Below are 72,089 nucleotides of genomic sequence, written 5' to 3'. Positions count from 1 at the left end.
TGTGTTCACAATCTAGAGCTTCCTCACCATGTCCTCTTGTTCTTATGTCACAATCAATGCAATTTAGGAGACAGCATTCCAGACTTAAAGGCACCTAAGTACACCATACATGTCGATTGACATTCCCAACCACGTCCTTTTTCAAGGGCCCTTTTTGCAAATATTATCATTTTTTGCATAATTCCACATGCTTGCAAGCGTAGGTGACTGCATATTCTGGAGAGAGATACCCTTGCTTCGGGTCCACTAAAAACAGCTTTCCTCTTGGACATTGTACCTTGGAATGCATTGACTGCAACATGTGCCCACAGGTTGGCCATCATGGGCATCATGGAAGGAATGGAGGAGGGCGTCGAACTGGTAGTCCCATAGCTAGATATAGCCGCTATGAATATTGGCTAGGATCCATGGCGTTGTTGCTCCTTGGCATCCTCTCTCTCTCTCTCTCTCTCTCTCTCTCTCTCTCTCTCTCTCTCTCTCTCTCTCTCTCTCTCTCTCTCTCTCTCTCTCTCTCTCTCTCTGAGCGCATTGAGCATTGCCTGTGAATCTCAGAATGCAAGCCACACTGGCCGGGAGTTTTTTTTGCTCTACCACATGTAGGGGGGGGGGAGGGGGAACTGGAATCCCTCCCCCTTTTATAATAATATAGATTCCCATAATACCCATGCTCGTTTCTATAGAGGCTTAAGAAGGCTTTATAGAATTTGAAGCAAGCTCCACTTGCTGTGCAAAAAAATATTCATGCTAATTTAGGTACATATGGATTTCAGATAGTCAAAATGAGAGCATTTTGTATGTCAAACATGCGGATGGTGTATTTTCTACCATTGTGCTCTATGTTGATACCATGTTGTCACTAGACCTAATGAGGTATATGTTGTTGATTTTAAGACTGATTTGAGATGTAGATTTGAAGTTTTTGCATCATTATTTATTGTTGTGTAGGTTTGGCCTTGAAGATCACAAGCCCATTGCTACTCCTATGAAAATAGAATTGAAGCTTAGTCTTCATGATGATGGAAACAACTTTGATTCCACACTTTCTATGGCATGCAATGCAAATCTAAGTGCTCTTGTTCTTCTCTCTCTTTGTTGTTTGTGTTGATGGTGTGTAGTTAAGCATTAATTAGTCTCTAATTAGTGCTTCTCTCTCTCATTTCTCTTCCTTGCAATTAATTTGTGAGCTCTTTGATCTTTTGATTGATGTGTGTGTGTGTGTGTGTGTGTGTGTGTGTGTGTGTGTGTGTGTGTGTGTGTGTGTGTGTGTGTGTGTGTGTGTGTGTGTGTGTGTGTGTGTGTGTGTGTGTGTGTGTGATGTGGGGAAGAAGGTCAGGCAAATACAAATGCTCTCGCTTTGCTCATGAAGATTTATTGCAATCTCATTATGATGTGCCAAAGCCAATGCTCTTGCTATACTATTCATGAAGATTTAGTGCACTCTCATTATGATGCTCTCGCTGCTGCTCATGAAGATTTAGTGCAATTTCATTATGATGTGCCAAAGCCGATGGCATTTATGGCTATGCCCCTTGCGGTGAAGAGCTATTGTGTTGTTTTGGATGTTAATAGCCTATTGTTGACTAGGAATAGGCTCTTTAAGGGTGGTAGAGGTAAGCAGTAAGCGATATGTACCAAAAGCACGTTATGGAAATAGATACATGTTGATTGAGAAAAAAGGATTGAGCTTGTGCTCATGTTTTCAATATGTTGTCAGGAAAGATGCACAAAATTTTCTTTTGACCTATCTCAAACATTTCCCTGTGGTCATTTGGAGCAACATGATGGAGGATAACATGCGATTAGCTATGGAGGCATGTTTCCATCAGTGTCAACAGGTGATTTCCTTGCAATTATGAGCCAAACGCATTGCAAGAGTGCACAATTTACTCTTAGGGATTTGCCTAGTGTATCAATTGACAGGGACACAAAATTGAGTATTTTCCTTGACATTTCGGACCAATGAATAGGAGGAGATAAACGCACTTTGACTGCATGCCAAAGAGTCATGTTAAGAATGATGAAGCTAGAAGGAATGAATTGCTAAGATCTATCAAGGTGAAAAAAGACAAGCCATCGTCACATCATTGCTTAACAATAAAGGTGAGAAGATCACCAATCGGGACCAAATGGCTCAGATGATTCTTGGCCTGTGGAAGAATGGATCGAAGGTGTGCATGTGTGCAGCAAAGATGGAGAGAGAAGAGAGGGAGAGAGAGAGCACAACACATGGATGTGGGGTGGAGCTCCCAAGTCTCAATGTATGAGTACAATGTGAGAATGAGTGAGAGCTCCTTATTCTTTGTATGTATTAAGAATAAGGAGATAAATGTGGGCGGTCGAACACTAGCCGGCGGACACGGGCAAAGCACGGTGAGGCACACCACCTTTACCTAACATTCTCCCACTAAAGGCTGTGTGCCGATAAGTGGCAAGAAGACTAGCCTATAACTAGTATATAAAAGAGGTGAGAGAAGATGGCTCTCAACCTATGCCCACTGGCTCACTCCAAACACGTAAGTGCATTTGTAATCGCTCTAGTGGGAATGCAATATGCATACCACTAGGACTAGAGCCACGATGACACTCCTGATGCAAGTATCGAGTGATGACTTGCATGGCTCCACAATGCACAATGCCAGTGTGAGTCATCGCACAACTGACAACTCCCACTGCAAATGCACCAACCGCACAAGCAAGATCAGGTCTCGAGACCAAAAGGTCAAACATGAGAGACCCAAAAGCCAACGAAACATGCACTATGTGTGCCAACCTATCCCTATCAGCAACCTCACTACCATATGCTTCCTCATCAGGAACCGCCTGACTATGCATCACCATGTCAGCATCGTCTAGCAAAGGCATATCTGTTGAGAATGACTATAAAACGAAATAGTTAACGCCACTACAATAACACACAACTGTCTGAAGGACATTGTCGGCCTCAAACGTATCGGATGCATCATAGAACAATGCATCAGTCTCTCGCTCAATTGATGTCACCTCAACTGATGACTGACCAAGCTGTGCATCCCCAGAGATACCATTGTCTGTGTGAACGTTACCACAAGCCAAATGCACAACCTGCTCTCCATGCAGCACATCGGCAAAAGAGACATGTCTCATCTCTTACTCCAAACACGGCAGCAAATACACAGAGACTACACCGCCTCGTGTGTCAAAAATATGCAAAGGGTATACCAAACCACTCCTAGCACCTCTGGCTATCACCATTGATCCCCTATGCACGGCTCTCCAAGTAGTACACATTGTCCACTACTCTACAATTGACACACTGAAAGGAGACTCTGGCCGAGTCTTGGTACATGACGTACATCTCCAGCACCCTCTATGTTATATGCTAAACCATCAGCAAACTGCACACAACCAAGTCTCCCACTACAGAAAGAGAAAAACAAATTACGATGTGGCGTGATGTGAAAAACTACCTACTCATCTAGTAGAAAACGCGTAGACAATGTGCTATCCCAAGACACAAAGTAGTCTCAAGGCAAGCTAGACTCAAAAGTGACTGTGCGCGTATGTTGCATGTGTCAATGCAAAGAACTTGCCATATACACTGTGTGCGAGCCACAAATGGCTCCAAGCACGCAACTAGCCTAAACTAGTTAGCTCAAAGATGACGATGGTGTGTCACTCACCGCTCTACGCTTGCTGTCCTGGAGGATTCCTTGCCGCGAAGAAGAGGGAGACGCCGCTACGCCGCGCTCAACCGCCTTGCCGCCGTCGTGCCGCCGCAATGCTTGATCGCACTCTCTCTCTCTCTCTCTCTCTCTCTCTCTCTCTCTCTCTCTCTCTCTCTCTCTCTCTCTCTCTCTCTCTCTCTCTCTCACGGATACACACACACACACACACACACACACACAAGGAGATGAAGAAGAAGAAGATGGAGATGGAGCAAAAGCACTCTTCAATTGCACAAATGAGAGAATGAGTGAATTTTAGGTTTAGTTGACTTTTATATGAGCTCGCCCCATTCACACTTGGGCGCCCATGCTTAGCCAACTAATCCCTTGAATGTTCCAGTTAGAGTGCGCCTCTCATTGGTGATCACTCTTACCCTTTTCCTATTGGACTGACAAGCCCGGTACCTGACTCTACCAAATAAATAATACATGACCCGTTGCAAGTAATAGGAATGTGCGTGAGGGTTAACATGCCCCCCTTCCTGATGTAGATTCCGTCCTCGGAAGCTATTGAGTTGAAGCTTGTGCATTGAGGTGGAAGAGCATTTGAGATGAATGTCCTTAGCCTTCTTCAGTCACTGCAAAATCAAACAACATTGGCAGAGTAATTGCATTCTCATACAATTAAAAATCATATGCAATTTTAGGCAGACAAATTGATTGGTAACAAAATTTTAAACCATTTTCAGCAATAAACATTAAATGCAATATAATCAAACGCATAAATAGTTGTAAAGGTAAAAAATTAAACAAGCCTGGGGTCGCTAATTTAACGGTCGAAAGGCACTAAAGATCGACTATTAATACCATGGGCAATCTTCTCAATTTTCTCTGGTCAATTAAGTTGTTTAATCGTGAGAGCCAAGTATTTCATGTCCGAGGGATGACTAGAGGCTATACCTAGAAGACCTCGTAGTTAATCTACGATAAAAGGAATTGCTCATGAAATCATCGCCTAACTTATTTCCTTTTCTTTGACCCCACAAAAGTCTTTTCTCATTGATTTACTTTGATGTGTGTGCTTATTTTGTATGCCTTGGGTTTTTTGCTTTTCAAGGAAAAGCGCCCACACTGGGAACCTCTAGGGCTCTAGTACCATAGGCGATACATGTGAGTGAAGTACCAAATCAAGCTGAGATTTCTCTTCCACCTTAAGATTTTACATTGTGGCACTTTGATTATTATTATTTTTTGTACGTTTTCAACATTTTAATTTTGTAACTTTGGGGGGTCATATAACACTGCTACCCTTCCCAGGCTCATCACATTAGTAAACTCCCTTTATAATACTTAAGCTAAAGGTCAATAGGGACTAAGCCCACTAGAAAGCCCTAGTACATTTCACACAATGCTGCTTAAATCAGATTAAGAACCTAAGTATCCATAGATTATTAGGAAGGCATTCCCCATAGTATTAAGAGAAGATCTCTAACGCCTAGCTTGGTCAAACTAGCTTAGTTGGATTGCTTGATTTTTAAACCTAGACACGTGATTATGACAAAAAATTACATTGAATTTAATGTTTGGTACTAAGCAAATGCGTTGAATATTATGCTACCAATCACAATTAAAGCAGACAAACATAGATGCAAAAAAGATAAGGGACAATGCTAATGGACAAAATACACCTGTTTGTGTTGATGGTTGTGCTTGATTTGAAGTGTGAACGAGAGAAATATTCCATGAAGGTCCAAATCCTAACAACAGCAACATGTTCCTGTACACACGAGGAAACACAAAGAATACCTCTAGGAGGCACATCAGTGGGAAGAAAGAACTTTGCTAATCACTAAACTCTAAAACAAAAATACTCCTATCGTACTAATCCTACCTACCCTCCATCACTCGAGTGATGAGGATCAAAGGTGTTTTATGACATAGGTTTCTGTTTCAGTGTACCGGATGTGAATGTGTAGGTCTGGGTCAATGTTTTGAATTTTATTGTGCATACTCGTTTGCTAATTGCTCTTGCTCTTTATTATTTTTATTTTTTGTGAGTATAAGGCTTTATATATACATTCCCTAAGATTGGGAGATTGAGAGGTCAGGGAGGAAGGTTGATAGGGGAGTGAGTGAATGATGACTGTCAACAAACACTCCCCCCTTCCTTGGGTAGATCATACCGTTTGAAATGTGCTCGTCACCCTTTGAAACCAATTCTTCCAGTTGGTAATAGGTGAGGATTTTTGCCATTAGTTTTTTATTACCTTAGGTGCCTCATCGAGTTGCAAGGGTGGTAAGGTACTCTCCTAGGATCGAACTTGAAGTGGTTCATCAGGGGATTCTTGAACACTGGGAGGTGTCGATTCCTTTCTAGCTTCATGGAGGTCCACTATTGTAGGTGGAGGCTGTGGAGAAGCTTTTACCTCTATGGATGCATTACATGAGGAGCTAGAAGCTTCATGGGACTCCTCCCTTCCTGAGCTAGGTGGAACAAATTGTTCTTTCTTCGGTACCCAAACTAGCTCTTGAGCGGGTGTGTAGCATTCTGTAATTTCTTTCTTTTCACGATCGTCAATTCATTTTGGAGCTACAAGATTGGGCTCACATGGGTCAGGTGACATGTAAGAACACAATCTATGTTTTGGCACCCAGATTTGATCATTTCCTTGATAATAGCCTTGGGCTTCCAATAGTCGTTTAGGAATCCAATGCCACGTTTCCTTACATTTCTTGGAGCGAGTGGGACGTTTCTTACAAGGCTTCTGTTGTTTAGCACTAGCTATGGTCGCTAAAGAAGATTTGGGGACCCACTTGTATGTTCTCTTTGCTATATGAGGATGAATCCTGTCAGAAGCTATATGCATTGCTTGTAGCATATTTAAGGGTACGGGAATTTCATCCCCCTCAGGTGTTACCCAAGTCGTCCCCCTATTTCCCCAAGTGTCTATGGTTGTTGCTAGGTGGACCCAATCCACATTGTCCGACTCAGTCATCCCAGGTAGTACATCCATATAAGGAGAATCTTCCCCAACATCAGTGTCCGCTTTACACGTGTAACAATACTGCAATGGGGCCGAGTGAGCTGTGGTGTCAGATCTATGATCAATTATAAACCTGTTTCCTAGAGGATGTGCTCGACCAGTTACAAGATCCACTCGAATGATAGAATCTTGGAACTGCAGGTAGACGTGGTTTTTAGACTAGTCATGCACCATTTTTGCTTCCCTCATGAAAGGACGTCCTAAGATCATCTCCGATGCCAGAGTATGTTTGGAGAAATCCATAACAATGAAGGTAATTCTTGTTTTATGTCCAAAGACCTTGATCTTGAGATCTTCTAGCATCCCAATAGGTTTAACAATAGACCCAGTGGCCATCGTCACTACTATGGTTGTGGTCGCAAGGTGAGGTCTTCCCATAGTTTCCCAGTAATTTTTAGTCACAATGCTAACCCCAGCGCCACCATCAAGGATTCCCTTCACAGTTAATCCCTTAATAGTGATTAGTATGGTCGCATTGGATTCATCACCCTCAAAGTATTGTCCCAACTTGTTAACATGTATTTCTATAACAAGGTTCTCATCTAGGTTGGGTTGTGGATCTAAGTGTTCCTCCTCTATTGGGATCTCCCCAGCTCCATCCATCTATGCAAATTGTGGTAGCCCGAACTTTAGTTCTCCATTGAGGAAAGCTCGAAGAGCTGAGACTAGCTCAGGGTATTTATATAGTTTGGACATGATGGCGGTTCTAACTTCTGAAGACATGAAATCCATCAGTTTGGCAATGTTTAATGGCACCTTTTGGGCTTCAGCCCCTTGACGTGGGGAAGATGGGATCTCCATTATTTGATAGGATCAGGTAGTCCCTCTGTATACATTCTTTCTATCAAGAAGTGAGTATGCCCACTTTCCCATGACTTTAAGTCACTTTCTTCTTGGATGACACTAGGTATGGCTAAGGGTCTATGGACTTGGTGAGGTTGTTGTTGCGTAGGGAACACGGTGTCTATAATCTGGATCTGCCTAGGTGCTGGTTCTAGATCCCTTTGGGTATCTTCTACCAAACTCCTTAATTGCTTGACTCGCTCAATCTACTTTGTAGGGTTTGGATAAGTTCCTATCTTCTTCTTGGATCCTGGCCATTGTGGCTCATGAAGATCTTCCTTGTTGGTTTCTATCTTAGTGGTCGTTTTGGTCTCCATGGTTTCACCTGAATCAAAATCCTCTTCAGCATCGTTCATATATATGGGGTCATCACCAATCCCTATGTTGGTCTTTGAACTGGAGTCTGACTTCGCTACTTTTTGCGATCTCTTCCTTTGTGTTTTCTTCTTTTTCTGAGATTGGGCAATTGATGCCGTGTCTCTTTCCTCAAGAATAGAATTTTGTTTTTGGAGCATCGATTGTGTGAGTACGTTTACTGGTACCACAGGTGTACTTTGTGATGGCTCCTCGGTAACCTCAATCAAGTTTAATGGCGTGATCTTCGGTGCATTTGGATTATTTGGACATTGGGCAATCAAATGATCTATGCAACATCGATTACACATGAGTATCGGCATTGTAGACGTGCTCACTTGATTGGTTTGCATTAGTGTGGTTGTTCTTTTGTAGCCTAATAGGACACTCGGCTACACGATGTGGACCTCCACACTCATAGAATTGAAGAGGTGGTCTCTTAGCAGTGTAATTGATATTTTGGCCTCTTGCCGCAAGAGCAGCTACTTGATGTATAGGTTTGACTTGTCCCCAATAGTCCTCCATGTAGTATTGTGGACTTTCTTCAAGCACATCCATCCCATAGGCAATATTAGGGTCTATTTCTTCCTCACATCATTCCAAACAAGCAATAGATGACTCACAACCCACTTGATTCACAGAAGTGATTCTCGGATGTGGTGGTTGCGGTCCTAGCACTGGAGTTGGTAAGGGTGTTGTTTGAACAACATTTTGGGCCCTAGGGACCATGTGTTGTGCTGTTTGTTTAAGAGGTGGGGCCGGCATCAATGCAGGCTCGAGGTGTGTCTGTCCATGCTAAGGTTGGTCTATTGGCCATCGCGCGCTGAAATACTATGCAATCCTGAGCTTGATGACCATACCTTCCACAGGCATTGCAATTCCCATTGAATTTTACTCTAAAAGTAGGGCATTCACTGGTACTATGCGGTGTCGTGCCGCTCCGCTTCCACGATGGAAAAAAGAGTAAAGAGAAGAAGACAAAGTCTATTTGAAGCTCACACATTTATTGAGCAGTGACCAGGGCTCGAAAACAAGCAAGGAGATCCAGAAAGTGTATGCTTTATGTGGTTATGAAGGCCTAAGCATAGAGATTTTATGCTTGAAGAAAAGGTTTTACATGTGAAAGAGCTCTTAGGACATATAAGGCAACTTTGGTAGAGGAAGACATGTGGTCAGTGGTAAAAAGGAAAGTGTGTGAGAGACTTCACATTTTTGCATGAGGGAGGCGGAAAAAGTCCTAATCTGGAAAATTTTTGTAAAACAGATTTCGGGACAAAGCAGGCTGCTCAACCAAGAAAAAAAGGGCATTTTGAACATTTTTGCGTCTCACTCACAGAGGCTAATTCTGCATCGATTAGGAGATATTCAAGTTTTTGTGCTCTGTTGTATTAGCGGGGAGGAAGCCAAAAGCTTCGAGCACTCTAATCATAATCCAAGCTTCCATAGCCCACTCTCATCCAATTTTCCATAGCCAATCTAATCAAAGACACCATAAGCCACTCTAATCCAAGCTTCCAAACCACTCTAATCATGGAAGGAGAGTTTAAATAATGTAAGCAGCACTACTGTTAATGATAATCAAGCTTTAGAATCTTGTTCAAGCTGTTAATTTCAAGCTTTGTCTACATTCATTGTGTCTGCTGCAACTGTCTTCCTCACACCTCTCGCAGCCAGAGGCCCCGTGCCTTCCCAGCTCACCTTTCGAACACAAATCCCTTGACATCTTTGGTGAACCCGACGCGAAACGAGCCGGGGTGGAAGGTGAAGATGGAGATGCCATAACAATTAAAGCAGTTTATTGAAGATTTCAGTGCCAATGGATTTGATACAAATCTAGCAGTTATAGATTTGCCAAAAATGATGGAATTGGTTCAGGGGTATCTACAGGAAGCAAAAGCCATGCAAATAAAAAAGCAGATTGATGATGCTGTAGAGCTAGCACTTGATGCTGTATGTGAGCAGTATTATGTTTTTCAAGGATATGATCCAGAAGGTTTTATTGCATGTTATGAAGCTGAGATGAAGAGCCGAAATGTTCCAAAAGATCGGATGATTGCAGCTTTTGAGGAGGTTGAAAACTCTGATTTTAAAAAGCAGGTTCAAGAACTGGTAGAAGAATATCCCACACGGTGGGAGTATTTTGCAGAGGAATTTATTTACGAAAGCTCAAGGATTCTAGATTGGGAAATAAAGGAGATTACTGAACGAAATAAGGTTGTCTTCAGTAAAGGTGAAGGGGATCAGATGCAGATCCTCAACTATGATGAATTCTGGGCGCATATTTCTGCAAGAAGTAAAGCCAAAGAGAATGCTAAGCTGGAAGTAGCAGATTCAGTTTCAGAGGAGCTTAATTTGAGCAATGAAGAAAAGGTAAATGATGAATTTAATGCTGAAACAGATTTGTATGAATTTTTTTCAAAGATTGATCGCATGGATGCTACCTCCAATAATGGTTTCAATGAAGACATAGATTGTACAACAAGTGGTTCACAAGCTGCTGACCTTGACATGGGTTATTTCGAAGGAGTTCATCAAGCAGATGAGCCTCTACAGAACATTACTAAAACTATCGGCACTATAGCCGAGCAGGATAACATGTCTACTGCAGATGAGTGCATAAATAAAGCTAATATATACACAATACCTGATGAAGTGACTAAAATTGTGGACCCAGCACAGGATGAGCCCAAGGATGTCAATGAACCTATGATTGCTACTAACAATATGCTTGCAGATGATGCTGTCACAGAAGAGGATGCTATAATCGGTGAATTTTTGTCTAGATCTGAAGGAGATGTTTATGACAGTATAGAAGAGCTTTCTGATGCATATACCTCTTCAGAGGGGGTGCCAGATGAGCCTTTACAGCTCTATAATGTATTGCTAAGTAACATGGATGCAGATGAGGAAGCAGAGGATGATATCGAGGAGTATGAAGATTGCTTGGATCATATTGATTGTGAACAGGTTATCGACAGGGATTTTACATCTATGCTTGTAGATGGATTGCATGAGGAGATAACTCCTACAATTTTGATGAACGTTGAGACTTCCAAGGGTGATTTTCCCAAGGATGTTATGGATGAAGATCTACATGATAAAGCTGTTTTTCATAATCAAGTTGAAATCCCAACATGTGAAAATTCGTCTGATGATACAGGTCGAGATACTCCCAAGTTTTTTTGTGATGGCTATGAAGCTAGAGGGGGTGATGATGCTAAATCATCCTTGATACTGCAAAAGATGCACAAGGTTTTTCATTTGCTTAGACAATGTGCCAGATGTGGCTGGATTTGGATGCTATTCCTATTGAAGCTTATGTCAGTGATGTCTTGGATGCCAGTAAAAGGGAGTCAGATATCTTTAATGCTTTCTGGTAACAAGCTTAAGTTGCCAACAGTTTATGGGATGTGGGTGATGCACTATGCTTCAGGTGAAGCTGTAGTATATTGCAGAGCCCATCAATTCTATGTGATTTCAATGTTGTTTGATCCAAGAGATTCTAAGGATATTCATAAGCAGATTCAATATGGATGGATATTGATCAGTATGCATAGTAATTGCGTGCTATTTGAACCAGGGGTAGCATATTTGCACCAGAAATGCTTGATATTGATTGATACAGGAAATGTATGCTTATGTGGATGGTATGATGCTCCAATGTGTGGACAATTCCTTATTATCCCGTTTGATCCCGGGGGCTACTAAAGTGCCAGATACAGATTTGAAGAGTACCAGCTGTCTGATGTAGCAGATTGCATGGTACAAGGTTTTGTTTTCTAGATTATGCCAAGTTAGAAGAGTTTTCGGTTATGCCAATAAGATTACATGGCTGGTTTCCAGCTGACTTCTTTGGATAATTCATGAAGTATCTTCACATCTTTTGAGTTGGTTCTGCTAACAGAACTTGAAGTAAAGGACTTGAAGTAAAGGACTTGACGGCCATTCCGTGTGCAGACAGAGTAAGGCATACTTGAGCTTGACAGGGTTCCTTAAAGAGAGCTTAATGGTCAAGCCGTGTGCATCATTAACTGGAGCACTTGAGTCTGGCGGGGTTCACTAAACATGTTATCCATAATTGAATGCTTTGAAGATACGGTAGATACAGTTCGGAGATCTTTGATGGACAGCTACCTAATGATTAAGCTAGAACATTGATGATAGGGTATAAGCCTTATTTCATTTTTTGTATAGTTATGTGAGTCTGATGATGGGTAAGGAGCTTAAGGTACCTGTAGCAGATGCATATTAAAGTGATGTTGGCACAGACCGAAGGCTGTGCAGGTTCAGAGGGGGTGGATGTCGTGCAGCTCCACTGCCATGATGAGAAAAAGACCAGAGAAATGCAAGCTAAGCTTCTTTGAAGCCTACACATTAAGTGAGCAGTGATCAGGGCTTGATAACATGCCAAGCTTAATGATAAATGTATGCAAGATGTCGTGCAGCTCCGCTGTAACATTTAATGGCCTAATAACTTATGTGTAGCGGAAATTAGCATGAACATAGTGGGCATTTCATTAGAATAGATTCCTAATGAGAATTACAAGAGTGCTTGGGTGGAGAGAGCAACAAAAAGCATAACACCTAGTTAGATAGCATCGACAATACTTTCAAAAGAGAGAGCAATTAAGCTATTGACAACAGTTGAGGACCGGATTTTCATGGAGCCGGTCCCCCCTCCAAAAGTCTTTGTATTATGGTTTCTCCCATCAAGAGAGACATTGTACAATACAATTCTTTGTGTTCCTTCAAGACTAGCTAGTTCAATGAAGATGGAAACTTCATGCACTAAGCAAAACACTTAACAAACACAACTTGAATTATCCCCGTTCTCAGACCCAAGACCTCACACACCTTCGAAGATGGTGAGAGCTAGCAGGGTATGAGAGTAGATTGAGAGGAAGAAGGAGTATCTTACGAGAAAGATGTACATCTCCTCACATAATCACTCATATGTAGCATAGCTTAGCTTAGTAATTAGCTTGGTAGAGGAGATGAGCATGCATTGAAGCTTGGCTCTTGGTTGGATTTGCATCCACATGCCAAGAGAGTGTTGATGTAGGCTTCTATCTCACAAGCTTGGAGTAGGTGATGAGTTCTCCATTAAAGCTTGGGAAGAGATAGTCTTCTCTTTCTTCACACATGAGCTTGTGTGAGTGTGTGTGATAATGCCTTGCAAAAATCAGCCCCCTCTCTCTCTTGGGCGAGCCCTCTTGCTAAATGCTCTTCCTGAAGCCTCATTGGCCCTCCCCAAGTCAAGCCAATTACAATTAAGCAGCATAAGTGATAGCCTTCTGACATGTGTCCCCCTTTCCCCTTTTGTGAGAGCTTTAGGTAATTAAATAATTAAACTAAACTCTCATTGGACCCCTTTGCCTCATGGCCAATAGGAATCAGGCAAGCCATGGGGCTCCTGAATGCTCATTGGACCCCTTGGGAGACTGCCCAATAGTCTTCTAGGAGACTTAATTCTCATTGGTTTCTTTTATTAAATGTTTTTAAATTAATTAAACTAGATTTACTCTAGCTTAATTTTCATTGGTCCACTTCAAGGGTCATCCAATAGAAATTGGGCACACCTTGTGGGCATCTGGCCTAGGCAGCTGACATGTGTCCCTCATTCCCTTTGTGTAAAGGGAGCCTGTGTGTGTGTGTGTGTGTTGGAATTAGGGTTGCAGAGAAACACACACAGCTTGGAGAAGACGAAGGAAGCTCAAGGCACACAATAGAGAGTATGTTACTTAGTGTGCAATGGAAAGATAGATAGCCCTAGAGTGATGGGCGTATATACAATGCACGGGGGAAAAAACCTCCTAAAGAGGGAAAAAATGCCCCGGCGGTCCTAGTGTGTTCACACACATCACTACCACATGTATATGGTAACAAATCCCCCCTGGAGTGATGCGGTGAACGAGAGCTGGCACATGAGTAAAGGGAAGTGCCATGCCTTGAGGACAGGATCAGTCCACAAAGGGGAGTAAGCCCAAAGCTTTGCGGAAAGTTTCAAGCTTCTCACGAGACAATGCCTTTGTGAAAAGATCTACAAGGTTGTCCTGTGCATAAGCCAAGCTGATCTCTCCTGCTGAGAGCCTCTCCCTGACATAGTGGTAATGCACCTCAATGTGCTTTGTGCGAGCATGAAAAACTGGGTTCCTCGCAACTGCCAATGCGCTCTGACTGTCAGTGTAGATAGTGTTGGCAGTGTCCTGTCCAACACCCAAGTCAGCCATAAGGCGTCTGAGCCATACACACTCAACCGTAGCTGTGAAGACTGCCCTGTACTCAGCCTCACAACTCGAAGTGGCCACAGTAGGTTGCTTCTTGCTCAACCATGATATACATGAACTGCCAAGCATGAAACAAAAACCACTTGTGGACACTCGCGTGTCAAAACAACCAGCCCAATCTGAGTCCGAAAAAGCATGTAAGTCTGGTGGCAATGATCCCCCCATGGGATAAAACAAGCCAAGATGTAAAGTGCCACTAAGGTAGCGGAAAATCCTCTTGACAGCCTGCCAATGCTTAGACCCTGGGCTATGCATAAATCTGCTGACCTGCGAGACTGCAAACTGAATATCTGGCCTCGTGTTGCATACATAAATGAGGCAGCCAACAGCAGTTTGGTAAAGAGTGACATCAGCAGGATCGCCAGCATCATGTAGACTCAACTTCAAACCTGTCTCCATGGGAGTGGCAATAGGTTTGCAATCCTCAAGTCCAAACTTACATAGCAATGTCTCTATGTAACTTTTCTGACACAAGGCAATACCACCATCACACTGCTTAAACTGTATACCCAAGTAATGATGCAACAGCCCCAAATCTTTCATCTTGAAAGTAGCATTCAAATCAGCCTTAAATTCAGCAATATGTCTCTCATTTGGTCCAGTGATCAGCAAATCATCAACATAAAGAACCACAATGAGAAATACATCATCCTCACGCTTTACATACAATGTGCTTTTTGTTGAACTGTTACGAAAGCCTCGTTTAACCAAATGAGTGTCAGCTTTCTCATACCAATCACGAGGAGATTGCTTCAACCCATACAAAGCCTTCTTATATTTGCACACTTTGTCCTCTTGTCCTTTTATGACAAAACCGCGAGGCTGCGTTACATAAACTTCCTCAAATATGTCACCATTCAAGAAAGCAGTAACAATGTCTGATTGATGTACATCCCAACCAAAATGAGCTGCCAATGCACATAGAAAACGCACAGTAGTCATACGACAAGTGGGAGCAAAAGTCTCTTCATAATCTATGCCTTTTTGTTGTGCATAACCCTTTGCAACAAGTCGAGCCTTATGGCGATCGATCTCACCATCCGGCTTGCGTTTCAACTTGTAAACCCACTTCGTACCAATGGCCTTTTTGCCAGGAGGCAAATCACATAAAGTCCATGTGTCATTCTCTATAAGTGCATTATATTCTGATTTCATGGCAGCAATCCAATTTTCTGAATTTTGTGCTTCATCAAAAGACAGAGGCTCCTCAACATCATGTAAACTAGACACAGGCAAAGCATAACAATCTGATGCATAAGATGCATGGCGAGAGCCTGAACGAGTACGACTAGATAAAGGTGCATCCAATTTACTGTCACGCAAAGTGTGCACCAGCCATTTTGGCATACCTCTAGCCTGCTCATTTTCAGCCCTTTCCTCATCAAGTACATCATGTACATCTGCATCAGTGATAGGCTATTCTAAAACATTTTCAGAAACCCCCATAGGCTGTACATTTGCCTCATTGGAACTTACATTCGTATTTCCACCACTGAAAAGAGGCAACAAGGTGTCATAAATGTCCTGTGAGCTTACATTATTGTCTCTAGTACATGACAGCAAGGGCTGAACAGAATCTTCCACAAACACTACATCCCGTGAAACCAGAATACGTTTTGTTTGCGGATGATACAACCTGTAACCTTTGCTTTCAGCACTATAACCAACAAAAATACATTTGACAACCTTATCATCCAATTTTCTGCACTGCACTTGTGGCACCAAAGCATATGCCAAACAGACAAAAACACGCATGTGCTCAATAGAAGGCTTTCTATCATGCCATGCTTCATATGGAGTAATAGACTGCAAAGCTTTCGTAGGACACCTGTTAAGTACATAAGTGGCACACATGATGGCCTCAAGCCAAAAAGAATGCGGCAAAGCTTGACTTTTGACCATACATCGTGCCATTTCCGTTAGTGACCTGTTTTTCCTCTCAGCAACACCATTTTACTGAGGTGTATAAGGCACTGTACATTGGTGTTTTATCCCACGACTAGCCAGAAATGCATTAAATTCATGAGACATATACTCCCCCCCTCGATCGGAACGGAGGGTGCCCATAGTACATTTTGAGACATTTTCAGCCATAGCCAAAAATTGTTTGAAGCACATAAAAACTTCGGACTTCGCTTTAAGCGGAAATACCCATGCATGCCTGGAGTAATCATCAATGAAAGTCACGAAGTACAGGTAATTGCCCAAGGACGGAGTTTGCATGGGCCCACAAACATCACTATGCACAAGCTGCAACCTGCATGTGGCCCTAACTGAACCATCCTTTGGAAACTTAGAATGCTGCATTTTACCCAGAATACACCCTTCACAAACATGTTTGATAGGTGCTTCAAGAGGCGGCAAAGAAGCAACCATATCAAATTTCTGCAAACGCAGCAAACTGGCAAAATTCAGATGACCAAAACGTGCATGCCAAAGTTTTGCATCTGAAATAGCCCTTGAATCTGCAACAGCATTTGCAAAATTTTGTCCACACTTGTCATACAAAGTGAGCTTATACAACCCACGGCACAAAAGCCCAGATGCAAAAATTTCATCACCAAAACTGAGATCATGAACTGTACATCTGTCATCCACAAATTTGACTACAAGTCCAAGTCTAGCAAGTGCGGATATAGACAAGAGATTCTTCTTGATCCCAGGTACATAAAGTGCATCAACAAGTGTGAAGGAACTGCCATTAGCAGCAGTGAGCACAATCTTTCCAACTCCCTGAACTGGATAAGAGGCGTTGTTGGCACAAGTGACTGAATTCCCATGAGGGACAGACTCGAGAGAGGTAAACAATTCACGATGTGAGGTAATGTGCTTTGTAGCACCACTGTCGAAATACCACACATGTGAATCTACAGCAACTGACAAGCATGCATCATGGACAACAGGATTGTAAGTGCACTCTGCGCTAAAAGCCCATTCTGCATCAACATCAACATCACACTCTCCTTTCACAGAAGACTCAACAATGGCTGCATTTGTAGTGGAACCAGCATTTGCAGTGGAACCACCCTCTTTCTTCTTAGCCTCTTTGGCCTTCAACTTAGGACACGACTTGATCAAGTGATCATTGGCTTTACAATAATGGCAACGCATCTTCTTTTTGTCCTTATCACCAGAATTGCCAGACGAAGTGCTACCACTAGAAGCATTAGGAACAGAATTTTTGCCACTCGCAGCAGAACCATAAGAAGTGGCTGCATTACTGTTACCACCCTTTCTTTGAGAAGCAATAAAAGCCTGTTCAACTGCACGCTGCCTAGTCCTGTTTTTTCTAGAAAGTGACTCTTGCAACAGCAATGTGCATAATGCATCAAACTTGACAACTTCAGGATTTCCTTGGGTCATGAGTCTCCAAGTACTAGCAAAAGTCTGGTAGGAATCTGGTAAGGCATCAAGAACAGTCTGCACAAGGGAACTGTCCGAAATGACTTCACCTGCAGAAATGAGTTGCTCATTGATATCCTTGACACTAGCAAGGAAAGTGTCCATATCATCTTCCTCATGCATAATCTTCGACTCTAGCTCTTTACGCAGCAAAGCAATTTTAGCCTCATTGCGGCTTGCATAAAGACCTGCTAGAATATCCCAAGCTTGTTTTGCAGATTTTGCTGAACGGATGTGAGGAATAATGGTGCGCTTCACAGACAACGCAATCAATGCATGAGCCTGCGCATCCTTAACATCCCAACGAGCTTGTTCTGCCGTAGGCAAAACAACTCTAACAGCTGCAATCCTTGCAGCAAGACCTGCAACATCCTCAACATCGCCTACATCTTCAGAACCAGGACGTACATCAATGCCCTGCACAATGTTCCAGACACCTTTTGACACAAGAACATGTTGCATCATATAAGCCCACATAGGGTAGTTGTCCCCATCCAACCTGTCCTCAGCAGCAAACATCTTGAACACGTCTGTGTTGTTGTTGTCAGCCATGGTAAATGCTGCACCTGATGTGAAAACTGCCCGAAAATAGGAGAAATGGAGCGGGAACAACTTGTGCTATATAGCACAAACCGTAGAAGACTATAAGGCACCTGTTATGCAGAAAACGGCACTGACAGAAAATCTGCACAAAATGACAAAATAGCCTGTGCAGTACTGCCCGTAGTGGAAACGGAGGCCGAAATGAGCCCAAATCAAAATTATGAGCAGCCCATGGACATTCAAGGGTATGGCATTGGCGCTGGTTTCCTGAGTCTTCCTGGGGCACTTGGATCTATAATGCCCAAACTTGCCGCACTCGTAGCATCGAACGTTTGGGAACTCCATAGTTGTGGTGGTAGCCACAATAGGGTGTTGGTTATATGCTTAGTTGGCTGGTCTCTTATTCCAAACATTTGTCCTTGCCCTTTTTGCCAAATGATTCCTCCTATTCTGATTAACTTTTTGTACTTCAAGAGCTAAAGGTTTTGCCCTCAACAAGGCATCCTGTAGTGTTGTCGGCCTGAGAGGTTCCAACCGAGTATTCAAAGGATCAATTAGCCCTTGGCAGAACCTTGCTACCTGTTGTTCCAACGTCATCTTAGGAGCATATCTCTGAAGAGTGACGAACTTTGAATAATATTCTTCGACAGATGAAATCAGCTTTCTGTTGCCGAAGTGAAAAGAACTTGTTCATCTTCAAGGTTTTATAGGCGGGTGGTAAGTAATGCCCCATCACTACAACCTTAATGTATTCCGAGGATTGGTCCCTGCAATGTTGCTTCCACCATATCTTGGCATCGCCAGACAATCGGAACATTGCAAGCATGGTTTGATTCACGGGTTGGGTTCCCGCAGCTTCGAAGTAATCGTCCATAGCCTCCATCCATACTTCTGCATCTCTCTCCACATTTGCCCCCTCGCCCTTAAAGAGTGGAGGTTGGGCTTGTTTGATGAGGAGCTTCTTTTCTTGCGCCGTGGAGTAGAGAGCAGCAGGCGGTGCCTACATGGTTTACACGAGATTCTTGATACCATTACTTGGATTTCAAATAGACACGAGACTTAAATAAAATTCAAGATCCCTCTTATTAAGAGACAGAGACTCAGAGACAAAAAAAACACTTTATTGATGAAGATTTATTATAATCGAAACCCCTCAAGGTTTAGGATAACTCATGATCAATTTATTACATGGCTTTTGTAATGCTTATAAGATACGCCTAGCAGGTTTTGTTCACATGATACTTTACTTTATTCGTGAAGTAGTTCCTATACTCATCTTTGAGAGGATACTAAACTATGGTGTCGAGATGGGATAATACTTTTGGTACTCCAAAAGTTCTAACTCTGTTTGTTGGGATCACATTAGTGACCTTCTCCAAAAGCCACTCGTTGAGGGTTTGATTGGTGATGTCAGAGACAGTCAGGTCCATACGTGTAGGCAGCAAGTAGAATATCTGCACCACCTTCAATTCTTCTCCCCAACGTATTTTCTTCAAATCGGCAGCCAAGCATCCTAGATTTCGAGCGTTGATGTAGTAAACCCCTCCTGCAAGTGTCCAATCGATCCCCCATCCTCTATTGATGCGAGTGGAGTGTGGAGTATGAGCCTTCAGCAGCATCTCCATGACATCTCGCCTGGATTGGTAAACTAGGGATCATCGAGCTTGTTCGTAAATAATCTCAAACACTTGGAACTTCCGATATTCTAGCACGGGGTCTTCCTGCAACACCAATGCAAGGAATTCGGATGAGCTACATATATACCCTTAGTTCCTTTTAAATATTCAAACAATACGTCTTTATTTCTCAGTCTAACCTAACCTCAGCTCTAATACCAGGTGTGAGGTCCCCACCCCGCCGTCTCAAACAACGGATCTGGTGGTAAACTTGGTGGCCACTAGATCTATAGCGGAAGAAAAAAAAGTGGTTCAGGGTTCATCTAGCGGACGATCTCTCATCACAAACTGACTCGAGTTCGAACCTACTAGCAACGAGATCTAGCTCCACCTCGTAGGGGAAGCGTGATTAACCTATCTAGCGATCCTAAGACCCACCTTCCAAGAGGAGAGAAATCCCGAGTGCCTTTTTCTCCATGTTTCAGAGGCACGTACACATGAGACCTCGCCGCACTTGGGGCAATGAGTGTTACTAGAGTCGATTTATAACACTATGGGGACGGAGTGTTCCAGACCAATCGGGACCACCCTTCTCATAGGCATTGGCAACCTGAGCCAAGCCCCCACTTTCCACCCCCACACTCACACTTCTTTGTGTGTCCTAATTACTACCACAATGATTGTTCAACATATAAGTTCCTTGATTAGGTTCCGATTCACAAGGTTCATTAAGACCTGCTCTGATACCAATTGTTGGAATTAGGGTTGCAGAGAAACACACACAGCTTGGAGAAGACGAAGGAAGCTCAAGGCACACAATAGAGAGTATGTTACTTAGTGTGCAATGGAAAGATAGATAGCCCTAGAGTGATGGGCGTATATACGATGCACGGGGGAAAAAACCTCCTAAAGAGGGAAAAAATGCCCCGGCGGTCCTAGTGTGTTCACACACATCACTACCACATGTATATGGTAACAGTGTGTGTGTGTGTGTGTGTGTGTGTGTGTGTGTGTGGCTTTCTCTCTCATCCCCTACCTTTAGGGCTCGCCCCCTCCCATGTAGGGATGTGCAAAGACTTTTAGGGCACACACAAAGCATCCAATTTTCCCTAGGGTTGACCTTTGGACACAACCTTTGAATTTTGGAACCTTAGCATTTTGGAAGTCTTAATGGGCTGAACCTTAGGGTCTTTTTAGCCCATTGTTGCACCTAGCCCTTTTGCAGATGGCCCCCCCTTTGGATCCCTATTTTCCCTCCTTTGGATCCCTACTGTGGCCAGTCTGCTAGCTTAACCAATATTCTAGCTTTTTCTCCCCTGGCCTTCCCCACATTAAATGATCAGTTTAATATGAGAAAATCATTTAGGAGAATTAGATATTAATTATTATGACATCTGCTCCCATGCTAAGAAATATGCCAAGAAGATGTAGATCAAGCTTATTGAAAGCCTACTTGATTAATGGTCAATGATGAGGGCTTGTTAACAGGCCAAGCTTAATGATTAATGTATGCTAGATGCGGCTTAAAAGGGCCAATGGATGCCTCAATGATGCCAAAAATGAGTACGCTTGCAGTGACCACAGATGAGAGACTATGATTTAGAACTATAGTGCTTGAAGTGCTCTACCGGCCTGTCTTTACGGCTCGTCGATTGGAGCTACGGTGAAGAAGTTATGGTAGTTTGAAGTTTAAGTCGATTGCATATCTGTACCGGATTGGGCAACTGCAGCTGAGGGGACAGAGCTGAAATGAATGCATCGGGTTGAAGTGCTCAATTTCTGGAGCGTGTCGGTCTTTTCAGATTAGTGATCGGAGTTACGGTTGCCAAGATATGAACCGTTAAATATTCACCGGGGGCCGGCTCCGTACAAGTCAGGTCGACTTGGGTAGTGTGCCATCTGGGAATTTTATAGCCTCGGCGAGGTTTGTATGCATTTTAAGCAGTTTGAGAAGTCTAATGGGATTTACGGCTTGACAGGGAGAGTCCACTGTCAATTGTTGCGACACTGCTAAGCTGGGTGATTTCGGGATTATTCAAGATGTTGTTACGGACAATAAAATTCACGATGACATTGTCAGTCGAGGGCGGCTTAAGAAAGATGTGGTGCTTGGTGATGCTTTAATCGATACGTATGCCAAAATTGATGCCTATTGCATTGCCTTGGCGAGCATGTACGCCAATGCCGCCCAATGAAGGAAGCGTGGCGATGCTTTGGCCGATATGTATGCCAAATGTGATTCCCTTCATAGAGCCGCCCAAAGAGCCTGCCCAAGTCAAATTAACTTGACCGCCCAAAGGCAAGGTGGCCCAAAACCCTTAAGGGTTATTTGTTTTAGTGGGAAAGTAAATAAAATTGATGGAGCATGGCGGGCGAGCAGGAAAGCGGCACAGAGGCGGAGTTGAAATAGCTCGCGCAGCGCTCTCTAGTGCCAGAACGACGACGTGCATGAAGGAAAGTTTGCTCAGCTCTGCAATGCGACCACATTCGGTGCTACACTTGAAGAGTTTTGTGCATCTCGACGGCCGGGCTTCCACGTCATCGAAGGGAGTCCCATGCCACGTCAGTCATGGCGCCGTGACTGCGTGGTGGGGCAAAAATTCGAGAGGGCTAATAATAGGGAGATAACGAGGGCACGAGAAGAAGTTCTTTTTTGGTGGGCAAGCAGAAAAAGGGAGAGGAAGAAGAGGAAGCTCGAGGCTCGTCCTCGGAAAATAGGGAAAGCCTCTCTCTTTTGTCCTAGACATGAAAAGGGAAGAAGCGAGGAGGTTATGAAGCAAGGGCTTCTCCCGCTCTCTCTTGCTCTTTCGTGTTGAAGAGGGAAAGCAAGGAATTGGAAGGCAAAGCATCGAAGGCAATGAGGGAGGAAGAAGAACAAGGAGGAATGTGTTTTCTCTGGCTCGTAGAGATAAGGCAAAAGCACTCCCTCTCTCGTCCTCCGGGAGCATAAAAGCAAGGTCTCTCGCTCTCGGCTCATCGTTGGCTACTACAAAGCATCGAGAGGCAAGGCCATAAACAAGGAAGAGCTTAAAGCGAGGGAAAGGAGGGCATGCAAGAGCTTGAGAAGCTATCAAAGCAAAGGGAATAGGGTTATGAGAAGGGAAGTTCGGGGATCTTGGGAGGTGAATGAAGCAAGGCTCTCTCTCCCTCTCTCGGCCGTAATCAAGTGTAAAGGGGTAAGCAAGGCAAAGCATGAGAAGAAGCAACTCTCTCGTCCTCAACCTCAAGTTAGCTCAACGAAGAGAAAGGTACTTGGCTAGAGCAGATATCGGAGCTCGGGATGCAGGAGAAGAAGAAGGTCAAACTGGAAAAGAGAAATTACCAAGGGCATACAGAGCCTGACGGCAATCAAAGTAAGTCGATTTAAAAAGAGCAGTCGGAGCTACCGTTAAGCAACAGGCAAAAATTTTCTTCATCAACATCAGTCCGAAGGTTGATTAATCATTATCTTAAGCCCCGATGTCGTTAATAGCCCTGTTAATTTTGTAAAAAGGGAGCTTAAACTCCTAATTTTCAGCTGATCCGAGTGACGGTGCTACTAACAGCCCGCCTTGGCTATCGATTACATTGTACTAAAAGCTTGAATTAATTAATTGAAGACTATGGTGATTGCCAAAGCCATATGCATATGTTCTTCTTGTTCTCTCTCACACCTCCCACAGCCAGAGGCCCGGCGCCTACCCGGCTCACGTAGCGAACACAGAGCCCCCGACATCTTTGGTGAACCCGACGCGAAACGAGCTGGGGTGGGAGGTAAAGATGGAGAATTTAGAATAGATGATGAAGATGATTGCAGAATTAAGTGCGAACGGTTTTCATAATAAGTCAACAGTTCCAGACTTTGCAAAGATGCTTCAATTGGTTCAAGGATCTCTCCTTGAAATAGAGACCGTGAAGAAGAAAAATCAGATCGATAAAGCTTTGGATGCAGCTTTAGATGCAGTATACGTAGAGAGACGACTCTTTGATGGATACGATCCAGAGGGCTACCTAGAGTGCTATGAGCTGGAGACCAAGGTAAGAGGGATAACAGAAGAATTGATGATTAAATCTTTTGAGCAGTTAGTGAATTCAGATGTGAAGGAGCAGATTCAAGAAGTTACGAAAGCTTGCAACGATGACTGGGAGTATTTCAAAGAGGCTATTGTGCAAGCACGTTATGAGGAGTATGAAAGCTATCAAGAACAGAGTGCAAGTCTACCAAACTATGCAGATATTCGAGGACAAGTACGATCAAAGTTAGAAGCTGTGATTGATGAGTTTATTGTGTAGGATGCTACTTTCTTACAGGCTAATGATGAAGACATAGTCAAAGCTGTGTATGCAAGGTTGGGTTTTGCAGATGCCGTGCATGAAGTAGAAGTCCTTGAGGGTGAGTCTCTACAGCCTCAAACTACACAGGGTGAATTTTGCAAAGAACATATACCTGTAGTACAAGAAGAAAAGAAATCATGGGATCAAAACAACGAATTGGCTAAAGCTCAGGAAGAAATTGTGCAGGTGAATGAGTGTAGCCATAATCAAGAAGACATGCATCAAGATTCAATTACAACTGATACTTTTGCTACTGAACCAGAATTAGAGAAAAAATTTTCTGGTGCAGATTCTACCATAGAGGTAATCAAAGATACTGGTACAGGTTTTGCCAAACAGTTGGTTAATGATATAGGTGTTATAGGTCAAAGCAGAGCTGCTGTTAAGAGCAGCAAGACCATGGATTTTGGTATGCTAGATTTACCGAATTTGGATGTACCAGATTTTGAGGACTTGGCTAAGCAGGAGTATGTGCTTGAAGATATACAAAATGTTGATTCAGAGGGGGGGCAAACTCCTTCATTGACAAGTTTTTGTGAAGCACAGCTACCAAATTGGAAAACTAATCTTGAACGTGATTATGATGATTCAGAGGGGGTGCAGACTCCTTCATTGACAAGTTTTTGTGAAGCACAACTACCAAATTGGAAAACTAATCTTGAACATGATTATGATGATTCAGAGGGGGTGCAGGCTCCTTTGACACGCTTCTGTGACCTAGAGCTACCAATCTAGCAGACTGATCTTGAATTTGATGATGGTGATTTAGAGAGGGAGCAAACTTCTTCTCTATCAAGAATTTGTGAGACAGGACCCACACTATTGCAAAATGATCATGAAATTGATGATGCTGATTCAGAGGGGGTGCATAGTGAAGTGCAATCTCTTGTTGATGAATATGATTGGTTTCATTTTGCCAATGATACAGACAGGGTAGTAGATAAAATTTTCAATGTGCATGTGGAACTTTGTGCTATAGAAGTGCAATGATATCTGGATGAGGGTGAAAGAATTAAAGAGCAGTTTATTGCAGATACATTTAGTATGCATGTCATATGTGGAAATCTTGGTTTACTGCAGCAACCTGAGATGTGCACGATGGAGGAACCTTCTCTAGCAGTGGACCTACACCTTATGTGCAATGCTTGGCTGATGTGTATACTAAATGTGATGCCGTTATGAAAGCACAAAAATTTTGCTGAGCTCTTTGCCCAAAATGTCATCTCCTAGAGCGTGTTTATTACGGAATTTACCAAATAGGCAGTGGATGAGAGAATTTTGGAGAAGATTATTGCCTTGGTTGGTATGTATGCCAAATGTAATGTAAAAGCACAAGAAATGCTTGACAAGCTTCCTTTCGGAATGTACTCACTTGGAATGTGATTATTGAAGGGTATGCTCGGGATGGCCAAGGTGAATCCGCATTGAAATGCTTTGATAGGATGCAATTTGAGGGACTGAGGGACTCTCCCCGGATACAATTAATTACCTTTGCTTGTGCCTGTGGAAGCTTAAGGAGGCCAACACAATTAATAAACAGGGCGCCTGCCCAATAAGGGCCCAAAGGGTTTTGTGTGGGGAAGAAAAGGGGAGATGGCGCAAGCACGTAGTGGGCAGAGCGCAGAGGAGAAGCGAGCTCGCGCAGGCTTGAGGAGCCGTTGGTTGACGCCAACCAAGAAACGCGAAATGCTCGGCGTAGCAGGGCGACCATATTTCGAGCCAGTTTTGCCGCGATTGGCGAAGTGGAGAAATCCGACCTGCCACCTCATTCATGGGACTCCCACGCCACGTCAGTCACGGCGCTGTGACTGCGTGGTGGGCAAATGTTTTTGGAGGGGCTATTTTTAGGGTGGTTTTTCGACAACGAGAAGAAGGGAGGGGGACCAAGGCGAGAAGGGAGGAGGACCAAGGCAAGGAGGAAGGGATCCAAGGCGAGGTCTCTCTCTCTCTCTCTCTCTCTCTCTCTCTCTCTCTCCATCTCCAATCAAAGCAAGAATCTTTCTCGCTCTCGTCCTTCGCTAACCAAGCAATCTCTCTCTCGGCCGTAATCAAGAGAGGAGCATGTAAGGGAGATGATGAGCAATCGAGGGGCTACAAAGAAGCAAGGCGGGACAAGCAAACCAAGGGAAGGCAAATCTCGATCTTTCTTTATCTCTTTTGAAGTCGGTTACCAAAGAAGGAAGAAGTAAGGCAAATCAAAGGGCTCTATCTCTCTCAGCCTTTTGGTAAACTGGAGGAGACTCGCTCTCGAGTAAGCAAGGACAGAGGATAAACTCTCTCTACTATATTTGAAAGATACAAGGGTATCAAGCAGGGGATTTTGTCGGATACTTACCTCCTAGTCAGTTTATAAAGACTCTAATGGTGAGTATAAGTGGAAATTTTATAGTCTTGATCTAATTCAAGAGCATTAAACTCTCCTAACTCCATCAGTGCCGTTAACGGTGTAATTGAATTCCACTTCGGCTAATCATTAGCAATTTAAACCATTTCGATTGTCGAGTTTTAAGTATTTAAAGTGTTGACAGGATCTGTTGCCCTGTGCCGTGCGTCTTGTCTCTCTTATTTCCCACAGCAAGCATCCCGGTGCTGACCCGACTCACCTCGCGAACCCATATCCCCCGACATCTTGGTGAACCCGACGCGAAACGAGCCGGGGTGGGAGGTAAAGATGGAGATGTCAGAATAGTTAAAGCAGTTGCAGATTTGCCAAAAATGATGGAATTAGTTCAGGGATGTCTGCACGAAGCGAAAGCCGTGCAGTTAAAAAAGCAGATTGATGATGCTGTAGAGCTAGCACTTGATGCTGTTCGGGAGCAGTATTATATTTTTCAAGGATATGATCCAGAAGGTTTTATTGCATGTTATGAAGCTGAGATGAAGAGCCGAAATGTTCCAGAAGATCAGATGATTGCAGCTTTTGAAGAGGCATCCCACACGATGGGAGTGTTTTGCGGAGGAATTTATTTACGAAAGCTCAAGGATTTTAAATCGGGAAATAAAGGAGATTATCGAACGAAGCCAAATTGTTTTCTATAAAGGTGAAGGAGATCAGATGCAATTTCTCAACTATGATGAATTCTGGGAGCATATTTCTGCAAGAAGCAAAGCCAAAGAAAATGCTGAGATCGAAGTAGCAGATTCAATTTCAGAGGAACTTATTTTGAGCAATGAAGAAAAGGTAAACGATGAATTTAATGTTGAAACAAAATTATATGAATTTTTTTCAAAGATTGCTCCCATGGATGCTACCTCCAATAATGGTTTCGGTGAAGACATAGACTATATAGCAAGTGGTTTACAAGCTGCTGACCTTGATATGGGTTATTCTGAAGGAGTTTGTCAAGCAGATGAGCTTCTATAGGATATTACTGAAACTATTTGCACTATAGCCGAGCAGGACAACATGTTTGTTGCCGATGAGTGCATAAACAAAGCTATTATATACACAGTAGCTGATGAAGTGACCAAGATTGTGGACCCAGCACAGGATGAGCCTAAGGATGTCAATGAACCTATGACTGCTACTAACCATATGTTTGCAGATGCTATTATCATGGAAGGAGATGCCATAATCGATCATTTCTTGTCTAGATCTGAAGGAGATGGTTATGACAGTATAGAAGAGCTTTCTGATGTGTGTATCTCTTTAGAGGGGGTGCCAGATGAGCCTTTGCAGTGCTATGATGTATTGCTAAGTAACATGGATGCAGATGAGGAAATAGGGGCTGATTATGAACAGGATATTGACATGGATTTTACATCTATGCTTATATACGGGTTGCAAGAGGAGCCAACTCCTAAAGCTTTGTTGAATGTTGAGACTTCCAAGGGTGATCTTCCCAAGGATGTTATGGATGAAGATCTTCAGGATAAAGCTATTATTCATTATCAACCTCAAAAACCAGGTAAAAATCTCTCTAATGATACAAGTCTAGGAAGTCCTAAGGTTTTTCGTGATGGCTATGAAGCTAGAGGGGGTGACGCCGCTAAATCATCCCTGATACAGCATAAAGTGCACATGATTTTTCGTTTTCGTGGGCAATGTGCCAAATATGACTGGATTTGGATACTATTCATAGTAATTCTTATGTCAATGATGTCCTGGCTACCAGTAAAAGGGAGTCGGAATTCTTTAATTCTTGCTGGTAACGACCTTAAGTTACCAAAAGTTTGTGAGATGTGGTTGCTGCACTATGCTTCAGGAGAAGCTCTAGTATATTGCGGAGGCCAACAATGCTATGTGATCTTAATGGTATTTGATCCAGAAGATTCGACAGATCTTCAAAGGCAGGTTCATTATGGATGGGTATTTTTGTGTATAGATTGTGGTTTCTTTCTGTTAGATCCTGGCATAGAGCAAAAATTCTTGAACTTGATTGATTCAGATTGTGTGTGCTTATGTGGATATTATGCTGCTCCACGATTGGGGCAATTCCTTATTATTCCATTTGATCGTGGGAGCTATTGAAGAGAAACTTGCAGATTCAAGGATTTCATTTATTTTCTTGAAGCAGGTTACTTGGTAGTAGATTTGTTTTTGGATGTATGCTAAGACAAACGTGTTTTTGGTTATATGATCAATAAGCTTACATGGCTAGCTTCCAGTTGACATCTTGGACAATTATTATAGTATCTTCACATCTTTTGAGATGGTTCTGCTACCAGAACTTGAAGTAAAGGACTTGACGACCATTCCGTGTGCAGACAGAGTAAGGCATACTTGAGCTTGACAGGGTTCCTTAAAGAGAGATGATGGTCAAGCCGTGTGCATAAGTAACTGGAGCACTTGAGTCTTGCGGGGTTCACTAAACATAATTTCATAATTACATGCTTTGGAGATTGAGTTAGACTATTGATGTTATGATTTACACCTTCTTTTTGTTTTGCATAGCTTTATCAACACGTGAGCTTGATGGCAAGCCGCTTAAGGTGATTATAGCAGATATAGATTGAAGGCCGGTTGGCACAGACCGGAGGCTGTGCAGGTTCAGAGGGGGTGGATGTCATGCCGCTCCGCTTCCACGATGGAAAAAAGAGTAAAGAGAAGCAGAAAAAGTCTATTTGAAGCTCACACATTTATTGAGCAGTGACCAGGGCTTGAAAACAAGCAAGGAGATCCAGAAAGTGTATGCTTTATGTGGTTATGAAGGCCTAAGCATAGAGATTTTATGCTCGAAGAAAAGGTTTTACATGTGAAAGGGTTGTTAGGACATATAAGGCAACTTTGGTAGAGGAAGACATGTGGTCAGTGGTAAAAAGGAAAGTGTGTGAGAGACTTCACATTTTTGCATGAGGGAGGCGGAAAAAGTCTTATTCTGGAAAAATTTTGTAAAACAGGTTTCGGGACAAAACATGCCACTCAAACAGAAAAAAAAGGGCATTTTGAACATTTTTGCATCTCACTCACAGAGGCTAATTCTGCATCGATTAGGAGATATTCAAGTTTTTGTGCTCTGTTGTATTAGCGGGGAGGAAGCCAAAAGATTTGAGCACTCTAATCATAAGCCAAGCTTCCATAGCCCACTCTCATCCAATTTTCCATAGCCAATCTAATCAAAGACACCATAAGCCACTCTAATCCAAGCTTCCAAGCCAGTCTAATCATGGAAGGAGTTTAAATAATGTAAGCAGTGGTACTATTAATGATAATCAAGCTTCAGGATCTTGTTCAAGCTGTTAATTTCAAGCTTTGTCTACATTCATTGTGTCTGCTGCAACTGTCTTCCTCACACCTCTCACAGCCAGAGGCCCCGCGCCTCCCAACTCACCTTTCGAACACAAATCCCCCGACAGCGGTCCATAGCATACTGAGCACCATTGTTGCTCCCTTCTTGGATACATATGATTGTTTTGCGGAGAACGATTGTCTCTAAGACTCTCTTGAACAGCCATGGTGAGATCTTCTAAAGTCATCTCAAATATCTTTGGCTCCTTAGCAATAGGCTTTAGGGTCATTGGCTGATGCCCCGATGCTTGCGAGCTAATAGATTTAGGCTCAACAGACACTCTTTCTCCTTGAATCATTAAATTATCCTCCAATTGGATCGCACTGCTTCCCAGGTGGTGATACCTCTAATGACTAGGCCATTGTATATATCCTCATGTCGTAATCCCATAATGAATCTATCAAGCAAATTGATTATTATGAAGCGCTCATTTGGATTACAATGAGAATTCAAATGCTTTAAGCGACTAATAAAGTCTCTCACCGACTCTCCTTCCTCTCGTCGGGCTTTTTGGAGCTGAGAGGCTACACCCCAAAGCACTCCCTCTCGTATGTATTCTTTTAAGAACAGTCTCCTAAGAGTAGGGTAAATCGTTTTTTCTTCCACCCTTAGGGTTCTATACCAATCCCCATCCTTTCCACTTAACGTTAGGCGTAAAGCATTACTCTTATGCAGGTCATTGTGTTCTCCAAGAGAATCACATATTTGTTGAAATACTTCGATATGTTTTCTCACATCCCCGTCTCCACTAAATTTTTGTGTGAGCTTGGCTATTTGTACTGCCTTACTTCTAGGCTCTCTATTAGGCGTGTTACGCATATTCTCAGCGATAGATTGACCGATAGCTTGAGCAAATGTTGCCAAGTCACCTAAGTGAGCAGGTACCGTGGGTGAAGGCGCTCCAGAGACTACATGTGGAGTAGGTATTGGCATTGGGCTTGGCACATAGGAAGCCCTTGGGTTCCACGTTTGGTATGGTGTTGTGCCATGTGGCGGCCCAAAGTTCATATGTGTGGCGCTAGGCATAGCAAACGTCGGATGTGACATGCTAATGCTAGCCAGTATGGTTCGATGGAAATAAGAGCTTGGGTGTTGTGGCTGTGGATATAGGTAGTTGAAACAATGGGAGGGGTAGGGACTACATGAGTACGAGGACCATGGGTGTATACGTTTGGTACACACTTGTAGGTACTGTTGCAGGCATTGAGCTACCATGTAGTGGTGCTTTACTAAAAAATGAGGTCCATGGCGTGTTTCTTGGCATGCCCATCATTGGGGTAGGCATGGTAGCCGTGGTGTTATCAAGGGAAAGATGAGCTAGACTTGGAAAAGTACACTTGTAGGCTCAGATTGCACCGAGACCCCTGGCGAAACAACATATGGGGGATCCATCGGACTTACCGAGGGAGTCTCCATTTGCGATAAAGCCCGTTGTTTAGCCTTCCCTGTATCCAAGAATCTCATGAGACCCATTGAAGGCATGTGGATACCCTTGTTCTGTCTCTCTAGTTCAATAACCGTTTGGATGACCTCACAAACTCTTTGTTGTTGATCCTCCACACTAGTAGCACTCGTGTGGATTGTAGGACATCTAACAAACCCACGTGATAGGTGTGACCTGTGTATAGGTCGGTTAGAGTTTCCGTTTGTAGTTCGTAGTCCCAGTTCTCATTTAGGAACGCTCCATCTAGGCTTGAGGTGCTAGGGGTGTCCTTTGAACTAGATGCAATGTTGCTTTCTACGGGTTGGCCCTTAGCGGTTGCTAAGTCAGGAGCACTCGATTGCTCTCCTAGCAAGGATATTGACATAGGAGCTTTCGCTTTTAACTCTCTTCGTTGCTCTGCCTTGCGTAAGCTCTCAATTTCCTTTTCCCTTGCTGCAAGGATATACTGCTCAACCTCTTGCACTTCAGCAAGGCTTCTACCATCAGGTAATATAACCTCAGAGGGGAATAGTTCTGAAGAGTCAGGGGGTGCAGTGAATGGAGTATTCGCATGTACATTCTCTAAGGGCATAGGGTCTACATTGGTCATGAATGGAGATTTTACTTCCCCACCCTCCTCATTTACATCATTAGCTCCATGTTCGGAGCGAGTGGCTCTACTAAAGGTTTCCTCCAAGCGGCTAAGCACGCTCAGCCTAGACCGCGGGCCATGGCATGCATGTCTTGGCTTGAGCTATCGGGATTAGGCATTAGGAAACCCTCCACGATGTCGTAGTCAGAGGAAGAGTCACTAGCCGCTATGTTCGGGTCTTGGTTTATACTACCTTGGGTCCCCGTCGAGGGCTCGGAACCTAAGGTAGGTGGATATTGAGAACTCGCGTAAGTCAAAATTCTCTCTAGTTTCTCTGTCTCTAGCACACGACCAGAGCGTAGATGCATGTGCCTTTGGCACCCTACAAGCGTCGGCGAATAACCTCGAAGGTTAATCGCTTACTTTTTTAGGCGTCTGTTTTCACTCATTTTTTTAATGTTTTTTAATGATCGGTTTTTTTATTAAAGTGTGTGATAGCTCGAAACAAGCGTATCACTCAGAGGATCCCGGTGTGCTTTACAACACAACATTCGGTCACCTGAAGCTTAGTTGGCCCTCAAAAAGGTCAATTTTTAGCTATGTGTGAGGCTAAAATACATACTGTTAAAGGGCGACTGAGGCCTGAGCCTGAGCGTGAGCTTGGGCTTGGGTCTGGGAGATATTCCCTATCCCAGTTCTACCTTTAAAATTACTATTATTATTATTATTTTTAATTTTTTTTTGAGATAGGGTCACCGCGGCCTACGCGCGAGCACACACACACTCTACCTACCTACTTACAACTAATACACCTACTGTTACACACTAACACACTTCATTAGCTCTAACAGATCTACTTCCTACTTACTGTACTTTACATTACACAGAACTAACAACCTTAATACTAACACCTTATCACAGAAAAAACACAGTACCCTTCAAAACTTCATCAACAAACAAATACACAATAGCAAAACAGAATCCTTCTTCTCAACACACACACCTTCCTTCCCTACCTTTCCTACAATTGGAATTGCACCACAAAGAAGCACAGAGTGCCACTAAAGCTTAGTGTATGGCATTCCCCAGCAGCGGCGCCAAAAATGTGCGCGTATGTTACAGGTGTCAATGCAAGGAACTTGCCAATACACTGTGTGCGAGCCACAAATGGCTCCAATCACGCAACTAGCCTAAACTAGTAAGCTCAAAGATGACGATGGTTTGTCACTCACCGCTGAAGAAGAGGCAGACGTCGCTACGTCGCGCTCAACTGCCTTGCCGCTGTCGTGCCGCCACAATGCTCGATCACACACACACACTCTCTCTCTCTCACGCATACACACACACAAGGAGATGAAGAAGAAGAAGAAGATGGAGATGGGCAAGAGCACTCTTCAATTGCACAAATGAGAGAATGAATGAATTTTAGGTTTAGTTGACTTTTATATGAGCTCGCCCCATTCACACTTGGGTGCCCATGCTTAGCGAACTAATCCCTTGAATGTTCCAGTTAGAGTGCGCCTCTCATGGGCGATCACTCTTACCCTTTTCCTATTGGATCGACAAGCCCGGTACTTGACTCTACCAAATAAATAATATAGGGCCCATTGTAGGTAACAGGAATGTGCATGAGGGTTAACAGTGACATGCCCGTCACATGCATACTCTCTAGCATCTGTCCTCATAGTACCACCATGCATCTGCCTCTTCCGTTGCCTCATACGCCTGAAGCAACGACGCCTAATATTCCCATCATGGCCGGTGCCAACATGTCAGTCGCGATCATGAGCAAGAACCGCCTCTAACTTGAAGCGTCTCAATATCCATGCCAAAACTGTCATACATAGAGCCAAACCGCCCTAGTCAGAGTATCACTCAACGGTGCCATAAATGACATACATATGTGAGTTAAAAACTGTTGCCAAAATGTGTCAATGAATGAACAATGTGCCAGAAAACCATAGCATACACAACCTGTGTAAAAGTGGGAGTCAAAACTCAATCACTATCAAGAGTAACAAGGACTGTACTTGTAGAGTAACACAAGCTTGTGTATGGCTGAAAAATATAGTTGCAAATCAACCTCAAATTCAGCTCTCAAATAGCTGAAGAAACATGTGACATTGTTCCGCAAATTAGCTTACAATTGAGCCATACATAAGCACCTACAAAGAGGGAACGATGGCTGAAAAATTCAGCTCACAAATGACCCTCAAACTTTCTTGTAAACCTATCAATGTGAGAGCTAAGCTCGATCACAAACTATGGCGAGTAAACTCCAACCACTATCCCACCAAAAGCATACACAAAGCAAAAGCTCAAGACACTTGCTGTGTCGAAATCCGTATGCAAGCCAAAACACTACAGAAGATGTCCTCAACTACAAATGGCAACACCTGAGGGAGTACTAGACTCACACTGTAGTTGGGAGTCAAAATTGGAAGCTCCAAATGGCAGAGCACTCACAGCTCAAGACCAAAAAATGTAGAGCGAAATATGCCCGCGATGCACCACCCAAAAGGGAAAACACTGCACGCAAATCGTGAGTGCTACAAGCAATCGCAATCTCGATCGCACCAACGATGTGCATAAAACCGTTGGAAAAATTTTGCCAGAGTTTCGTCAGCAAAACGGCTACAAAACCAGTAACCAAAGTGACTGCACGCTCAAAACCATGAGCAACCGCACTCCAAATGCATGCACCAATCTCCACAGTTCTATACATCTCATTATAACCACCTGCAAATCTAGTACACAAATACCTGCTCTACCTGTGACTGCAAAAAAAAAACATGCTCGAGGCATACACTGCCGAGCTCAAACTACAATCACATGAGTCTCCCTGAGCATCTGACCACACAGATCATACATCGTATCCTCCCACTTATGAGCAAACTTGTAGCCAATACCACTCTCACATCCGAGAGCAAACCATTTGTGAAATCCTCGACACACAATAAATAGCTACCGTTGCAAAAATTTTAGAGGTCAAAATTAGTCCAAATGGACATCACCATTGCGTTTGGAGTGTGTTAAAACCTCAGGTTACACCCTAACCTTGCATAAATCGCATTCCGTATACAAAAGTTATGCAAAAAACATTGTTTTGAAGCCCAAAAAATGACTGCGGAAAGGAAAATCTGCATTCTTCTTGAAAGTATGGCTACAAAAAAGAATACATGCTTGAAATACACCCTCCTCTCAAGCTTGGGAATGTACCTCAAGCTTACATGAGCACAGATCTGGTGGTTGCTCACCAACAATTGCTACAACCACAGCGTTGCGGATCCGCGCCTGCGCTGCCTCCCTGACCAAGCTCTGATACCAATTGTGAAGGAATGGATCAAAGGCATGCGTGTGTGCAGCGAAGATGGAGAGAGAAGAAAGAGAGAAAGAGAGAAAGAGAGAGAGAACATGACATAGGGATGTGGGATGGAGCTCCCAAACCTCAATGTATGAGCAGAGTGTGAGAATGAGTGAGAGCTCCTTATTCTTTGTATGTATAAAGAATAAGGAGATAAATGTGGGCGGTCAGACAGTGATCGGTGGACACGGGCAAAGCATGGTGAGGCACACCGCCTTTACGTAACATCGCCATCTTAACAAAATTACTGGGAAGGAGGACTTGTCCTCACCTGCAATCACTGAGGCCAAGACTAAGCTATTTGAAGCAACACCAAGGTTGGTGGACAAAGGCAGAGTAGGCTACTTGGAGAGAGCGTTTACATTATAAGAATGTTGGTCCATGTTAAAGAAGATGGGCAGGGAAAATTCTCCAGGCTGGGATGGGATCACCACAAAATTTTGTCTAGAATTTTGGAAGGATTTGGGGCTATCCTTTTTTACCATGGTTAACAAGGCGTTCATCTATGGCAAGGTAGAGCCACGTGTGAATAAGGGACTAATCAAACCCATCCCTAAGACATATTAAACACCAAAGACCAATCACCGTGTTGACTACAATACCCCCCCATCAACATGGATTTATTAAGGGAAGGTCAATCTATGACAAACATATTGGTAGCCATGGCTGGAATGGATATGTCGAGCTCTCCAAGCAAGAATGTATACTGATTTAGCTAGATCTGAATAAGTCTTATGATAGAATAATGTGGTCCTTTGTGCAAGAAACATGGATCCACTTGGGGTTTGAACCATGGATTTGCTAAATAGTACTCACCCTTGGCAAAGGTAGCTCGTCCGAGCTTCTCTTCAACTCAAGATTGGTATGCTAATTTGATGTCAAGATCCATTTGTCAAGGCTACCCCTTGGCCCCTCTTTGGTTTACTGCATGCACCCATCCTCTAATAGCTTTGTTGGAGTAGGTAATAGCAAGGGGACAAGTCCAAGGATTGAAAATCCAAAATGGCAACCATCTTCTAATTAAGATGTTTTGCAGATGACTCATTAATGTTTTTGCAAGCTAAGCAAAACAATGTCAAAAAGGCATTGGAATTGGTTTAAATTTTTGCGATAGCATATGGTTCCCAATGTAGTATTGAGAAGTCAAGATAAATCTCTCTCTCTCTCTCTCTCTCTCTCTCTCTCTCTCTCTCTCTCAAGATGACAATTTTGACTATGTTGGATGGACCGGAGAGATTGTTAAGAGGGGAAATATATTTAAACACTTGGGAGTACCTATGAGGGAGGGGATGACCTTTAAACAAGCTTTGGATTGCTTTCAAGACAACTTAAACAAAAGATGAAAAGGTGGGAATTTATCCTACTTTCGTTTCATTGTTGCGCAAGACTCATCAACACCTTCTTGATACCGTACATTATCTTTGCCTCACCTTTCCCTATCCTTTCCTCCAACTATCTTGAAGGAACTCAAATACATTCCTCAAGCCCATCAAGGAGTTCCTATGGAGAAACAATAACTAGATGTAGGCCAAAGCAATGAGGGACAAGTGGAAGGTCTTGGCCAAGCCTAAGAATCACGGAGGTTTGGGCATCCTAGACCCTTGCATTCATAGTGAGTCCCTTTATGCGAAATTGTTTTGAACTTTGGCGTAATCTGATGAAAGTTGAGCCTGTATGGCTAGGGAAATGGAGATGAATACAAACCTGAAAGCTAGAGGGGGCAAGTGGTTGAATCTCAGTATGCAAAATAAACTATTTCCCCCCATAGGAGTGCAGGTAGATCTAGGGGATTTCAATGGTAAATTCATAGGCAAGTGTTGCAAAGCCGCCTCCACACTCATCTGGGATGAAGAGACTAGATCTTGGAAAAAATATGCTCAACACTGGTCTCTTTTAGGCCCCATTTTACAAGGTTTTTTTGTTAATCACCATTGGATTGAGATTGCAAGATGACTCAAACAACAAAGGTTTTGGCACCTTGGCCTCTTTGTGGAACCATCGTGAAAGAGGGTGGCAATCTCTAAAACAATTGAAAGAGGTCAATAGCATGTCCCTTCAAGTAGAGTTCCTTGTTGGTAGACCCTAGGAATTCCTTTTCCACATTTTTCTCCCACCTTGCTCTCCTACGACAGTCGAGTGAAAGACTTGGAAGTGGCCCCAGGGATAATGGATTATGCATAAGGATGTTACATTTTATGTATATTTGATTATTAAAGTGCTCTTTATGAGCTTTGGCCAATTATGTCTGACCGGCAAGTTTGTACTCATTTTGGGCATTCAAGAAATCTATAAATAAATACGTGCAAGAGGGAAATGCTCACTCTTGCACGGGGGGAGATTGCACCCAGTGTCTGTGTATTCTTCTCTCATCTCTTCTCTTCTCTCTTGCCGTGCTAGGCGTAGCACTTCGCTCTAGGAGGTGCGCCTGTGTATGTTCTCTTCTTCTCTCTCGCGTGTTGTCTCGCTCTGTTCGCGTGCATCATTGATCATGTTCTATGCGAGGCGTCAGGTATGCGGATTCGTTCATTTATGATTAGCAATGTGTTGTTTTGGGTATTTTGCAGGGCAACCACGCCTCCATTTGTAGCAGGTATGTCCCCCACGAGGGTGTGTTGTGCAAAGAGAGAGAGAGAGAGAGAGAGAGAGAGAGAGAGAGAGAGAGAGAGAGAGAGAGAGAGAGAGAGAGAGAGAGAGAGAGAGGTGGGTGAACAATGTGGAGTGAGTGTGATGTTAGGGAAAGGCACTCCGCCTTTTGCACGCCTCGACGTCCATTGTTCGACTGCCCGCCCACATGTGTACATACCCTTATTCTTCATTACATATGAGAATAAGGAGCTCCTCATCATTACTTCTTGAGGCTGCTCCACCCACACCGGCTTGTACTTCTCCCCTTCCTCGTACGCACCGCACCGCGCACGCACGCACTCACAAGTGGTATCAGAGCTTTGGTTTGGTTGCGGCAGCGATCTCTCCGCGATGATGAAGCTTGATCGGGGAGTTCGGAGCTTCATGCCATCATATCGGGTTGATTCGGCGACGGATCCGACACTAATCAGAGAGATCAAGCGAGGTCGGTGATTCTCGGCTACCCTGTGCGCGTAGCCCCTCTCTGGTGTGAAGGGGATCTTGGAGATTCCAAGGAATTGAGCAACAAAACTGTGGATTTGCAGACAGTCGGGCAGTGAAAAAAGCTTGAGGAAGGGTCTGTGTGTTGAGCTTGTAGAGCCAACACTGAGCAATCTGAGCAAGGACATTCAAAGTTTTTGTGTGCAAAGGCCGATATCGAGGGCTCAAAGGGAACATTTGAAGCTTGTCAATAGTGTAGAATTGGGCAGCCATTCAGAGGCTTGCGAGCTTGAATTGCAAGCAATCAAAGCTTGGAAGCTCCCTAGGCAGGAACATAGGAGACTACTTAAATCAATACAAGCAGGTCGGGCAAGGAGCACCACTGTGATGGTTGCGAGCTTGAGTGGTGCATGTACAAACAATGAGTTAGAGATAGGGCCACCATGGTAGTCTGTTGAGATACCACACACACACCAAGTGCTAGTGGTGGGGGAGACTCTAACTACATCACAAGATTGGGAGGTACTGAGAGAGGAGGACGATGAGGAGCTGGAGGAGGTGGCACCACTAGTGACGAAACATGTATATCTCCACAAGTCTGAGCTTTTTAAGAAGACCAAGCACTACCACCAACAAATGTGCAAGTGTCCCCCAGAAAACCCCAGCATCGCCTCAAAATCGCAAGGGCATTTGCAGAAATCCGACACTACCAAAACACAACCGAGCTGCTCATTTAACGAGTCCCCTTTGCTTGCATGGTGAAGGAGGTGCTCCAAATCTATGTAAGTCAATATAGAATGCAAGCAATGGTGTTGGAGGCGATTCAAGAAGTTGCGGAGGCCCACATCATTTCTATGTTAGAGGATATCAACCTCTATTCGATACATGCAAAGAGGGTGACTATACAAGCAAAGGACATGCAACTTGCACACCGATTGAGGCAAGAATTTAAGCATTAGCCGAAGTGAAACTTATCTTTTCTCTATTGCACACACTAATTTTGTATCCAAACATTTTGTTCATGATTAAAGGCTTTAGAGTTTTGTATCTTCTATGTCCAAAATCGTTTAAGTTCTTTAGCTTCTTAATGTTTTCAAGTTAAATGATGTCTCTTTATTGTACAACCTTTGGGTCCAAATGCAAGGGGAAGGGGGTACATTTATGCATGAACACTTGCACTCAAGCAAAGTATATGATTTTCTAGTGTCTTGGAGTCCACACAAGGCCCAAAAAAGCAAAAAGAGGGGTGGCCATAAGTGCACACAGATCATCCAAACAAGGGAGTGCACACTAAAAAAGCACATATGTTGCTTGAATTCAAGTGTTCACGCACCCATTCAGCTTTGGCTCCGACAGTGTCAAGGAGAAGGGGGTGAAGTAATGCGTTGACACGAATTTCAATTGGATTTGAGCTTTTATGGTGTCCTAGGGTTCCAACAAGTCCAGAAAAAAAAGCACAAAGGGTGGTGGCCACAAGGGAGTATAGAATAGCCGAATAGGGACCCCAAATGCCTTGCATACTAGGGATCTATGCACTAGGAACAGAAGATCAATTTGAGCAATGGTGCTTAAGCACAAAACTTTGCTCAAATCTTTCAAAGACCATGTCATGAAATTACCTCGGGGATTGAACTCATTGTGTACAATGGCAACATCGCCAGGGGAAAGTTTTTTAGGAAGTTTTCCTATGTAATATGCAAGGGACGACTATGGTCCGAAGGCCATTCGCTTGCCGCCCGTCTGCAAAACTGCCAACTCACCAAGCTCCAAGAAAACCTATTATAAACCAATCAAGGGTAAGAAAAATCTAATTAAGGTGAGAACAAGCAACTTTGAAAGTAGGATTGACTTTACCTCATGTTCCTTGTCCTCCCTCTCTCTATTGCCCTGGGCATCCAAGTTGATGCATGACTTCACCGCATCCACAAACTTTGGCTCATAAGAAGGGAAGTTTTTGCATTAGCATAGGCATCCTTGCATCCACAAACTTAACTTGCTTGGCTCAAAAATCTTCCTCTACCATGTGCAACGGCTCTGCTTCCAGAACCTCCGCACACACAAGAGCGATAATGTTAGTGAAAAAGGCACCGAGTGGCAAGAGCTTGCTTTCAAGGGCATTTAGCATGGAGTCTAGGAAAAATTGGGTGATGTCACATATCACACTCAGGCAATCATGCAAGCAAAGAAACTCCTCCCCATCCACTACCATTGAAAATAAGTAACCGACCTCTACTTATGGGATTGCCTCATCTGTCAGTGGAGCATCCTCTAGAGAGTGACACTAGTGCTAGCCACAACAATGGGTTTTTCAACCACTCCCCAAGCCCCCTAGGGTACTCAAGCTGAAGTGATTGATCTTCAGCCAAAGGGTTCATGGGGACACCCTGCTACTGCTTGGCATCCTTGATGATGGAGCCAACCTAAAGGTGTGGCAATCGCACCTCCTCCGGATTGGGTTCCTCACTAACAAGGAAGATGAAAATAGCCAAGCAAAAAAGGTATGCTACCCCCAATTTGTGCATCTTTAGTGCTAACACCCATGGGGCCTCCTCATCCAAGAAATGGCATTCATCGACGGAAATTTCTTAGAGCCATTTCAACTGCTTAGAGAATGGGCAATCTCCTTTGTGGATGTAGCATAGGAGATTGCAAGGCACCCAGATCCTTGCATGTGGGGGGATATTTATGGCATATTTGAAAATGTGATCCTCCATGAATGTTGAAATCTCTACAAATGCATCCATGTGGAGGGAAACTGTGGGGTCAAAGTTGGGAAGACGAGGGAAAAAGGTGTGAAGATCCTGCTTTCCCTTGTAGTTGGTATCCTCAAGGAAGAGGAGTGTGACAAAGGGGTGGATGTGGGCACATAAGCAGAGGTTGTGGATGCATTTGTATCTGGTTCAGAGTTTCGATAGAAAGTTGAAGAGATCAAGGGTTGTGAAAGTTAAAAGCGGGAGTAAGTTCAAGTCCCTAGTGGCCCTTTTAAATTAAGGCACTTTTCTAAAAAATGTCTCAATAAAATGCCTTTTTTAAATGGGGCAATCAAAATCACGCTAAAAAAGCAAACTTTCGCCTCATTATGATGCGTAGATTTAAATGATACATAAAAATGGTATTGAAATAATTTGTACACAAGACCTCTATTGTTGAATGAAAAAATTATATTCAAAGGTTAAAGTTTGCCAATGCTAAGAAAATTGATTCCATAGGGGATTTTTTCCAAAAATGTAAGAGTTTCAAAGCTATAACAATGATATAATAGTTCCATCCATGCCCCAATCATCCTTGACCTTCATTTTGTCTTCCATTCTCTTTCCAAGTTGCAAACATTCAACAATGAATGTCAAAATTTGATGGACCAAAACATTGGTGAAAGGATCCTAACCTTGTGACCATGGAGACGAAATTGAGTTTGTTGAAGGTCCAGAAACCCCATAATGGCTAAATGTTATCGCACATTGCTGAGAGTCCAATGCTTGTTTACTTGGACAGCTTCCAAAGCACCGTTGGTCATCCTCACTATAATGTCAAAGCTTACAATAGCTCCATCTACATATTGTAAGGGAGTCCTGTTGGGGTATAAAGCCCAATGTGGTCGCCCAGGTAAGTGGGCGGGCCGCCAGGTATGTACACATATTCTTTTGTAAAAACCTAATAAGAACTCACTATGCTCTACACATTACAGTAGAGCGAGTTCACCATATCGTCGTGCTCTTCTTCTCGCACTCTCTCTCGCGTCGCACTTCCGCTTGTACTCCTTCAACTGGTATCAGAGCTTAGATCGAGGCTCGAGGCACCATTGCAGGAGGCTAGAGTCACCAACTCAGATTGGAGTGAAATTCGACAGGCGAAGACATGGCCCCAAATCTCGTGGGGCAGCCCGAAGGGCTAGGTGTTGTCATAATTTCATTCTGAGGTCATCTCGGCCACCGTTCGGCTTCGACAAAGGTCTGCGCAGGCCATTTTCGACTACGTGGTCTCGGCGAGCACTCTGCAAATTTGGGGTTTTTCAGCCTACGACTGCAGGTGCTGAGGATATCGACACTCCCAGTGTGTTGATTTGTGGCTGTCTACACATCGAAGGACGGCTCACAGTTCTTGGAGGTGTGTCACATACGACACGGGCGCATCTACACACAGACTGTAGGCGACATCCACTAGTTCATCAGGTAGCTTGTGTTTGCTGCTTGATATTCCAGATTTCATCTTGACATTGCAGGTACTTCCACATGGGATGTATTGTCAGAGATGATGTATGTTTGTTGAGGGTTTGCTGGCTGTGAGTCACGCAGCAAACAACCGCCGCAGCAGTTACAGCATATAGTGGGAAATTTGTGGATGTATGACTTTGTGGGAAGTCTATGTACTGTCAGATTTACTGCAACCTTTGTTGAGGGTCGAGTGAGGTTTTATTGAGCTGGGGGATTCTCGAATGTTGAGATCCTTTCGGTGATACAGGTCTTGGAGCGATCCCTCGAGCACCCTTAGATAGGCAGCTAGGATGTATTGACTGTGAGTTAGACAGTTGGGATTGCATCTTTGCTTTACTGCCGTTGAGGCATTGTCACAGTCTATGCTTACAGGACAGCGACAGGACAGTGAGAGACAGTACAGGTGCAGGACAGGTTTACCCGCAGCTTACAGTGTCAGAGAGACAGTGTTTTTTGAGCTGTTTTTTTAGTACACCAGAGCCATTTTACAAAGGAGACTTTGTCGAAATTTATGCAGAATCTGAAGCTTTCTTGGTTCATTTGATAGGTTGATATTGGTTCAGAGGTCAGTTTACAGGGGAAACTCTGCCGAATTTTTCCCAGGAAAGTAAACCACTGTGAAGCATAGCTATGGCTAGATCACATGACACTGCTCTTTACAATATCAAGAAGCTGGATGGAACCAATTTCGCATTGTGGAAGAAGCAGATTTGGCACGTGTTGGTACAAAAGAAGCAAATAAAACCTATAAAGCTCAAGGGGATAAAACCAGAAGATATGGACGAAGATGAATGGAGCGAAATGGATGAATTGGCACTTTCTACCATTATGCTGACTTTGGCAGAAAGCGTTTACTTCAATGTAGCAGACGAGATGTCGGCTTATCAAGCATGGTTAAAGCTGAGTGATCTTGATGAGAAGCAGAGTGCAGCTTCACAGGTATACTGGCTTAAGAAGCTTGTTGACTTGAAGATGAAAGAAGGAACACCGATGTCCAATCATCTAAATGAATTCAACACAATCTATAGTCAGTTGTCAGCTCAAGGTGTCAAGTTTGATGAACCTGTTAGAGCTATGTTCCTGTTGATCACATTGCCGGAAAGTTGGGACACTTTTCGCACAGCTTTGAGTAATTCTGTACCTCCAGATGGTTTGAACATAGCAGGTGTAGAAGGAAGTCTGCTTACTGAAGAAACCAATAGAAAGACAATGGGCAAAGGCAAAGGAACAGCCTTAGTTGTCAGGGGAAGGACCAAAGAAAAGTACAAAGGTGGAAAGAGGAATCAATCCCGTAGCAAGTCCCGCAGTGCTAAAGGAAAGAGTGACATAGAATGCTACCATTGTGGCAAGAAGGGTCACATGAAAAGAGACTGCAGAGAATGGAAAGCAGAAAAAGGCAAAGAGAAAGCTGAAGACCATGGTGAGAAGAACAAGTCCTCAGTGAAGATTCAAGAAATAAATGTGACAAACACTGTTGCAGAGGATGACAGTCTAGTGTCGGGAGACATCTACTTCTTGAAGAATACAATGGACTCAGCTCTTCTTACAGCATCTGATGGAAATGCACTGAGTGACTGGATTATAGACTCAGGGGCATCACTTCATGTGTCTCCAAATAAGGAGTGGTTTACTTCTTATGTGACCACTAAAGATCATGTTCGGCTAGGCAATGGGCAGACATGTGAGATCTTAGGTGTTGGAGATGTTCAATTGAAGTTTCAGAATGGCTCTTCTTTCACGCTGAAGAATGTGAGACATGTTCCCGCAATTACAAAGAGCTTGATCAGCACAGGTTTACTTGATGATGCTGGCTACGTCACCACTTTTGGATAGAACATGTGGAAGATATCCAAGGGTTCTATGACAGTAGCACATGGAGTAAAGTCTGGAGGACTTTACATGATTTATGTATCAAATGTCTCTAAAAATGTAATCAATGTAACCGAGCAGCTGAACGTTTCTTTGTGGCATAGCCGGTTAGGACATATGTCCAAGAAGGGAATGGAAATCTTGTCTCGTTCTGGTTATTTGCCTGGCTTTTCATTTAATGATTTTGAATTTTGTGAACATTGTCTGTATGGTAAGCAAACACAGCAGCCACATAAGCATAGAAGCAGTAGAAGAGATACACAGTTGGCACTTGTTCATAGTGATTTGTGTGGACCTATGCCTAACCTATCTCTAGGGGGAGCTTCTTACTTTATGACATTTATAGATGATTACTCGAGGAAAGTATGGGTTTACTTTCTCAAGCACAAGGATGAAGCGTTTAGTGTTTTCAAAAAGTTTGTGACACTTGTGGAGAATCAGAGTGGCAAGAAGCTTAAATGCTTACGCACTGACAATGGTGGAGAGTATGTTTCAAAGGCCTTTCAGGACTTTTGTGAGTCAAAAGGTATAAAACGTGAACTTACTGCTCCTTACAATCCTCCTCAAAATGGTGTTGCTGAGAGGATGAATAGGACCATACAAGAAAGGTCATAAGTATGTTGTCTAATGCACAGCTGCCAAATGGGTTTTGGGCTGAAGCTGTATCAACAGACTTTGGGATCCCGAATCCAGAAAGGTTGTCCGCAGCAATGATGTTCACTTTAATGAATCCAAATATCATTCTAAACCAGAGAGGGTTGAGGAGATTAGAAGAGTTGTCTTCCAAGAAGATGGACCTGCACGTGCAAGACAAAATGTCAGGGCTCAAGAGGAGCAAGGACAAGATAGAGTGGAACCACAGGTTGTGGCTGAGCCTGAGCCACCTATTGTGCGTAGATCTGGACGTGTCACATGACCTCCTGATAGGTTTGTTCCATCTATGAACTATGTCATGTTGACTGATTGCAATGAGCCTTCATGTTACAAGGAAGCAGTGCAAATGAAGGACTCCGGGAATTGGGAATTGGCCATGCGGTCAGAGATGACAGCTCTGCATAAAAACAAGACATGTAAGCTAGTTAAATTACCACAGGGCAAAAAGGCTCTACCTTGTAAATGGGTTTACAAGTATAAGATCACCGCTCATGATAGTCAACCAAAGTACAAAGCAAGGCTTGTTGCCAAGGGCTTTAAGCAAGAACAAGGCATTGACTTTGATGAAGTCTTCTCTCCGGTGGTCAAGATGACTACATTGAGATGCTTTCTTGCATTGGTTGCCATATTAGATTTGGTGTTGCACCAAATGGATGTCAAGACAACGTTCTTGCATGGTGATTTAGATGTGGAAATTTACATGCAGCAGCCAGAAGGGTTTGTTGAGAAAGGAAAGGAAGATTGGGTATGCCAGTTGTTAAAGAGTCTTTATGGATTAAAACAATCACCGAGGGCATGGTACCATAAATTCCACAAGTTTATGCTTTCTCAAGGCTACAAACGTAGTGAGTTCGATCATTGTCTATATACAAAGAAGGCTAAGGATGGTAGTTGGCTGATCCTTATTTTGTATGTGGATGACATGTTGATTGCTGGCAAGCACTTGGAAGAAATTTCAGCTTTGAAGTCAAAGATGGCAAAATCGTTTGACATGAAAGACATGGGTGAGGCAAGTCATATACTTGGTATGCACATCGAGAGAGACAGATCAAAGAAGTTGATTTGGTTATCTCAAACAGAGTATATTGACAAGGTTTTGCAAAGTTTCAATATGGAGAAGGGAAAGGCACTGAGTGTTCCATTGCCACCATATGTGAAACTTAGCAAACAAGATTGTCCTGTGTCTGAGGAAGAACAGGCTGAAATGCATAAGATTCCATATGCGTCTGCAGTGGGTAGTTTGATGTATGCAATGATTGCTACTCGCCCAGACATTGCATTTGCAGTGGGAGTAGTAAGTCGATACATGTCAAACCCAGGCAAGAAACATTGGGAGGCAGTGAAAGGAATATTGAGATACGTGAAAGCTACAAAGAGTATGCGTATATGCTATGGGAGTCAGGAGCTAAGTGTAAAGGGTTTTACAGACTTAGATTATGCAGGTGACTTAGACAACCGAAGGTCTACGTCAGGGTATGTCTTTACATTGGCTGGTGGAGCAGTATCATGGCGTTCTAGATTACAAGATTGTGTTACTCAGTCTACTACAGAGGCTAAATATGTTGCAGCATCAGAGGCATGCAAAGAATCAATTTGGCTTAATCGACTAGTAACAGATTTGGGAATCAAAGAAGAGATGCCTGTGTTATATTGTGATAGTCAAAGTGCTATACAATTGGCTCGCAATCCAGTTTATCACTCAAAGACAAAGCATGTGGATGTGAAGTATCATTTCATCAGGGAAATGCTCGAGGATAAGCAACTTCAGCTTGTCAAAGTTCACACCACAGAAAATCCTTCTGATCTACTTACAAAAGGACTTCCCTCAGAGAGCTTTCTGCATTTTCGCAAGCAATTAGGTGTAGGGTAGTACATCACTTCTCTACATCTCTTGTATATTAGCTTGTATAGTAGCTTCTCTCACACTTAAAGTACCACATTGGACTTTAAGTGGGAGGTTGTTGGGGTATAAAGCCCAATGTGGTCGCCCAGGTAAGTGGGCGGGCCGCCAGGTATGTACACATATTATTTTGTAAAAACCTAATAAGAACTCACTATGCTCTACAAATTACAGTAGAGCGAGTTCACCATATCGTTGTGCTCTTCTTCTCGCACTCTCTCTCGCGTCGCACTTCCGCTCGTACTCCTTCAAGTCCACATTCCAAGCTTGCACATCCAATGATCATAGTGAAATCGTACATACAAGGAGGTCAGGGTTTTAAATAGTGCATTCCAATACTTGATGCTCCCGCCTTACAACAACAATACCTATCTCCATTGTGCATGCCCTCCTGTTAAGGCGGTTACGCCGCTAGCGGAAGCTAAATAGCGAGAACTCAACCAACAACAGAATTTGTCAGACGAGGACGGAGCTTGACCCGCAGGCGCATGGAAACAACTAGGTGGGTGTCAAATCACCTACTCGACCTTCTAATGACAATCACTACTAAGGAAATCAAATCTAAGTTCTAAAATACGCAAGTGACTGAAATCCGTACTACGAACGAATGCTATACGAAACAAGATCTAGAATCATTGAATCGATCTCAAACTCAAGGGGAAGTCTATACACTAGGTAAGAACAACACCCTAAAGACTTGAACTGCAAAATCAACCTATAACCACTCCGTGCGGTAAACGCGTATGAAGACAGGCCGAAAAATACAGGTGATCGAAACTTGACCCCGATGGTACTAATGTGTAGCTCTACTCGTTGTGGTTCTATAGATATGCTGCACGCTCCATTCCGACACACGAGTTGGAAGAAAACTCACACCGAAGCTCGTAGGAACTTACCACACATAGAAGCCGATAGCGCGCACTCTTGGTATCTGTGCGTAGCTCTCGCCGTTGCTAACACAATGGCAGTGTCGCTTCTCCAATGGCAGCTCCGTAGCTCGCGTAGCAAGTAGATAAGACTCTCTCTCTCTCACTCTCTCTCAGACACAGTCACGGCGCTCAAAAACCCACTTTGATTAATAATCTGAATCCTTTAGGTTACAAAAACTTTGGCTTATATACCTCAGCCTTGGAGGTGAGAACATCTCTAACTAATTACATCAGCAAGTGAAATTACTTCGGGATTGCAAGCTAGAAACTCAATTGAGTCCCGTTACTTAATGAATGGCTCAAATCAAAATTAATGTCGGAAAGACATTTATTACAATCAATGGTTACAAAATGATGAGTGTGAGCAAATATGTGGGTGTGATCCTCTGCTGGCTCAACACTCCCCCCCTCCGCGTTCATGTCGTCCCTGACATGACTTTTATGCTTGGTCAATAAAGTCCTGTCGTCTTGAGCATCTGCAAATGTGATTCGTATCGTAGGTTGCCGATGGTCAAGGTTGGGCCAAATATTTTGCTTTCGTGGGTGAAAAAGCCGGTGTAGAAAGCTTCTTCGAATGTTTGCATGTGGAAGCTAGGCAAAAACATAATCCTTTGGTATAGGAGGTGTAACACTTTTGGAGAAGGCTGCAATGAAAGATCGTACATCATATCAGTCACTGTGTCGGCCGTCGATAGTAGACTCGAGGTCGTGGCTTTATCTGGCGTGAACACTTCAATGCAAGCTAAGAGAGTCCTGCAGATTTTCTTGAGCATCTGACACGAAAGGTCAGGGGAGCCAGTAAAGAGCTTGATGGTGCCCGTTAGGGTTTTCACCATGTAGGCTTTACCTATTCTCTCTCCTGCCTTTGGTCCTGGCATCCTGGGATAATTAAGCCAATTTGGCTTCTTTTCTGCAATCCTGCCATGCTCTTTCCAGTTTCTGACTCTTGGCACCGGGCAGAAGGTTGCATCCTCCCGAATCTCCTTTGGTGCCTCCACCAAGTAGATGAGGTAGGCTGGGTATTTGTTCAGCCAACCTTTCCTCCATCTCGGTTGTGAATCTACTATCTTCTTTGATTGTTCCTCCTTTGTGATGTCGCCTTCGTAAAGAGCGACATACTGCTCCTCCTCTATTCTCTTTTTCGTCTTTAGCACTTCAAATTTCATCAAAGGGAAAGGCAGGCTGGGTTGCATCCACTGTTCATGGAGCACTTTTGTGTCTAGTCCCTGAAGTCTAATGGAGATTAGGAGTCTCCTCTCCCATTCCATTTCCGCCTTGGCACTCTCCTCTGCTGACTTTTCTATTTGGTCATGGAGCCTTTGTTCTTCTTCTTCAGAGATTCTTGAAGTCGAGGCCACCTCTTGAGCTGGGGCTGGATCTTCAATTGTGGTTGCCTCTCCAGTTTCTGGTAGCTCTATGGCTGCTCCACCTGATTCTTCTTGTGGTGTCTCTGTCTCTCTTCTTTGTTGCTCTTGTAGATCTTGGAGCTGTTTGCGGAGGGCCTCATTCTCTGTCCGTTGTGTTTGATTTTCTAATGTGAGCCTCTCCTCTGCGGTCAATGATCTCTCCGCAATGTGCAATCTTTGCACTTGCTCTAATCTCAGCTCTCTTTGTAAGCTTCGGACCTGGTCTTCCAAAGCTGGTATGATAACTCCCTCTTGTTCGGTTCCTGCTCTGCTAGCTCTAGGGGTAGTCCTGAGTCTAGTGATTGTTCTTTCTTGGAGCTCGACTCTCTCCCTTAGCTCAATGAGCTCATCCTTGGCCGCCTCCAACTCATCCTCTATTCGCTCCCTTGCTTCCTGTGCACCTGTTACTTCTCTTGAAGCCTCGTCTAGCTGGAGTATCAAGCCGTCTCTCTCGTTTTCTGCGTCATAGAGTGATGCTTTATGACTTTCAGATTCAATAATAGCATTCTCTAATTTTCTCTGCAACTCCGCTTCCCTTTGTTTGGCTGTCTCAATCTCTACTTCCTTTGCCTTGGACCTTTCTTTTATCTTGCTGAGCAGTTCATGCACCATGTGCATGTCTTTTTCATCATCATCTGTCAACTCTAAAGCTCTTTCTGCCACCACCTCCACTGGCTTTGGCTCTTCTAGTACTTTCGGTTCGTCCAGTTTCTCTTCACTTTCTTTTTTACTCTTTGTTTTTTTCTCCGTTCCTCTCCGTTCATCTTGTTTTTGTAGGGTGATCCCATAAACTGCCTCAAGGGCCTCTTCTTCGGTGTATCCTATCTCTACCAGATCCTCATAATTGTTTCTCTTTTGCTGAACTGGATCTATCTTCTTTTCTTTGGTCTCGGCCTCTGGCTTTTCCAAATCATCTGTGTCCACCTCTACTGTGGTCTCCTCCACAATTTTTTTCGTCTTCTTAGGGCTTGGTACATCAGTCATAGAGGGATATCTGTCCTCAGCTTCCTTGGCTTTCCCTTTGTCGGCTTGCCCATCTTTCTCTTGAGGCTTAGTAGACTCATCTACTTTCCTTTTCCCCTTGTCGTCTTTTTTCAGCTCAGCTTTTAATTGTTGTACCTCCTCTTCAGTGTATGGCTCGACAGGTTGCTGCTCCAGAATAGCCTCCGACTCCTCATAAGCTTTAATATATTGATCGTATTGATCAATATGTGGCCTGGCTGAGCTAGTTCCGACTTTAGTGGGGTCTGGCACCCACTTTTCTTCAAAGTCACCCTTTAGAGCTCTTTCCGCTCTAAACTGCTCCACTAGTCTTTCCATTCTTGCCGCTTTCTGACTTTTGGTTTGCTTGGGAGCAACCTTCTTCTTTAATTTCTTCTTAAGCGGCTCGTCCACATCCTCTGCAGGTTCTGAAACTACTTCTAGTTTCCGGCGTGCTCTTGTGGATGCCCTCTTGGATACTTCGGACTGTTCTTCCTCCTCGTCGGCTTCTCTAAGCCACTCATTCTGGGAGGGAACCTTTGGCCACTGATCTCTAGCTCCAATAGCTTCATAAGCTATTCTTGTCAGAATTTCCGCTCCTCCTATGTACTTTGGCTTCTCGTTGTGCATGGCAATTACTTGCTCGTGGATGTGTTGAGCGTAATTCACCTCTTTTGGCGTATTGCTCTTTAATGCCCATGTGATGGTGGTCGCAATGGCATGGGGTGGTGTCGTATACTTTTGCGGTCTTTTACTGCAAACATGAAGAAATTGGTTGTACAGTCGGCAAAGGGTTGCTGCTCTTGGGTCCGCCATATCTCCATAGGTTGCATTTTGCTTCTTGGGCCCATAGACCTCTATGGCCTCCCTTCTTTCCCTGACCGAGCTCCCTTTGTTGTGCAGCTTCAATGCGTCTGCAATGAGCTGTGGAGTGATCTATACTTCTACTTTCTCTCCATCCATGGCTGTCAATGTGGCTTTTCCATCCTTCTGAATGGATGTTGCCAACTCGTACACTCTTCTTGTATCCACACCTGATGGTCTCGAGGTGAAGAAACTGTGCAAGTCTGCCCTTTCCAGGTACCTGCTGATGTCTTATGACCTGCTATAATCTACCAATTCCTGTGGGATCATCGGTACATCCACCGCTTGCCCTTGAGGATCTCTGAAAGTCCCATGGTAGATCTTTATTCCCTCTTTCTCCAATACTGCTTCCTCCACCTAAGTTTTGGTTGGCTTGAGGGTTTTTGTTGGAATGTCAAAGGGTTCCGCTTCTGCAAGAGCATCTTTAATTGTCGGTCTTTTTCTCTTCGTTGCCGATGACTTGGCGGAATCCATGGATCCTGTAACTCCAATTTCAGAAGTTAGCGTCTTTTTAGTACTGAAAGCCAAAATGAAGCTTTTAACTATTCAAATGACTTGAAAATTGAAACATGAGCTATTCAGGGCCTAAGGATGCAAGGTAGGTGAGAAAATATGCAAAATGGGCTCAAAATCATGCTGGAGACATCATACGCGTATGATGTCTTTTGTGTCAAAATGACTTCATATTGGTTGTGCTTGTAGCTGATAGTGTATACATGAGTATCATATGCTTGGATTTGAGTTTGGATCCCATTTGGTCAAGTTTTGGCTAGTTTAGTCCAGTTCCAGCTCTTGGCAAAATTTTGAAAGGGATTTGAATTTTATGATCCAAATTGGATAAAACTTGGTGGTTCACTTTCAAATAGCATGTAGATCACTTCTGTTTGGTGGTTGAAGCCCTGAGGTGCCAAAATCACATGGTGAGACATTATACGCGTATGATGTCTTTTAGTGCATTTTTGGATCAAATTTCTCTATAAGCTTGGATTTGGTTTTAGATAGGCTTATTCAGAGGATTTATGAAGTTTGGATAGATTTTGGGCTAAAAATGGCTCTGGAGACATCATACGCGTATGATGTCTTTTTCATCAATTTTTCATGGGATTGGTTCTGTGGACTCCCCATGTACTAGTGAAGGACTCTCCCTACTCAAATCTTGGTTTGGACTTGAGTATGTTGGATTTGGGCCAAAAATAGGCTTTAGGTGAAGGATTTTCCCTCAATTGGGCTAATGGGGTGATCCTCTTGACCAAATGGTTCCAAATTTCATATGTAGCATGTATTAGATATATATAATGGATGTATGATGACAAATGAGCAGTTTTGGCTCTGTAAGTGCAAATAGACATCATACGCGTATCATGTCTTTTGTGTCAAAATGGTGCTTTTTGGTTCCAGATAGCTTGTAGATGTGTTAATCAACAATCCTACAAAGTTTCAATGAGTTTGGAGTTATTTTGACAAAATTAGGACCAAAAATCAATTTTATGGCCTACTTTGCGTCTTTTTGGTTTTCCTTGGGTTTTCTAACTCCAATTCTCATGATACTTGGTTCATAGGATGTGATTAACATGTGGAATGAGGTTATGCACTCAAATGTTGAAATGGATGTGAAATTCATGCTGTGAGACATCATACGCGTAGATGTCTTTTCTTGAAATGTTGGTCTTTTTGTGCAAAGAATGCTTTGTGCTAGTGCCCTAAACCCTGCTAACTAGTTTTCAACTTAGAAAGTCATCAGTTTAGCTAAAAAGCCCCCTTATAGGCATTTCAGTCTCCGAAGTCGTCTTTTTGCCTTGGAGTTGAATTTCTTCAACTTTTCTTCTCGAGAGTTGCATTTCCAGCTCTTTGGATATGTTGTGAAGCCATCTATTTGGTTGAACTTGACTTTGGCTCCCCGTTCTCCATCTTTCTCCTTTTGGTTGCCCGAAAGCGTCTTTTTCACCATCGGTAAGTGAATCAGCTTTCTTTTGGGTTTTACTTGCAAACATAAGTCATCCATGTATATTTGAAGCTGCTTGTGAAGTTTCATTTCATTCGGTCGTCAATTTCAGTCGTTATGCCAAAATGACGCTTTGTGTGTCTGTCATCGAATCGGTTGTTTTGACCCACTTTTGGTGGTCCAAACCTGGAGATACTCCATGGTTGCATTGCCCTCTATGTTGTTAAGCTTCTTGAGGAGTTTTGTGTCGTTTCGACAACTTTTTCCTGTTTGCCTCTTGCAGGCTCTGTTGACCTAGGGTTTTTCCAGTCGTTCTTTCTCAAACTTTGAGTGTTAGAAACCCATCTTCTATACTAGGATAACCCACCTATAAGTTCTTGCAAGGTTTGGTTAGGCGGTTGTGCCACTACCTAGCATTCTACCGCATTCCCCGTCTGCTCTTGTTTCTTGGTTTTGGTCAGTTTTCGCGACAAAAGTTATTGATAAGCATCAAAAGCTTATGGCAACGAGTCTACCTCTCATGTCTGGTGTCCTCTGAGCTCTCGTAGCAGTCGTAGAAGGCTGTAGAAGGTTGGATGCTCCTGTGTGCTCTTTGCTCTCTCCAAGAAGGTAATAGTGGAAATGAGCTTGAAAGTGATGTGAAAAATACTTAACTTCGGACTTCCCGGATCACTTGTTACCAAATTTGACATGTGCTCCTATCTCGTCGTGAAATGCACTTTAGGATTTGAAATTTCTCAATTTGGACTCCGTTTGACCTGTTTCTGAGAAATCTATCCACTTTGCCAAAATTCTGTCATTTCGGGCTTTCCGCAACTTTTCCCGAATTGTACTCAATTTTTACCATGGGTTTCCCTTGTCATTAGGATCATCACCATCTATTTTTTTCTTTTTTCTGATCTTGTTTCACCTGCTTTTTTATTTTTCTTTTACTTTTATCAAGAAAATCATAAAAATTAAAGGAAAATAACAAATTGAAGCCAAAAAATTCCAAACATAAATAGCTGGTAACCCTGTGTATATGAATATACACTTATTTGTGATTTCTGGACTTGGATTACCACTTTTTTCCACTTTTTAGCTCCAAAAACACTCTTATTTAGTGATATTTACACGTCTAGAGACCCAAATTCATCATTTGATCTCTTCTTGTTGCAAAACAAGGTATATAAGGGCATAAATATTATCAATATCCGCAATCAAACATAAAAATTGCAAAATCATGTAAGACACTGCCCTTGTAATATATAATTTTTTTGTTTTTCTTTGTTTTTGTCGCTTGTAGCTGCTTTGTAGCTCCTGTATACCTGTATACATCCCCCCCTCCTAGTCTGAGTCCTCCTGGACGACTATGAAGTGTCTGTGGGCGAAGCATTGTAGTTGTTTTGGTCATAAGTTCCCAATGCAATTGTAGAGCGATGAAACAACAGTCTTTCCAATACAGTCGTTGTAGTATAGTGGTAAGTATTCCCGCCTGTCATGCGGGTGACCCGGGTTCGATCCCTGGCAGCGGCGCCAAATGTTAAGGCGGTTACGCCGCTAGCGGAAGCTAAATAGCGAGAACTCAACCAACAACAGAATTTGTCAGACGAGGACGGAGCTTGACCCGCAGGCGCATGGAAACAACTAGGTGGGTGTCAAATCACCTACTCGACCTTCTAATGACAATCACTACTAAGGAAATCAAATCTAAGTTCTAAAATACGCAAGTGACTGAAATCCGTACTACGAACGAATGCTATACGAAACAAGATCTAGAATCATTGAATCGATCTCAAACTCAAGGGGAAGTCTATACACTAGGTAAGAACAACACCCTAAAGACTTGAACTGCAAAATCAGCCTATAACCACTCCGTGCGGTAAACGCGTATGAAGACAGGCCGAAAAATACAGGTGATCGAAACTTGACCCCGATGGTACTAATGTGTAGCTCTACTCGTTGTGGTTCTATAGATATGCTGCACGCTCCATTCCGACACACGAGTTGGAAGAAAACTCACACCGAAGCTCGTAGGAACTTACCACACATAGAGCCGATAGCGCGCACTCTTGGTATCTGTGCGTAGCTCTCGCCGTTGCTAACACAATGGCGGTGTCGCTTCTCCAATGGCGGCTCCGTAGCTCGCGTAGCAAGTAGATAAGACTCTCTCTCTCTCACTCTCTCTCAGACACAGTCACGGCGCTCAAAAACCCACTTTGATTAATAATATGAATCCTTTAGGTTACAAAAACTTTGGCTTATATACCTCAGCCTTGGAGGTGAGAACATCTCTAACTAATTACATCAGCAAGTGAAATTACTTCGGGATTACAAGCTGGAAACTCAATTGAGTCCCGTTACTTAATGAATGGCTCAAATTAAAATTAATGTCGGAAAGACATTTATTACAATCAATGGTTACAAAATGATGAGTGTGAGCAAAAATGTGGGTGTGATCCTCTACTGGATCAACACCTCCACAAAACACCAGTTCTCTTCTAAAGGCCTCCCTAAATCTTGATAGTGCACATATTTACACACAAGCATTGTGGTTGTCTCTGCAAATGAAAACTCTTTAAAGATATGCACAAAACAATGAATAGACAAAAACCAACTAAATACCATAGGCCTTGAAGCTTTAGAATATTTCAAGGAGTTTTGGACGTCTAATACCATCTTTTGCTTAAAAGATGCTACCGACCAAAAATCTGGTTATGGCCACTCCATGCTTAATAAGGAAGATACCTTGATGGGTTCAAGATTCCCATAACCTTGCATAGTAGTAGGTACAATATAGGAGTGTCAATAGAAGAACATTCTTCTTTGAACCAATTTGACAGGGCAAAGGTGTGCGAAAATTGTTGCTCCAATATCTGCATATATAGCATTGAATATGTCAGACAGGTTATGAAATGGCTACTCCTCCACCAATGTAGATGAAAATATGATTGCAAAAGCAATCCACAACATAATTATGAATCCATAAAAACATTCCACTGTGACTTCACACCCAGCTTTGTATTCTCAAAACATGTACTTACAATGTACTAGGAAGCGAGTAGGTTTTTGCAATTGCATCCTTGACATTGAAAAAACATGTTGCACAATGGCTAGGGTCCCTTGTCCTTGTGATTCTTGAAGCCAATGAGCTTTCCTTTCCAATGATGATCCAAATTTGCACGGTTTTGAATATGGTGAGGTCCAATAGTAGATGGTTGCATGTATATCCAAAGCACCTTTGGTGAACTCTTGTGGCATCCACTCACCATCTATACCTCTTGTGTTGTGGCAGGCAAGTCCATTGCCTCATCCTTTGGCCTCCTTTGCGGAGTAGAGCTTGCCATGGATGAGTAAAGGAATTTAGGAGTAGGAGGAGGACCTTGCTTGGTACTATAATACAAGTGGGAGAAAGCAAATCAGTTTTGCTTGGTGTGTCAATGGGGGTGGGAGAAACTGGGAGGGGGAGGAGCATGATTGGTGCTGCAATGGGGATAGGAGAAGGTGGATAACCCTAGCGTGGTGTGGCAATGGGAGGTGGAAGGGGAAGAAAGAGGAGATTTCTTGTTGTTGCAATGGAGGTGACAGTAGAGAGATAGTGTTGCAACCAAGGAGGGCTTGGAAAATGGGTTCTAGAGAGAGAAAACCACTTTTCAGATATGGATAGTTTTGGGAAGCTTTGGAGAGTAGAAAATGATGTTTCAAGTCTTTGAAAAAAATGAACTTTAGAGTTTTTTGGTGCACGTTTTGACTTTTGGAGGTCAAAAATGCTTTTTTACCATAAAATAGGTTTATGGGGGTTTTAAGAAGATAAGATTTGATTTTTTATTTTTTTAATAAAAAAGTTAAATTCTTGGTGTTTTTTCCAAAACCGGGTCAAAAAGAAGGGAAACTTGGAGGTTTCAAGTGACAACCCCCCGCCCCCCTGTCCCCCCTGCCCCACACCTTCTCACTACGTAAGAAGCCATTAATAAGTGTAAGACTACTTTGTTCCCCTACTATTTTGAGGGCATAGAGTGTGTCCACCACCCTCTTCCTATTGGTTGGCCTCTAATTAAAGTTAATCCCAAAGGGCCCCTAAAGGGTTCATATTTTTGTTTATGTTAGATCAATACGAGACTGAGAACATAGAGCTGACATGTGTTGCTCACCATCTTGATATGTGGAAAAGTGACACATTATTGAGTGATTCACCTACAGAGCAGCCACATCATATAGATATTGACATACAACCATTTGTTCTTGCGGAGTCTTGACCATATTCCCCGATCATGAAGCGGGCAGAACGACTTGTTTTATAGAACACATTGACAAGATCAAAGTAGAGGCCAGATCACATATATCAGAGCCATTGGAGCCTACTTTAGCCTCTACACCCTAGTTTAGTGCTACTTTAGCAAGGCACACAAGGGATTCTAGCCATGGCTTGACCCATAGAGCTTACCATAGGACTAGACAAGTTTATGTTCCCCAAAGAGAGCTTCATGATAGATTTTTGTCTACTGATGACACACTTTTGTGGATAGCAAGACATAGAGCACATGCTGGTGCATCATAGGAATGGCTAGCTTTTAGACAGTCACTAGAGGCACGGGATTTTTGTAAGGGACATAAACAGGTTTGGGTTCCTAGAGGTCGCGTAGTAGCAAACTCCATGATGAGGTCTCATAGTCCTTTTACGCTTCTTAGAGAAAATACATTATAGCAGAGGTATCTAGTAGAGGGACCATGACAATATACAAGACGTTCACAACGACAGCAATGGCTATCTATGACAAGATAGTCTAGACCTAGAGTTCGACAAGCTAGAGCTTCATGATCACCATATGTGAGGAGAGCTCGACATACACTCATTGACACACCGTGGATGTTGAAGATTTGGCTACCGAAGAGTCGGCCCACCTATCATACCACAAGTTGACACAAGCCATAGCTCACCTGAGATTTTTGCTCACCATGTTGCTGATTTAGAGCTAGGCAGGAGTCATTCATTGAGGGATCTTGATCCACATAGTCATGATGTCATCCCTAGACCCATTAATTGTGCTACAGATTCTACTATGGATATGGATCTAGGTGCTAGCCAGCCAATTACCATTAGACAGAGAGCTAGGAGAGTGTATGTTTTATTGTTTGGCGAGAGTTCTCTTATCCCTCTTAGTTGCACTAGACCCTTGACTTGTGCCAATTGACTATGGTGCACTAGGCACATGTACGTATACTAGAGGCGCTTTTTTCCTATTGGGTTTTTTCCTTCTAGACATTCACGTATGAGACCTTAGTATAGGATTTCTTTTTATTTTTATTTAGGTAATAAAACTCTCATTTCTATATTGACACACCTTTCCAGGTGGTAGTATTTTGAATATGATTTTGCAGCGTAGATGACTTCAGTTTTCATGCAACATGGATATATCGAGGAGCTTCAACATCACATATTTTCTTCCACAGCTATTGAGGAGATGCATCACATACCTCCAAGTGTACTACATTCCATGATTCATGTTTGTGGATATTTATATTTGCTTATTGTGGTTTTTCATGTTTGATTAAGTGTAATCAGTTCTGTTTTGTTATTTAACATTATAGATGTATAAATTTGTCATTGCTTTAGTTAATTGATTTACAATTTAATATTATCGATGAGCCTTGAAGTTAGTAGGCCGTGACTTTAGGTTAACTCATTTACTTGATTGCTAGTCCTAGTTAGTAAAATTATTTGAGTGTTTAAGGCCTTAGGAGTGTTTTAAGCATAGATAGGCTTGCCCACTTAAACAACAAAGAACACTAGTGAGAATACAAAGAATATGGAAGAAAAAAACAAAAGTGCCACAAATGTAAAAGCTTAAGTTGGAAGAGAATCCCAGCTTGATTTTGATACTTCACTCACATGTATGGACTATCATACTAGAGCCCTAGAGGTTCCTAGTGTGGGCGCTTTTCTTTGAGAAGAAAAAAGGCCCGGGCATACAAAATAAGCACACACATCAAATGACTTCGAATCAATGTGAAAAGAAAGGCAAGAAAAATGAAATGAAAAGACTTCCATTGAGTTTCAAGCGAAAAATTCAGACTTTTGATTAGAGTTGTGAGAGTTAGTTAGCCAATCCACGCTGACAAACACATTTAGGGAATCTTGCATTTAGATAATTTTCTTAACTTAGCTAGTACACTAGAGTGACTATTTTAACCCTTAGTAGCTAACTAATTGATATACTCATCCATAAGCCCAAAACTCTTGATTAATTAATTTTAGCAAATGCAATGTATTTTTCCTTATGGAAATGTAACATTTCATAATTCTTTGTGTTTACTCATTACACATGTGCTTTGCCTCCCCCCTTGCTTTATTGCCATATGATTCATCTTACTACCTCATCAAATTTTTCTTTTGTAGGCACATCATTACTCAAGCATCTACCACGACATGGCCTTGTCAAACACAACAACTCTTAGGAAGGGGGAATGTTTGGTAGTGCCAACTGAAAGCTGTGGACGACCTTCATTGATGCTATTTTAGCATATAGTGCTTATTTTTTGACCGACATATCATTTGTATATGCAATTTTGATGTATTTACAGGTTCTTCATGAGTTACACATTGTATATTTGATGCTACCATGATTCCTAGGAGCTATAAAGATGCACACAGTTGTATGCATCTCATGGGCGGTCGGACATTTTTTCTAATGTCCTAGGTATAAAAGTGAAAGTTATGTCATTTTTTCACTTATACTTTTGAGAGTAGAGCTTTCATGGAAATTATATAAAATAAGGTCGAGATGATTATGCTTGGAGTAACTTCATGCACGGTTACTTTTCTAAAATTGACTCCATGGCCACCTAAGCTCTAATACCATTGTCAGACCATGTGAGATCTGAATGTCAACGCTCCACTTAGTTTTACCCTCTTATAGGAACCCCCAAGCAACGTTCAGATCGGCACGTGCCTTTGGTCCTTGGCCTTATAGATTCTCTTCCACAAGCTTGAACAATATCTTTTGCAAAACGCCATTGAATGCCTCTACTAACCCATTGCATTGTTGATGATAAGGAGTAGCATACATGTGATTGATCTCTAATAACTCTACCAATTCAGTGATAAAATCTTTTCTAAACTCATTTCCTTGATCACTTATAAGTTCAAATGGCACTCTACATCTACAACATACGCAATCAAAGGTAAAGTTGCATACATTATTGCTTGTAACTCCTCTACTAGCCTTTGCTTTTGGCAATCGTGTCATGTAATCCATTGCACTAAGTATGTAGTGCTTCCCATTGCTGGTGCCGAAAAGATGACCTATTACATCCACATCTCAGTTTTCAAAAGTTCCATAGCTCACAATATGCCTCAAAGGCTCAGGCGCACCACCACTTCCTTTTGATACATTTGGCACTCATGACAGCTTCTACAACATCCATATTCATACTTGGCCACATAAGCTGAGTATTCAACACTTGTATTCTGTCCCTCACTTTGAAAACCAGTCCTTCATGCCCTCTTGATTCACCATCCATGTACATTGAAATTTTTGTACAATCAATATAGCATCATCTTTGACTAGAGCCCTCCTTACATGCCTTTTGACACATTCTTCCAAGCCCAAATAAAGGCTTGCATACTCAGCTTCATTATTGCTTTTTACATACACTTCTTGGCTTCCAAACCAGTATTCAATGCCATTATAAAATAAGAGTTTCATTTTTCTGGCATGTACCAAAGCTCGAACTAGTTGTTCAATTTCATACCAAGATTTTTGTACATCACTCTTCACTTTACGTATGTAGTATATTGGCCTCATGTAAGGCTGTTTTTTTCCTTTCAATATTGCACCAATAGCATGCTCATCCATACTCAAACTCAAAGTGAAACATCTCATCTAAAAAAAAAGGCATCATCAAGGGCAATGTAGATAGCTTTTCCTTAATATCCTGAAAAGTTTCCTCGTGTTTAGTCCACACAAAAGGGTCTTCCTATGTTGCTTTCTGCGAAGGGTGTACATACCGAGCAAGCATACAAAAAGACCTTGACAAGTACCTTAGATTTTGTACAAAACTCAACAACTCTTTTGTACTTCTAAGACTCTCTATCATAAGCAAACATTCCTCTTTTGTAGGATCTGGAGCTATCTCATTCTCATAGCTGAGGATCTTATAGCAATGCGCCCATAATGGAAAGATAGCCCGCATGGTTGAGCACAAAAATGCAGTTATAGTAAACTCGTTGGCGCCAGTGTACCTATAGGTCAACCCCACATATTGCCCCAGTATTAGACGTAGGACCTGATCGGACTTCGAACAGCTGCAGCATGCTCATCCATGCTGCTCAACTATATAGTGTTCACAGAGCCCAGCACTGCTCCCTCCATTGGATATATGCGTCAGACACTCAAACATATGATCACATTAGTGCACAACATGTCAGACATAACACACAAGATGATGCTAAAGATTTGATATATGTTGTCCGCCTGCATCAACACATTCAGAAACACTGATTCCACATAGATCTAGTGGAATTCATTTTCGGAAGACGTTCGAAGAAGCCTTCTACACCGGCTACTTTGAGATGGACAACACAATCTTCATGCCAGTCTGCAAGGACTTGCATGCCATATTTTTTGCTACATGATTCATGAGCGCAACACGCCATGTTCACGTCTCTATCATTAGTCAAAAGAAGACTAATGGGAGCAGATGACACTAGCATTCAACCAGCACCTGTTAGAAAAGAAGAAGACCATGTTACTACCTCACAAATAAAGGTGGTATCAGGGATGACAAGAAGTTAGAAGGGGGGAGTGTTGAGGCCGTGTAGCTGCTACAAGTTTCTTTTAAATACACACTTTGGCAGGAAGCACTAAAGTAATCACATCCTCACCCTATATAATATTTTTGCCTACATCACTTTTTGATGCCCAATGGGCGATGAAAATTACAAGAGCCATTTTTTGTAAAATCTACTTTATGGGGAATCCAAGGACATGAATGAATAATAATTTCATTGGATTCACTATTAGGTCCTACTTTTTGTAAAATCTCATAGTTTTTATCCTTACCCCATCTCTAGCCCTAGATATACGTGGAAAAGCCTCATTTTTGAATACACTCATTGTAACTCACTTGAGAGCTCGTGCTGAAGAACGGCCTATGCTTGCACGCTTGCTATGCATTGTATTGGTAAGCGTAGCTAATTAAACTTCTTGGGTTGCTTCTCTACACTCTTAGCATTGTGTCGATGGTCATCATGCTATATTTGAGTATGTGTGTGTGTGTGTGTGTGTGTGTGAAACACAATGAGCATTCTTGGCTCTAGGTTGCTTTGTGTTTTTAATCATTCATTATGGTTTGTTAATGATGATTTTTATGAAACTAACCATGGATAGAGGTAAGTAGGCCTTAGAGGAAGCCAGACGACCCCTCATTCGTCATTTTTGGTTGAGGTTGGGTGTGGTGACGATCACGGTCACTCACCCACCCGACCATACGAACATTGGGACTAGATGGTAGCATCATGTTGCCTATAGTCTAGAGGCCTCATATCTTAAGTTTCATGTTGTTTGGGCTTTTTTTGACATCGTTACGACCATTTGAGTGTTAGCTAGACTACATCGGAGACTTAGGCATTTTGGCTATTTCCTCATCTTAGCTCCCATGACATCTCTCTCCTCAGTGCATTATTGTTTAGGAATTTGCATCGATGTTTCCATGTACTAGTCAGGTCAACTATGCCCTCAACTTGAAAAATTATGTTGGTATGAGTTCTCGCTACGCTACTTCTCTCTCCTACTTCAATCCTTTGTGTCTCCCTTGTGTGGAGTTGCATTGCAATTCTGAGCATACCAACACGCTCGTAGGTGAAAGCTCTTCCTTTCTCCGTAAGTCTCTTGCAATGAAGTTGTGTTTTAGTAGTGTCTATCTACGAGTTTTTTTCACTCCTTATGCTCCATATACACTTCAAAACTGATTTTGGACCATAGGAGTAGATAGAGTACGTCATAAGGAAGCTATAGAGTGATTCACTGGCTGAAATCAACCCAACCCAAATATGTTTCTTATCTTTAGCATGATTTTTTCCAAGTGTTAGAAATGACTTGTGAGCATATGAGGATGGTGAAGATACTCTGCACATTCTAGGTAGCAAGTTTCATCGCCTTTGGAGCACTATAGCCATACAAAATCGTCGTGTTAGGCTTGCGGTAAGAAGGTTAGCTTTTAGTGTTCCACACACACCTGAGACCGACCTAGATGAGAGTACACTAGACTTGGGTATTTTGAGAGATTAGCTATGTCTTGTAGCTTCCATGCACTAGTCGGGTCAGCTATATCCCATGGTTGACATTTTATGTCTGTGGTTCTCTCTTTGCTAGCATTGATATGGTGAGGCTTAGCAGCTAGCCAACACTGGACATCCCCATATGAGATGGGATATGGTCTCCATTTGCTGGTTGCATCTAATGCAGGTTCCATTGCCAAGATCCCTCACTTGGGCCTTGTCCTTGATCAACAAAAAACCAAAAGGCATTTCCCAGAGGAAGACTTTGTGCTCATCTTCGCACCCAGAGTGCCATATGTTCTCCAACACCTCGCTCCATTTGATCTTGCTCCACTTTTTGGACTAAGCTTTGTTGAGCGGCCCAACGCACTACTCAGAGAAAGCCAGCTTCTCATAGATGCTCTTTGTCGAGGGAGATTTGCCACCTGTCAGCTGCAATAGATAATAAAATATCAATTCTATAACATACCTCTCCGTTTGAAAGCAACTATCCTTAGTTGCGAAGATAAAAATCTGCAAACAATACTTGTTAAAAACAATGATTAGAAATCTAGATCTGTATCAAATAATAAAAGAAAAATCCATAAAATTAGACAAGATTGCTTATGCCTGCCGTCATCCACATACTACCTATTATAGTGTCCCATACTACTAGAATAAGCAGTATATGTCATACCCTGATGAATCAGGATACCATTGGTCACACTCATCGTTCAATAATCAATTCTTATCAATCTCAAGTTCAACACTATTGCGATAGAAAATCATCATATATCCATTCCAAATCCAAATCCAAATATCCTTCCTTTTGTATACCCGGGTAACAAAAATCACACCAGTGATAGTGGTGGCCAACCACTGCAGCATTTTTGTGATTGGTGTTGCCTAAATCGGCAAATCTACACCAAAAGGACATGCTGCCTAAACTGGTGAATCTGCACTATGGTGCCTAAATCGGAAAATCTGCATTTGGTATTGTTTAAAGAGTGTGAATCTGGAGTTTGTTGTTGTGCTACCAAGATCGGCGAATCTGCACCAAGATGAGCATTTACACACTGCCTAAATCGGCGGATCTGTGTGCACGTGACCAATGGACTAGAGCAAGTATATAAAAAACAACATAAATTACCTGCTTGATATCAAATTGGAGTAGACTGTAGTGTTAAACCATGTACCAAATGGAAATAATTATTCCAAATCAACTGAGCTCATGTAAGGAGCTGTCTGATTATGTTATGTCAGTGTAGGTTTCAATGAATATAAGTACAATGACAACTTGTAACACAATTGAAATAAGTGAAGGGCTTTGTTGTAAAAAATTGTCTGATGATACCCAAGTTACTTGTCGTGAAGGTGGGTGGGTATGAGAATATCTGTAAAAGTGATCCCTCAAAAGACATTAACTTGAAAAAGTATTAATTTTGTTCAAACTAAATTATACGTCATATAAGGAGATGTAGGGAAAGGTGGAAAAATTTGGAGATGCCAACATAAGAAAGTATGTGGAATAAGGACTGGGGTGGGAAATTAGGTAATATTACATTCAAATTGAAAGTTATATCGGGAGGGAGCTTACTTATCAGGGAATTTATCTAGAGGGGTGTAGTCATAAGTCATACCTTGAGGTTCTCTGACTGTAGCAATGTAGTTGAACGTTATCTGCAAAAGTATTACTAAAAGACAAGGAGCCAAAATTAATAAAACCGCACAGTAATATTGTAAAAGTTGATAATGGTAAAATGGATGCAAAGTTAGGATTGAAATTGTGTGTGGAAAACTTTAACTACAAACAGGTGAATAATGAAGGTCCTAAATGAGAATACCTAGCGGTCAATTGTTAGCGTTGCGGGCCTTATACAACGGTTGAGAAATTACAACAGGAAGAGTGACACCAACTGACATACATACCTATAAAATTTTTGCAAACATGATTGCATGCTAATTATTAGCTTCTTATGAAGTATCATGTCCCTGTAAGGACTTGGAGTGAATAGAGTAGTGAATGTGGGTGCATTTGTGGATGATTTTACAAAGAATTTATATTAGCTTGGACAAACCAATAATGTTGTTCAATATTTTATGGGGCACTGTGTAAATTTAGAGAATAGGGGAAAAAGTGGGACATCCTAGGAAAATGCAAAAGCGTCACATCAAACACCTTAGGTTTTGCTTATCTAATTCATAGCCAATTTCAAAAATCATTGAATTTAAAGAAAACACTGACCGATATTGTTGATAAAATGATATTTTGCTTTTGTGAGCGGTATTGTTTTGATTACGCAAGAAGTAGTTGCACTGAATTGTTAGTAATAGTGTATTCCACACATGGCTTGTACACCGAAGGAGACTATGATTACTTGTCCAACACTTTATGTGCTTAGTAATTCAACCCACAATTTTAAACTATTGGGCCTAATGTCAATTGACAAAGCGAGCTACAGGCAGTTTTGAGAGACATAAAAGCAATCAAGCAATTTATTTGACTCCAATAAAGCGACATGTTTTGATTCCATATTTTCCAGGTTTTGTTCAGATAAGTCTGCAAGAGTCACCGCTTCCAAATCTTGGGCGGCATGGGTTCTTGATAAGAAGGGAAAATTCGGCAATCATCCTGCAATCAGGCTAGACGAGGTGGAGGAGTTTTGAATACAAAAGTGGACCCCGTAATTTGGTGTGATATTCATTGTGATTGAGCATTGTAAGAAACGAAATGGAATGAAATAAAATGTTATATTTAACGTCTTCAAAAGGCCAAAATGATCTACAAATAATAGTAGCAAACTAATACAATGCTTGTGGATTTAATCCATTGTCTGGGTGTAAAAATAAAATGAATTACAATGAAAGTAAAACTAAAAGTTTGAAATCATTAGATGAAATGCAGCTGCATCGTCGTGAATGCCCAAGGATGCCCAACATCATGCAATGGTAGTGGGATGGGGAAGAGAGAGAGAGAGAGAGAGAGAGAGAGAGAGAGAGAGAGAGAGAGAGAGAGAGAGAGAGAGAGAGAGAGAAAGAGAGAGAGAAGAAATGAAATGTTCTATTATCCGGCTTCAAAATGCCAAAATGATCGATGAGACTAAACAGATACAATCCGTGTGAATTGAGTACAATGTCTGGGTACAAATTAAAATGAAGTAAAGTAAAAATAATGTTTTTTTAAAGAAAAAAAAAACTTCATCATCAGCATCGTCATGCCCTGACGTAGTCTGAGAAAGTATCGTAGCAGTCGCTGAGGAGCTTCGACCAGAAGGGGGAGCTCGCTGAGGCTGCCTGATCGTAGAGGAGGGCCAAAAATGGCATGCAGGGCTGTTGGTTACAGGACTGCTTTCGCCAACCTCAGCCGATCGAGAGAACGTTTCACCATGGGGATGGATTGGACCTGGCCGTATAGGAAAGATGGTTGTTGGCACAGAATTAAACTCTGCTAATGCGAGTGCTCCACACCTCGGACGCAGCAAAGTACAAAATAATCTGCTATCTCTATGGCAGCCTTGAGTAATCGGATTCGAGAGAGAGAGAGAGAGAGAGAGAGAGAGAGAGAGAGAGAGAGAGAGAGAGAGAGAGAGAGAGAGAGAGACTTACTTTTACTGAAGATGTGCGCCATTTAACAGACACAGTATGCCAAAGTAAGGGGGAGGTGGTGGGGGATGCATGCCAAGGAATGCGTGGAGAAGATGGGCGGCATAGCGTTCTACGGAGTGGCGATTGCAGTGGGGAGAAAGAGAGAGTGAGAAAGTGTGATCTACACGGATAGTAATTACTGGCCAATGCTTTTGCGAGTGGATCGCTACTACTGCTCTCAAGCCATGCACACTTCATGCGCAAAAATGGCCATGCAAAGTAGAGGGACTGGAGGTCATCAAAAACGGGTTGGTGTGCAGAGAGAGAGTTGATGTGTAGTGCAATTGTCGCCACCCTTTATTGGTCAAGGTCTACCTTGCATGGAAGAATACGAGAGTAGGGTGAAAAGGTGGGGCTTATAATGGGGTGGTGATCGTCGTAAGCTAGTAAGGCTGTGGACCTGCATGCGCAGGCGATATCAATCACACTCCTTTTATTCATATTATTATTATTTTTCATATAAATTGAGACCACCGTTTATATGTGGGTAGGGCTATCCGCCGCCATGCAAAAAAAATAGTGCAGTTGCACGAGCTTGTGGTCGTCGTTAGTGTCGCACCATGAGTGCTAGTTGGTGAGTCCAAAAAGGAAGAGGTAGGGGGTGGGTGCATGCAAGTAGCCAAAGGGAGAGTGGACACTACCGTGCAGGAGAGGAGTGGGTGTGGGCAGTACCTATGCATGGAGTACCCCTGTAGGTTGCGGATGTTGTCGGATGGCAGACGCAAACCAGTCCTCTACTTCTTGAGTACTGGTTGATGGCATGAGGTTGTTTTTGATAGCTTGGAAGGTAGCCTTTTTAATTCCATTTCACTTGCATAATATGAGAATTACAACCAAAATAATTAAAACTCTATACTATAAATAATGGAGCTTAAAATTTTCAAGGAAGGAAAGAGCCTCCACATGTCACACTATGGTTTACTTCAAAGAAAACCTTAAGAAATATTTAATTTGTAAAGGATATGGAGGATAGTTTTCTTCAAGAATGACATTTTCTTTGGAGGGGTGATGGTAAAAAGTCAAGCGCTCTTGGGTGTTGTGCTGGTGGTCTTTGTAGGTTTGCTGTTAAAGGCAGCTGAGGGTATTATGTGGAGCCAGGGGTAGGAGGAGGAGGAAGTTTGGGGACAAAACTGGTAGACAATAGCTTTGATGGGAGTATGGATTATATGTTGTTGGGCAATTGTAATGGTGTCTAGCCGAGGTGGGCCATTCGTTTTTTAGGGAGGGCAAGGCTGCCATGGCTGTACTCGTCAGCTCGCTATGCTATTTTAGAGATGTCTTATGTTGGTCATAGCGAAAAGAAGATGAAACAAATTGTTTTATCTTACGCTTAAGCACCTCTACTTGCCTTGGGCAATATCTGTCAAGGGCAGGAGAGCAACAACTTGCAGTTGCTTTGCTACCTCCTCCTCCCTCACACGGTGCTCTCTCCGACCCTCCTCGTCTTGCCTGCCATTTGGCGACTCCCCCCTCCCCCCCCCTTTTTTTTTGATTCATTCACAATTATTGGAATCTCTTAAGATTCTTAGTAAAGTAATGAGTCCAAACTAGTGCCAACCTACTCGATTTCATCAAATTATACTAACACATCTCGGTTCACTTCTTTCTTCAAGAAGCCTTCTTCTACTTTCCATGCTAATCTAACTTACTAAACTCTAATCAAATTGTTATTATTGTTAATATTTCGTCTCTCTTTCACTGATAAAGAGCTCTCTTATTGTTTTCGACTCTATGAAAATGTAAATATATAATTTTTCTTAGATTTATCTATAGAGATAGATTATCCTAAGCAAGAAAGAAAAGAAAAATAAAGCAAGTCTGCATAGAGAAGAAAGAAGACTTAGCTTGGCTATGTTTTTTGTTTTTAATCGAGCTCTCCATATTGTATTTTCAGTAACGTAGCCAAAGCTCTGATACCACTGCTACAAACGGAGGCGTGGCTGCCCTGCAAAATACCCGAAACAACACACTGCTAATCATAAATGAACGAATCCACATACCTGACGCATCGCATAGAACATGATCAATGATGCACACGAACCGAGCGAGACAACGCGCGAGAGAGAAGAAGAGAACATACACAGGCGCACCTCCTAGAGCGGAGTGCTACGCCTGGCACGACAAGAGAGAAGAGAAGAGAGGAGAGAAGAATACACAGACACTGGGTGCAATCTCCCCCCGTGCAAGAGTGAGCATTTCCCGCTTGCACGTATTTATTTATAGATTACTTGAATACCCAAAAATGAGTACAAACTGGCCGGCCGGACATAATTGGCCAAAGATCATAAAGAGCACTTGAATAATCAAATATACATAAGATGTAACATCCTTATGCAGAATCCATTATCTGTTGATGCTTTTGCCACCTGTCAACTACAATAGATAATAAAATATTAATTCTATAACAACACCTACCAACACACACCCAAAAACACACGCACAAGAGTAGGAAATAGAAGGGGGAAGGGGGGAATCGATACAAAGTGCAGCAATGATAGCTTCTCCTTTGACAAAAAAACACCATGTACAATTTGCTACAATCCGGCTCCATTGGCATGGCCTCGATGAGCACAAGACCTCCTTGGTAGCCCTTGGCGGAACCTCCTTTGTCTTGAGCTCTCCTCCTGCTACTCTTGTTGCAGAAGCCCAAAAAGAACCCCTCCTATTGGAACTCTTGTTTCCCCAAAAAGCTCTCCAAAATTCCAAAAAATTGGGCCCCTTATGGGCGTGCAGTACATCTTCTATTTTTTTTGCTAATTTTGTCTATTTTTAACTAAACTATGCATGTGAGCCTCCCCTTGCTATTCTCGGATTGACTTGCATGATAGGACCTGTGTGAGGCCCCTCTTTTTCTTGGGAGGATTTCATGGTACCGGACAACCCTCCTAGGATCTGCCCTTCAATAAAATGTTTTCTACCCATTGGGGCACCATGACACCAGTTTGTGGCCGCTCCCATGTCATCATCATCTCACAAATCCACTGACCAACAACACCACCGAAATCGGCCACCAATGCTGCCCAACAACCCAAAATAGCGCCAAGAAGCACCTTTTGCACACGTGCCATAGCCATGAGAGCCTAAGCTCTCTCTCTCTCTCTCTCATCCTCCTTGATGCCTAATGAGGCTCCACACTCCTCTACAATCACCCCATTGCTCGCCATCCAATTTTCATATGGGATAAATGGTTTACCATGTGGCGATTTGTGAGGCATTGGACCTTCAAAGGCCCCCATAATTTCTATAGAAAACTTCAATTTTTTTTTTTCCTCTCAAGTTTCAGGGCTCTGCCATCTACTGGCCACATGTCTGGCCGTAAGACCCATTTGGGACTTCACCTCCCCAAATACAATTTGCAATAGTCTCGCCACATTTTGAGACTCTAAAGCTTGCAACTCAAGGCCACCAAGACCGGGAAAACCATCTGCTATCGCCCCTTGAGCAAATGCACCCCAACTTCAACCTGGCATAACTTGGTCATCGTGACTCCAATTGACGAGCGGTCAAATTCACCCAACTCCATGTGATGCACACTATCTTACAAAACTTGTTCAATCCCAAAAAAACATCGGATGTCATGCCTATTGATGCAATAAACTGGGCACATAACTAGCCCCCTTGAAATCTTGAATTGGCCATATGTTTAACACCGTAGCTCCGTTTGAGGAGCCGTCTGGACCGACTTGTAAAGCATCCCAAGAATCACATTCTAAAGCATAATTCTAGCACTTCAGACACCTAGACTTGCCATCTTAATTGACCCATTTTTTAAGCCCTTTTGGCCTCCATCATACATCACTAGAAAGTTGTTGGAGCATTATGGAGACAAAATGGCATGACTAGGTACATGAATGCTCCCCATTTAGTGATAAACATTGTTTTGGATTGATCTTCAGGTGCAATCTTAAGTTGATTGTAGCCACTATAACCGTCCATAAAACTGTACATTTTGTGGCTTGCACTCTCATCCAATAGTGTGTCTATAAAGGAAAGTGAAAATGAGTCTTTAATGGTCTAAGAATTCAGCTTCCTTTAATCCACACATACCCTTAACTTTCCATTTTGTGGCTTGGACTCTCATCCAATAGTGTGTCTATAAAGGAAAGTGAAAATGAGTCTTTAATGGTCTAAGAATTTAGCTTCCTGTAATCCACACATACCCTTAACTACCACTGGTGGAAGTAGCGAGTATCACTGCTTGCAACTTTTGTATGAACCCTGCCTTGAGAAGATTGTCTATCTCCTCCTTGACCTTCTTAGCATATTTGGGATCCATCCTGTATCTTTGCAGCCTAATTGGTCTGGCATCTGGTTTCAGTGGTATTCCATCCTTGTATTTTTGGAATAGTACCTTTACTTTTCCCTTAATCTTTGGCTTCAGATTCTTATTAATCTTGATCATTTGAGAGTTCTCCTCTAAGCCGAGATTCCATTCTTCTACCACTAGGTCATCTAGAAGCAACCAATTTGTGCCTCCTTCCTTTTGCTTGTCAAGTGACTCAGCTTCCTTATCTGTCCTAATGCCAACAACATAATCATTGAAGGAGTTGCTTAACTACAATAATCCATTCTGAGTTTCTATTTCATCAACTACTTGGTTCCCTTGATTCGAGTTTGTCGGATTGGTTCCCTTTGCTGGTCTAAAGTCAACAAACTTATCTTATGCTTGTTGCTCTGGTGGTAGTCCATCTAGCTGAACTAATCTTTATTCAAGATTTAGCTCAATGAACTGACCTGGATATTGTCTTCTCTGCCTTTGAGCTTGCTTTTTGTCCATCAAGACAACATTCAAATATATCTCTATTAACGAAACATCTCGATGATTGTTTAGACACCTAGGTACATCCTAGGATAGTGCAATTACATAGGTTGGAGCACACATTGACCTATGTTGATGATTGTGGATGTAGATATCAATGAGAGCAAACCATAGGACATTTAGAGCCAACCATGACCATTATGGAATATCTTGTTGGAAATCCTCTCGATAAGATTTATAGGGACACAAATGGTACTCAGCCCTATTTTCCTATAGTGCTGACCACACAGAGGCCACAAACACCTACTAGACATACTTCCCCTAGTAGGTCACCTCCCAAATCTCCATCACACAGATAGATTTTTCCTCAGAGCCCAGTTGATCAATTGAGGTCTAGAGTGATTGAGATGAAGGAGATAGATTTTTCTCTCTGACCTCGACATCGACGGCTCAGCACCGACTTTGAGCATT

Source organism: Adiantum capillus-veneris, chromosome 27 (genome assembly GCF_014529385.1).
Source record: "Adiantum capillus-veneris isolate H3 chromosome 27, ASM1452938v2, whole genome shotgun sequence".
Taxonomy (NCBI): domain Eukaryota; kingdom Viridiplantae; phylum Streptophyta; class Polypodiopsida; order Polypodiales; family Pteridaceae; genus Adiantum; species Adiantum capillus-veneris.
This window is presented reverse-complemented; position numbering follows the sequence as displayed.